This window comes from Humulus lupulus, chromosome 8, assembly GCF_963169125.1.
Source record: "Humulus lupulus chromosome 8, drHumLupu1.1, whole genome shotgun sequence".
NCBI classification, from domain to species: domain Eukaryota; kingdom Viridiplantae; phylum Streptophyta; class Magnoliopsida; order Rosales; family Cannabaceae; genus Humulus; species Humulus lupulus.
This window is the reverse complement of record NC_084800.1, coordinates 155,769,888-155,841,976: the sequence shown is the minus strand read 5'-3', so window position 1 is coordinate 155,841,976 and position 72,089 is coordinate 155,769,888. Positions and strand designations below refer to the sequence as shown.

Genomic DNA, 72,089 nt, shown 5'->3' with positions numbered 1-72,089 from the left:
TACTGTGGAACAGTATGCAGAGCTGTATGTGAGGGAGATAGTTCATCTCCATGGGGTTCCAAAGTCTATTCTATCTGATCGAGACCCTATCTTTACCTCTAAGTTCTGGGGAGCTCTGCAGAGAGCCATGGGGACTCAGTTGAAGTTTAGCACAGCTTTTCATCCTCAGACTGATGGACAGTCTGAGAGGACGATTCAGGTACTAGAGGACATGCTTAGGGCATGTGTGATTGACTTTGAGGGTTCGTGGAGTAAGTATCTTCCATTGATTGAGTTTTCATATAACAACAGTTATCAGTCCACGATTGGAGTGGCTCCTTATGAGATGTTATATGGAAGGAAGTGTAGATCACCTATTCACTGGGATGAGATGGGTGAGAGAAGGTATTTGGGACCAGATATGGTTCAGAAGACTAATGAGGCCATTGAAAAGATTCGAGCTGGAATGCTTGCCTCACAGAGTAGACAGAAAAGCTATGCTGACCCTAAGCGTAGGAACGTAGAGTTTCAGGTCGGGGACCACGTGTTTCTGCGAGCTTCACCATTGAGGGGTGTGAGGAGGTTTGGAGTGAAGGGCAAGCTGAGCCCTCGGTTCATCGGACCCTTTAAGATTCTGGAGAGGGTTGGGCAGGTGGCTTATAGGCTGGCCTTGCCACCGTCCTTATCAGGAGTTCATAACGTGTTCCATGTCTCTATGTTGCGAAAGTATGTTTCTGATACAACACATGTGTTGAGGCATGAGGACTTGGAGCTGCAGGCAGACTTGTCCTATGAGGACAGACCAGTTCAGATTTTGGATCGAAAGGAGAAGGTTCTGCGGAATAAGACGATTCCATTAGTGAAAGTATTATGGAGCAATAGCAAGGTCGAGGAAGCGACCTGGGAGTTAGAGACGGCGATGCGGGATCAGCATCCCGAGCTTTTCATGTAAATTTTGAGGACGAAATTCTCATTAGGAGGGGATAGTTGTAGCGACCCAAATTCGCTAATAAGGCTTAAGGGCCTTGATTAGTGTGCCAGGAGGGCATTAATGGAATAATCGAGATTTAATGAGTAATTATATGTTTAATAGTGTTTATATGATAATTGATTATATTATGTGGTAATATGATATGTGAGAACCACATTATTATGTGGACAGGTTCGCTGAGCACGACTCAAGACGATTCTAGGGTCAGATAGTAGGAAAAGTCACAACGGGGCTTAAGATATGACTTTGGATAAGTCGGGGATACTTTTTGATAGCAGGTAGTGATTTGGATTATCAAGTCATGAAAATAAATATATGGAGATATATTTGAGGTTAGGATGTCTAGGCGGGAATAATGGGGGAATTTACCATTTTGGCCTCGGGGACGGTTCCGGCACCCCGAGCCTTGGGATTAACTTAATATGTGAGATAGACCTTAGGAAGACTTTAGAAAAATACAAACCGACTAAACACTTAGTCTCAGCTCTCTCTCTCACGCTTAAGGGAAAACAAAGGAAAGGAAAAAGAACACAGAAAACAGGGGAAACAAGTTGGGATTTCTAAGTTTGATGGTGAGAATTTGGAGGTTTAGCTCAGGGGAAATCAAGGAACTAAAGCAGGGATTAAGGTAAGCATCTAACTCTATTTTCTGTGGTTGAATTCTGAGTTCTAGCTGGGTTTTAGTTAAGTGCTGAAACAAGTAAAGTTTTGATGTTCTAAGGCAGAATTAAGAGGGAAAACTTGGGCGCTTAGCTTGGCCACAGCTTGGTGAAGTGATTCTACAGCAAAGGTGACAAAAGCTTAGGCTCGGGAACGGATCGTGCTTGAGGGGCGTTGCTCGTAATTCGATAACTGTACAGACTAAAGGTAAGAAAACTGCACCTGGTTGAATATATGTGACGGGACTAAGGGCTCCCTATTGTAGAAGCTTGAAAAGATGGTATTATGCCATGCAAGCCATTTAGTGAACCAACGGCCTAAGGGTGCCAAGGGTCTCACTAGCGCACAGGGCGCGGCTCGGCCACTGGTAGCCGAGGACAGCTTATTATGCACTGAGCTTGGTTTAAGCGGGCCAGAGTCAGTGGGTTAAACAGAGGGTGCGGCCTAAGTCATCGGCCCTGAATATTATGTGATATGAATATTATATGTGATAGAATGTATCTTGTATTGGATTGTATATGCTGATTATCTGTTGTGGATTATCTGATGGGTTTACATGCTTACTGAACTATTTGTCTGTGATCATTGTTTGAGTTATCTATGATGTTTTCTTGCTGGGCCTTGACTCACGGGTGCTACGTGGTGCAGGTAAAGGCAAGGGCAAGTTAGAACAGCTCTGACTGGAGAGCTCAGCGAGCGGAATGTACATAGCTAGGTGCTTGGCCGCCGCGGTTGAGGTCTAGGCAAGGACATGGAACCTGAAGACTATCTGTTTTGCCTTAGTATGGCTAGTGGTTACTCATGTACTTTTGGGAGTCTGTAAACTTTCTTTAACTTCGGTTTTGTATGGGATCCCATGTTACTACAGTTTAAATATGTAAAATGAGTCTTTTGAGACCAAAACCTTTTTAACCTTAGATCCTACATGTTTAGTGACACGTTTTCAAATTAATGACTTGATTAGCAAGTCCTGCACCTTTATAAGTACACGGTGTAACGGTCTTGGCTATCCAGGGCGTTACAGTCAAACCCAATTTTAGGCGTTCTGAACCTGCTCCGATCTCGAAGTCAAATAGTTATCAAGCACGAGCTCAGGTGAGATATTCTACTCGTGCGGACCCAGATATAACACATACTGAAGGATCTCAGGAGATTCAGGAATTCTTTGTGCGCTCATTAATGAGCAAGCTATATCATATATCTATTATTTATTATCCGAGATAGCAGGAGCATATTTATTTTGTTATCAAATCATATCCCAATGTAAATGGGAATAATCTGTATTAATTACGCGGTTTGTTTACATAGTGACCCAAACCTGTTCAAGAAATTCCCCCATAAATACTTGGAATGTTGGACAGGGAAGGGGACGATTCTTTGTATTGCCGAAACTCTGCAGGAATAGAGAGAGAAACAATAATAATATTGACTTGTGGACTAGGTGAATTTTAACCACTGAACCACGTAAAAATTTTGTGCTTTTGAGTGAATACTTGTTATTTCATTGCGGTATATAATCTACCACTAATCTACCCATTTTATTTCTTAATACACTGTTGGCGAAAAATTGCATCAACAGTTACAATAAAGTACTCATTAAATTTATGTATATAATTGCAAGAGTGCATTCTCATATTTTTAGTGGAATAATCATGAGATTAATATATTATGATTATTTGATTAAAGATATTTGATCAATAATCTAAATTTATTGGAGCTTGTAATTATAGGTCTATAGTTCCCCAATGTGCCTCTATCAACACTATTCAAGGGAAGAGTTGATACATGGATGAAAGTGAAAAAGGCTATTTGAGAGAAAATTTGTTCTTTGGGACAAATATACAATTTTATGATAATTGAAGTTGAATAATTAATTAATAATTAATTAGTGTAATTTTGAATAATTAAGTGAAATTGATTAAATTAATTTATTAATTTATACACTAAATTTCAAAATATATAGATAAAAAGCTGAATTGGTTTTTGAAATCAATTATTTTATTTAGTGGGAGTAACTAAATATGGTAAGAAAAAATAATTTGGAATTATTATATTTATTTAATAAATAATAATGTGATAATAATGAATTCAAATTTGAATTTTGGTTGTCGTCTTCTTTTCCTTAAAAAGACAATATCTTTGTTATTTGAATTTAATTTATTTAATTAAATAAAAGTTGAAAAAATCAAATCCCAAAAATTAGGGGAGTGCTACACGCGTGAAGGAGTCACAGGATTGTACCATGCGTATACCACTACTTACTTAGTTAGTTTTTTGGATTTTTTATATTATTTTTCAATAAAATAATAAATCAATTATATAATGAAAAGTTTGAGTTTGTCTTAATTGGTTTTCACCATTATTATTATTATTATTATTTGAAAATAATATACAACCATTCTATATAAGAATAGTAGTTTATTCCTTATAGATGGTTAATGAAATTAACAATTCATTTTTCCTCTCACACTCTCAAATTAAAAGAAAGAAAAATAAGATTTTCTCTCTAGCCTAAAATCCAAGATCTCATGAGTTGAAAACATCTTGTAATTCAGAAAATCAATCATTGTTCTTTATGTGCCTACACACATCTTGAGGTGTAGAGAACGTCTTAGAAGATCGTGGTTTGAGTATTCAAAGCAAGGATAGGAAGCTCGTTTATTTTTCGAAAAGATTCAATGACACTTGATAGGCTACAAGAGGTAGGTCATTTAATATTGGTTTTATACATATATTTATATATATATATATACTAGGTAGAAGCAACGTGCAATGCACGTTTGCTTAGTTTTAAAGTTCTAAACATTGTTTACAATTTTAATAAAAATTGGTTCACTGTCTTTTTAAAAATATATATAATATAATGAATTATATCAATAATCTCTACATATATGACATATAAACACAATATTGACATAAATATATATATTTACATGTCTACATGATATATATGTAAAATATTATAACATTTAAAAAGAAATTAATAAGAGAAATAAAATAATAATAGAAAAAGTCATAGTGTAAACAGTAGTATACATGCATCAACTATTTTTAGTTTCTAATGTATCTCGCAATATCCTTTGGCGAATTTGATGAAGAAAAAAAACTTTAATCACTTGATAAAAAACAAACTGTCATATAAATTTATAAGATAAAAAAAAAATGATATGTATGCATTTATTATTTTTAAATAAATATAATTTAATTATTTAAATTATCATAAAATATCTTTAAAATATCATATTTTAATCAATTCATTATTTTTTTTTTAAGTTTATGTTTGTTCTAGTTTATAAATTTGACAGTGACAACAAAAGATTATATATTATATGATTAATATAATATTAAGTTTAAGTTTAATTCAATTTTATTTAAGTTATAACATGTATGGTTTTATTATTTCTAAATAATTATCATTGTAAAATATATCAAAAATATCATATTTTAATTTGTTTAATTATTTATTTATTTAAGTGTAAGTCATGTTTACAATCTACGGTTAAATATAAGAATATTATGTTAAATATAAAAATATTTCGTTAAAGTTAATAGAAAAAAATTAAAAATCTACACACTTTTTATATAGAAGAGATATATATTGTTTGTTGATTAACATATTGAATATTGATGGATCCGCATATAAAAGAGTTTATATGAATTTTTTTGTTATATACCTCTGTCACCATTCCACAATTTCTGCTGCGCAATAGGAATCGCTCCTTACACAATTAAGGGGCTGACATGTGTGTTCACGATCATTTTTTAATGGACTTACCAGACTGGGTACCAACAGAACCTGACAAAAGTAGACACTGTGTATTTTTCCACACAGAAAAAATTGTGTACTAATTCACAAATGTTTCAAAATATTAGGTACTTTTGCCAGTAAATCCCCTATATATAGGGAAATTCTATATTAGGGGTGTCAGTTAAGCTCCTACTGGTAGAGGTGTTTCTACTTCCGTCTTGTAAAGAAACTATAAACCAAACTTTTTTTAGTGGTATACTGTTCAACATGTGGAGTTTTGGAGGTAACCAAAATGAATCTGAAATAATATGACGTAGAAATAAAAATCTCTATAAAAAAAAGTAACCAATCAGTATTTTATCGGTATTCTAAGTATCTAAAAGGTAACTTTTGGCACCTTAGAAAATAGAAAATTTCTTTTTTTTCAAATTTCGATATACCACTGCCGACATGACAAAGTATATGAGTAAATAAGTTATATTAAAGTATTTTTGGAATGATTTTACATGTGTGTATATATATGTAATTTTTCCATTTTTTTATATATAAATATAGGGATATTGGCGGCAAAAGTACCCATTCTTTTTAAAAACTTCTGATTTAGTATCCAATCTTTTTTTTTTTTTGGGAAAAATACTCAATGTCAAGTTTTGTTGGTCACCGTCGGTACCCACCCTAACAACTCGGTTAAAATCTAACCGAGTGTACACATGGCATCTCCTAATTGGTCCTATTAAAAAAAAATTTAAAATTTAAATTAAATTTAAGTTTAATAAAAATTATAGATTTATACATAAAAAAAATTAACCATTTGAAAATACTAATTGTTTACCGAGTTTTTCAGAAACTAGAATTATAAAAGATAAGAGAGCTTAAAGAGAAATGATTAGAGATAATCACACAAGGGATTTTACTTGGCTGGGGCGTTAAAGAGCCTTAGTTGACGAGTCAATTGTATTAGAGCTTAAGGAACTTTAGTAATGGAGTTTTCTCTGAATTTGAGCAGAATGTATGCTTACCAAAGAAAAATTGGATATTTTCCACAGTGCACAACTGTTCATATTTATAAGCAGTTGAGTGGTCTGGGTTTGGGCCAGACTAATCCGAGCCCAATAAGGGTATAAACACTATTTGCTCACTGATGGAGGCCTAATACAAATGATTTTAAAAAATAAGATGCACAAATCAGGGCCCATTGGGCCAGCCTGAGTGTAACCACGCTATAAGACTGACAACAGTACGCAACTTCAGTCTGATTCGCATGGGCTTCTAAGAAGATCTGGGGGATAGGATCTATCAAAGTGGTGGCAATACGGTTTTGAAATAACGACGTACATTTCGTATGTAACCTCTTCTGCAGGTTAGTTATGGGGACAAAACTCCATGTTTCTTGGGGCGATGTCAGCATCGGGGAGAACTTATCATGCCCAACCTGACTGCCTAGTCCGGGTTCATTTACTAACATCCCTCTTCATTTACCAAGACCCTAGTTCATTTACCAGGATCCAGGTTCATCTACTTTCATCCCGGTCCATCTTTAGACTTGGTGGAAACAATATCCTTATCGCACCTCGGACAACACCATACGAGGGTCTGGGAAGATGAAACATGCCAACTTCATGGTCCCGGCTTTCATTCTGAGATGACGTTTGGGCTTTACTAATATTTGGGTCGTCGGGATTCACTCCTTCCTCGTCTATTGGGCCCGATTTGGGCCTTAAGTCCCTTCAGGGCAGCCCATATGCTCAATGTGCGGAGCAGTAAATGATGGGAGGAAATGGGGATAACAGTTTCCCCCCAAGCCTTAATCTGTGCTTGCGCAATGAAGGCTTGCTTCCTTTCCCGGATCCATTCTTGATATCCCGGTTCGTTCCCCAGGAGACAGATCTGTTTTTAAGGGGGATTAATTGCTGGAAGCTTGTATAAAAAGCCTTTATGTCAGCATTCCCGATCAAATCCTAGAGGCCTGATCCATTTACTAACATCCCGGTCCATTTACCAGGACCTTGGTTCATTTACCAGAGCCCAGGTTCATTTACTTCAAGGCCGTTTGGGTGACCTTCGACCTTTCAACTTCATCATGTCATATGCATGTGGTTCCCCATAATTGGTGCGTCAATGGTACTCGCATCTGACAGGTTTGGAGACATTCTCTTGGTTATCGTGTCGGCAACCAAACGTCAGCGTAATTTCGAAGCGTCCCATCTGTATGGATGGATCATTTAATATTCCTGCATTACTGGGGACCATTGGATGGGATAAATTTTGAAAAATCTTTCCTCTGGACCGTTAGATCAGGATGGCGTGGATCGCAACTTGGGGAACCCGCGATCTGATACTCGAGTGGGCTAATTAAAGCCTCTGCATGATCTGGGATCGTCAGATGTGGGAAATCGTCATGAACCGTTGGATCAAAAACATGTTATTGATTCTTATAAATACCTCCCAGATTTTCATTTGCAAGTTTTATGCACTCTGAACAACCGAAACAATAAAGAGACATTTTTATGTCCGAGCTTGCCGAAGAAATTCTCTGTCAACTACTTTGTTTCCGTCGCCGCCTCTTTCCAACACGTCTTATTTCCGTGTCCTCACCTGAAAGTGTGACCTCGGCTCGACCAATAGAAGAACTTTTGTGTCGTCTTCGCTTATTCAAGACCGTGATTTTGATGTCCCTATCTTTGGAAACACTACACCCTCCACGATCAGCACTTTACAATAATTTTTGCAAACCTTTTATTTATGTTTTTCCATGCTTATCATTTTGTGGTATCACATTGGTGGCTATAGTGCTGTTAGAGCCAGGGCCACCGTTTAGTGTGACTCTAGGCGTATTAGGTTAGTAGAACAAACTGTTTGGGTCGTCCCAGATCCTCTTAGGTTCGGGTTGTCCCTGAACAAGAGGTAATATTCCGACTTGGAAAAACTTAGAAAAATTCCTCTTTTTTGTTCCCGATCAGGATTCTGGGGATCTTTGGTGATCCCGGATCTAATTCGGAGGGGACTCTTCCAAGCAGTTTGTAGGAGAGCCCCCGTACTTTAACCAACCTTTTTAGGTTTTAGTGCCAACTTCTTGGTTATTTTCTTCTTTTTGTTTTGCTCCCAGATCACCGGTCATGAGTCTCGGCGTTACTCTGTACCCGAAAGAATACGTCCAGTTGGCCCCCTTCGTCCTAGAAGGACACAAACCCCCCAGTGGAAACACATGGGAGATGAAAGAGGAGAAGAATTTATTCTAGAACTACTGAATGTTGGACATTTTGAAGAGTTATTTGGGAGTGGAATCGACTCTCAGACTCTTTTATAACTGCCTAGCTAGGAAGGAGGAAAAGTCCCACACCAACGTGGGCGAATTAGGGGCCTGGAGCATGGGCCACATCAATGCGGGAGCCATTCTCCCGCTCCACAACTATTTCACGCAGTTCCTGAAGTTTGTGGGGATCACGCCCTTTCAGATCTTGCCCCAAGCTTACAGACTTCTTACGGGATGGCGTATCTTTTGCGTGGCGAAGGAGATTCTGGAGCCGACCCCAGCGAAGGTGTTGTATTTCTACAGACTGAAGCCTTGCAGTAATTATCCTACTCCTACCAGTTCCTAGAAGCACCCCTAGATGTCAAACATTATTGATTTATGACATCCGGGTTCCTTTTGGATAAGAACCTCATGTTGGCGCTGGACTTCCAGCGAGTGGGTAAGTAGTCTTTTCTCTCAACCCTGATCGTTCTTTTCGTTCTTTTTGTTGTCCACTTTTGACTTACAGTCCTGGATGACAGGACCATATGCCCAGACCCCCCTCACCCAGTCAATCCTTGACCAAAAGATGTACTACGACATTTTAAGACCAGGAACCTGTGAACGATCGGGATGTTGGCGGCCAACCAGACAATTGTGGCCCTTAGCCTCCGGTGGCTGCAATGCGGGAAGGACCCGGCCTTGAGGGAGGATCTAACTCTCTTTCATATCGAGGTCGTGGAGGCCGCGGCCCGGGCGGACGCGAAGGGAGCAGGCTCAACAAATGGAGAGGGCCATCTCTGAGGAGCTAGATGCCATCTTTAAAGAGGTCCAGTTGAACATGGGGGCTCTCGAGGCCAGTACGTCGAGGCAAGGTAATTCGCCTTTATTTTTAACTTATGATCCCCATTTCGGGGACTCAGTTAATGATAGGCAAGTTTACCGAGGCCACTTTTTCGGGGCCGTCAGAGAAATGGGACCTTCTCCTCCCATTGTTTTAGACCTGGAGACCCTCATGTACTCGTCTGGGTTCCTCCAATATGGTAACTTCTTGGACCTAGACGACATGCCCTCTTTGTTTCCTTTTAAGACGATTCTACCATGTCCAATCCCGTGGCCAAGATGAAGCATGCCATAGAGGCCCGAGCGGCCAAGGCTAGGGCGTCGGCGAAGAAAGCCACCAAAGGTGTGCCCAAGAACATGGTGTTGGACTTGATTCTTGGGGGCTCGATGCCGGAGGTGGATGCTATTGGGGGGACTCTGGCCGCGATCCCTCCCCCGACGGTACTTATTGAAGTCACCTCGTCTCAGCCTGTTCATTTTCTGGTCATTGACCTAGAGCAAGAGCCTCTGGCGAGTCGGGGGTTATAGAAAAGAGCTGCGGACCCGGCTGTTGGTGAGTCCACAAACTGGGCCAAGAGGGCTAAGACCAAGGACTCTTCCTTGGTCAAGAACTCTTCCAGGGAAAGCCAGCTCGCTGTCTGGGAACACTCGGAAGCTCCCATTCTCCCGGTTAATTCGGCTTTCCTCGAGGAAGGGGACCTAGTCCTCCGGGAGGAGAGGTCGAAGATGGTATCCCGGGCTTGGGAAGATGGCCGGGACAGGTGGGAGGAAGTCTACAGAGCCTTGATGACCTGACGAAAGGTGGAATTTTTTGAGCGACCGGCTGCTTTCAGTGCCACTCAGCCGATCATGAACCGGCTCATTGTTGAGACCGGTTCTTACCCCAAACTGGGCCAGGACACGACCCAGCTTACTGCGGATCTGTTGGACCAGGTTGGGACTACCATTTCCAACCTCCAACTGAAACGGTACGCCACCGTGGCCAACCGGGACACCCTGTTCATCTCCCAGGCCATCCGTCACCAGATCACCGATGTAAGTTGCGTGTCCATATTTTCCTTTGCTTCTTATATTTTTAACCTGTACGTTTTCTAACTTTGATTTGTTCTAGGATGCCTTACTGGCCCATCAGAATGCCAACTTGGTGGCAGAGATGGCGATGAGGCTGGAGACGGGCCATCTGGAATTGGAGGGGGCTATGAACTAGCAGGAAGCTGCTAGGGAAGCCTTGACCAAGGAGGTTTCTCGAGCAAAGGCCCTGGCCAAGGAGATTTCTCAAGCCAAATCAGCCCACGAGGAGGCTGCCCGGGATCAGTTTCAACTTGAAGAGACTCTGTCCTAGAAGGAAGCCAATCACAAAAAGTTGTTGGATAGCCTGGAGGCAGAACTTCTTCATGTTCAGGGATCTGAGGCATCATCTAAGATCCTCCTGGAGGCAGCCGAAGCCCAGTCTCGCCAAGATCGGGAGAAGATCACCACTCTTGAATCTCGGGTCCAGGTCCTGGACAATCTGCTTCAACAAGAGGTGAAAATGCACGAGGAGGCCCGCCAAGGGAAAGAGTAGGCGGATGCCATGTTGGAGGCCACCTTCGATGAGGCTATCTACATGGCCTGGCTTCAAGACAAGAACATGAACCTCCAGCTTTACCCCAATCCTACCGCGAAGAGAGCTGACTTCGAGGCTAAGGAGAAAGCTGACGCGGAGCTCTTGGCCGAGGAGGAGACAGATGGAGCCAACCCGGAGGCACCAAGGCACGGTGAAGCCTAGGCCCAGGTCTTTTACTTGTTTTTCTTTCTTTTTTGTAACACTTTTATGGATGCGGGTGCGTCCAAGACAATTTTTATGTGTATCTATTTTATCTCTTGCACAAGTTTTTCCCGTTCCATCCGTTAGAACTTCACTAAGTGTTTTACCACCTTGTATGAATGAGTCAAATGTTCAGTCCTAGTTCCAACGGCCAGGACCATTGGGGAAAAGTTGTAAAAAGCGTTTATCTTGTTTGGGGACCCATGCTCGGGTCTTTATGGCTTGGAGTGAGTCATCCCGACTTTATAATATGGGCTCCAACGGCCTAAACCATCAGAGATCTCTTTAGATTTTAACTTATTAACTCGCTTTAACCCTGACGTTCAGGTTCCAATGCCCTAGCCCACTAGGGAGTTAATAATTGTCACCAAATTTATTTGTCCTGATTCTGGTGTTCAGGTTCCAACAGCCTGGGTCATCGAAGATTAGTTGATTAGCTTATTTTGGACCTATGGGTCAGGTTCCCATGGCTTGGGCCATTTATAAGACTAATTTTAGATAACTTATACCAAGGACTCACGTTCTAATGGTTCTGGTCCATTATAGAGAAGTCGTGGACAGGTATTTAGTTATTTGGGACCACGCTTGGTCAACTAGATTCTAGTTATTTCATATCCCTGGGCCATGCATGTCCAAGTTAGGATTAGAGGTGGCCCACATGTCCTACTGGATATTGTACCTCTGGACCATGTATGTCCGAGCTAGGACTAGGCCTGAGCCTTAAGTCTTATTGGGTTCTGTACCCCCTCGGACCTTGGATGTCCGGGTTGGTATTGGGCCTGAGCCTGAGCCTTGAGTCCTATTGAGTTTGTATCCCCCGGACCATGTATGTCCAGGTTGGGACTAGGCCTTAGCCTTGCGTCCTATCGGGTTTGTACCCCCCGGACCATGTATGTCCGAGTTCTAGGCCTGAGCCTTTCATCCTATCAGGTTTGTACCCCCTGGACCTTGTATGTCCGGGTTGGACTAGGCCTGAGCCTTGCATCCTATCGGGTTTGTAGCCCTCAAACCATGTATGTTCGGGTTAGGGACTAGGCCTGAGCCTTTCGTCCTATCGGGTTTGTACCCCCCAGACCTTGTATGTCTGGGTTAGGACTAGGCCTGAGCCTTGCGTCCTTTTGTTAGGGGGTTGGGATTCTGCTACCCCCAGTCTGTACGGTCCGGAATAGGACTAAACTTTGCATTTTGTATCCTTTTTTTTTATTCCTGGAATTGTTTGTATGGATGGTTATACCCCCCCCCCCCCCAAGTGAGCGAAGACTGCAGTCTTGGGTCACTTGTTTGTGAAGACAGACACGAACTTTCATTTCTTTACAATATTTCTTTATGATGTTTTGTACACATCATTTCCATTAAATAAGACATCGCCCTAGGGAGTACATTGTTTAAAAGAAAAATTAAAAATAGGAACATGTCCTCCTGACTATTGATAGTACTTACGGAGGTGTTCTGCGTTCCAGGCCCTTGGGACCTCTGTTCCGTCAAGTCGCCTTAAGCGATACGTTCTCAGACATACTTCATGTTGGATTTTGTACGGTCCTTCCCAGTTTGGGCCCAGAACCCCCACTCCCGGATCTTGGGTTGCAGGGAAGACTCTTTTCAGGACCAGATCGTCGGTTTCAAACCTTCGGCTCTTAACTTTAGAGTTAAAGTGTCGAACAATCTTTCTTTGATACTTCTTCAACTGAACCTGAGACTCTTCCCGGATCTCTTCAATGAGGTCCAAAGATTCTTGAAGTAAGGCATGGTTCTGGATGGGATCATACATGTCCCGTTGGTGGGATGGGATAGCTGTTTTCACTAGGATGATTGCTTCGCATTCGTACACCATGGAGTAGGGAGTATCCTGGTAGACGTTCTCTCAGTGGTCCGGTACACCCATAGTACGCGGGGCAACTCTTCCGGCCACTTGCTTTTGCAGGCTTGAAGCTTTTTCTTCAATGCTCCCTTCAAAATCTTGTTCACAGCCTCTATTTTCTCGTTTGCTTGAGGCTTTGCAACTGCGAAGAAGCTTTTGATGATGCCATGTGTTTCACAGAAGTCAGTGAAGTGGATGCTGTCAAATTGCTTCCTGTTGTCGGACATGATCTTGTGAGGGAGGCCATATCGGCACACAATGTTGTTGATAACAAAGTATAGGGCCTTTTTTGAGGTGATGATGTTCATGGGTTCCGCCTCGACCCACTTGGTGTAGTAATCTACGGTCACGATGGCGTACTTCACACCACCCTTCCCGGTCAGGAGCGACCCTACTAGGTCGATACCCCACACTACGAAAGGCTAGGGACTGGTCATTAGGGTTATTTCCGTTGGAGGGGCTTGTGAGATCTTCGCATACCTTTTCCATTGTTCGCACTTGTGGACATAATCGATACAATCCTTCTTCATTGTTGGCCAGAAATATCCTTGCCTTAGGATTTTCTTGGACAAGCTAAGTCCGGCTATGTGATCTCTACAGAAACCTCCATGCACCTCATGCATGATTGCATTCATTTTGGTCCTGGATACGCATCGGAGGTATGGCATGGACAATCCTCTGCGAAATAGTTCACCTTCCATCATGACGTATCTGGGGGCCTGGTACTGAAGCTTTCTGGTTGTTGTCCTGTCCGCGGGCAACCCCCCGGTTGTTAGGTAGTGGATGATAGGTCCCATCCAAGACATGGAATAGTCTATGGCGTTGATCGTGGGGGCTTGAATACTTTGTGCGGGAAGATGGTTGATCGGGACGAGCCCAAAGAGCTCGGTCTCGGCATATGTGGCCAGTTTTGCCAATGTGTCTGCAAACACATTTTGTTCCCTAAGGATCTAGCAGATGAAATACTTCTTAAAAGACTGAAGCAGCTCTCGAGCTTATGTCACATAACAGCCATCTTTTCCCCCTTCGTTTGGTATTCCCTCGAGATTTTTCTAACAACCAACTGGGAGTCGCTATAGACCTCCAGACTTGTTGCCCCTACTTCTCGGGCTAGACGCAATCCGGCTAGCATGGCCTCGTGCTCGGCCTCGTTGTTCGATGCATCAAACTGGAAACACAGGGCACTTTGCAACTGGTGTCCTTGTGGTGACACTAAGATTATCCCAGCCCCGACTCTGTTTTCGTTTGAGGCCCCGTCTGCGAAGACCTTCCATAAGGGTGTTGTGGGGTCGATGGGATCATCATCTTCAGTAATCCCGGTACACTCTAGGATAAAGTCGGCCAGAGCCTGCCCCTTGATTGATATCCTAGGGACATATGCAATGTCGAATTGACTCAATTCCATGGCCCACTTTAGGAGTCTCCTTGATGATTCGAGTTTTTGTAACACTTGCTGTAAGGGATGGTTAGTCAGTACTCTTATGGTGTGGGCCTAAAAGTAAGGCCTAAGCTTCCGGGATGCAATTAGTAAGCAAAATGTCAATTTTTTTATTAGCGGGTATCTGGACTCCACACCCAATAACCTTTTGTTTACGTAATAAACCAGGAGCTGGGCCTTCTCTTCTTCCTAGATGAGCGCAAAACTGATGGCGTGTTCGGTCACGGCCAAATAGAGGTACAACGGCTCCCCATCCACCAGCTTTTCTAAGATTGCTACTCAGGCCAAATGCTCTTTCAGTCTCTGGAAAGCTTCTTCGCATTCGACCAACCATTTGAACCTTTGGCTTCCCTGAAGGATGTTGAAGAACGGGATGAATTTGTCCGTGGCTTTCAAGACAAAACGGCTCAAGGCAGTTATTCATCCTATCAAGCTCTGAACGTCTTTGTGCTTCCGTGGCGAGGGCATATCGACCAATGCTTTGATCTTTTTCGGGTTGGCCTCTATCCCCTAGAAGCTTACTATGAAGCCCAGGAACTTCCCGGATGCCACACTGAAGGTGCACTTCTTGGGGTTCAGCTTCATCCCATATTTCCGAATGATGGAAAATGCTTCGGCCAGATCATCGGTGTGTCCTCCGGAGGTCTTGGACTTGACCAGGTTGTCATCTATATAGACCTCCATATTCCTTCCTAGCTGAGCTTGGAACATTCTGTTGACGAGCCTTTAATACGTGGCTCCAGCGTTCTTGAGCCCAAAGGGCATGACGATGTAGCAGTACACCCCCTTGTTTGTTTGGAAGATGGTATGTTCCTTGTCTGCTACAGCATTTAGATCTGGTTATAGCCTGAATAAGCATCCATGAAGCTCAAGATCTCGTATCTAGACGTTGCATCTACCATTTGGTTGATCCAGGGTAGAGGGAAACAATCTTTGGGGCCGGCCTTGTTGAGGTCCGTGAAGTCGATGCAAGTTCTCCACGTCTCGTTTGGCTTAGGCACCAGCACTGGATTGGCTAGCCATATACGATACAAGGCTTCCCGAATGAAGTTAATCGAGGATAACTTCTCAACTTCTAACTTGAGGACCTCTGCCCTCTTCGCCCCCAAAGGTCTTTATTTCTGCCGAACCGGAGTCGCGCCCTCGTCGATGTTCAGGGCGTGGCATATGATGTTGCGATCTATCCCGGTCATATTCGAATGAGACCAGGCCAGGACATCCTGGTTCTCTTTCACTCAACCGATGATGGCGGCCTGGACCTCTGCGTTCAGGCTCTTCCTGACTTGGATTACCTTGGTCGAGTCAGTGTTGCTGATGCACACCTCTTTAATTCTTCCATGGGCTCCAGTGCGCGGTCTGCCCCTATCCACGGATCCAGTCCGTCTTCCTCCTAGACCGTCCTTCATGTCGAGGGAGGAGGCGAGACTAGATCAACATGTTCCTCCTCAAGAGGTTCTTCGCAGACCATATAAATTGGTCGGGCAGACACATGGTAACACTTCTGGGCGCTCTTCTGGTCTCCCCGGACCGTTCCTACCCCTCCGTTGTCACATGGGAACTTCATACAGAGGTGGCGGATGGAAGTGATGGCACCAAAATCAACCAATGTAGGCCAACCAAAGATGACGCTGTATGCAGTGGGGCAGTCCACCACTACGAACGTACAAAATTTGAACGAGCCTTGGATCTCGTTCCCCAGCGTCACAAGCAACTGGATCTTCCCCATTGGGAGTATTGAATCTCCATTGAACCCGTAGATGTGAGTTGTATAAGAGGCCAGATCTGCCTCAGTCAAGCCAATCGTGACAAAGGCTGGCTTGAACAAAATATTGACGGAGCTTCCATCATCCACCAACACTCGGGACACCATTTTGTTGGCGATTTGGGCATCGATGACCAGAGGGTCATGATGCGGGAAGTGGACGTTTCGGGCGTCTTCTTCCGTGAAGGTGATGAGGGGATTCATCAACTTCGAGCGTTGAGCCGGGGTCTGGACCAAGGCACATACTTCTTGGTCATGGTCAAGCTCATTGAGATACTGCTTTTGATCATTCCGGGATGGTCCCCCCACGTACAGCCCGCCCGAGATGGTGGCTACGTGACCATCTATTCGTGGGGGAGTAATTCCGGAGGGGAAAGGCATCTCGGGTATGGGTGTCTACACAATTGGGGCCCCTTGAGGGGCCTGTGCTCACGGGCATGTCACGTATCCTCCCTGGGGAGGTTGGTACGATCCAGATGCACCTGGGATCGCGGGTTGTCTGGGAGCCGCTGGCAATCCCAGAACACCCATGGGCATCCTGACCCACTGGTGGAGATGTCCTAGCTTGATCAAATTCTCAACCTCGTCTTTCAACTGACAACACTCCTTGGTTAAGTGACCCACGTCTTTGTGATACACACACCTCTTGCTGGTGTCCCTCGAGTTCTTTCCCCCTTTGAACATGGGGGTTGGTTTCTTGTAATGAACTGTCCTCTTCGTGGTCAGGTATATGTTTTCCTTGGTATCCACCAAGTTGGTGTACTCTGAATATTGGGGCTCGTAGCCCCTCTTGCCCTTTTTAGAGGGCTCGGAGTGGTTCTGTCCTTTCCTTGATCTCTTCCGCTGAGAGGGGTTTACGCTTGCCTCTGGGATGGTTGGGCCCCGCCGGGAGCAGCACTATATCCGACTGGTGCCATCCCATATCCAGAAAATGGGGTGGACTAGGCCGGTGCATATCCTGAGGAAGCAGGACCATAGACCATTGGGGCTGCGAAGGTCATTTTGGGAGTACCCGTCGACCTGGGCGCCACCGTGGGTGTTGGATAGTGAGGGGCTGGATACAGCATCCCGTACTCAGGAAAAGTTTGGGCACTCGGCTGGGGAGCCAGCTACCATCCAAATGCCTGGATATGGGCCTCCTCCCAGTTGATAAAGCCTTGTGCCCTCCTTATGAATTCTTTGAGGGTGGCCGCCTTACTATGCAGCATGTCGTCCTAGAGAGGGGACCCGGCTCGGATCCCAGACTATAGGGCCACCAGGCACTGCCCATCGTCCACCTTGGTTTTTGAGGCCTCTTCCGTGAAGCGCTGGATGTAGGCCCTCAGAATCTTCATGTGGATCTGTTTAATGTTAGCAAAGGCGCTGATCTGCATGTCCATCCTCATGGCGGCCACAAACTGCTTGTGGAACTCCGACTGTATTCCGGACTAGGATTGGATAGATCTTGGCTTGAGCCTTCTCCACCACTCTTCTGCGGGTCCATCTAGAGTGATAAAAAAAACAGAGGCATTTGTCGTTGGCACAGACATGGGCTACGATCATTAACCGATTGTAGTGGGACAAATGGTCCCTGGAGTCTGTGTTCCCGGTATAAGCGGGCATATTCGGCATTTTGAACCCCTTAGGGAGCACCACATCCAGGATGTGTTTGGCGCATGGTTCCTTTTCCTCTTCTTCAGAATTGGAACCTCCTCCCTCTTTTTTACAGACCAGACGATCCGTGACTTTCTTTAATACGACTAGTTGTTCCATGAACTGCCTGGCCATTCCGTCGTCCAGGGGGACCCTTTCGTTCCTCCTATCGTTGATGTTATTCCTCAGATATCCCCCTTGGGGGAAAATCTTCTCCTTGCGGGCCCACTCCTTTCGGGCATTTAGACCATCGCACAAGTCTATCTAGGACGTGTCATCCCCTGAACTAATGGCTTCTGGCTCGTCAACATGCTGACACCCTCGATCATCTTTATTCATGGAGGCACTGTGGTGGAAACGCTGCTCCCATCCAGTCTGTCTAGGGACAGCTCGGGGCTTATTACCCTGAGGGTGCATCCCTTGTGAATTGAGTGGATGATCCCATCCTGGGATGGGACGCGTCTTCTCTTTTTTAGGGAGCGATCTTGGGTTGGCCCCGATTTTAGGGACAGGATGAGTTTTCCTCTGGGGGTTTGCTTTTCCCACAGGGTCAGCCGCTTGGGCTTTCCCTTTTTCTTGAGCCGGGTTAGACAGGCATACTCCGGGATCTTGTCCCGGAGGGGGGATAGGCCTCGTATTCTTGGGCGTGCCGGTCCTAACTGGTGGAGCCAACAGCCGTGTTCCTGGAGGAGAAACAGCTGGAGGGTTGGCCGCCAATCCTTGGGCAACAATGTAAGCCTACAAGGCCAGGAGGGATTCTTGCATCTGGCGAGTGGCTTCTTTCTGTTAAGCTATCCTAGCCTCTTGGTCTAGGACTTGTTGTCTTAGTTTAACCACCTCTGGGTCCTCCTGGTCGGGGTCTACTTCTTCTTTAGGGATCGCAGGATCCTCAGCTTCGTGATCATGGTACCCCCCCCCCCCCCCCCCCCCTTCATTTTCCTCATCTTCCTCATAGTAACCTTCCTCGTAATCTGCCCCGTCTTCATAGTTCTGGGACTTGTCAGGCTAGGTCATTTGATAAGGTGTATCCTTAGGTTGATTTTGAGGGAGAGGTTGATTAGGTAGTGGCTCTCCATTGCCTTGTTCTTGGTGAGCAGGATCAAATGTAGTATGTCTCGTGTTCTCCATCGTTGCAGATATCCGATATCTTTCTTCTTCTTTTTTTTAAAAAAAGAAAGCTTTCTTCAGCTCTCAATGAAAGCACCAATATGTTTACTGGGTTTTTCAGAAACTAGAATTATAAAAGATAAAAGAGCTTAAGAAGAAAGGATTAGAGATAATCACACAAGGGATTTTACATGGTTGGGGTATTAAAGAGCCTTAGTCCATGAGTCAATTGTATTAGAGCTTAATGAGCTTTAGTAATGGAGTTTTCTCTGAATTTGAGCTAAGTGTGTGCTTACCAGAGAAAAATCGGATCTTTTCCACAGTGCACAACTGTTCATATTTATAGGCAGTTAAGTGCTCTGGGTTTTGGGCCAGACTAATCCGAGCCCAATAAGGGTATATACACTATTTGGATTTTAATAAATAAAATGCACTAATCAGGACCTATTGGGTCGCCCTGAGTGTAACCACGCTATAAGAATGACAACAGTACACAGCTTCAGTCTGATTCGTGTGGGCTTCTAAGGAGATCCGGGGGACCGGATCTGTCAGAGTGGTGGCAATACGGTTCTGAAATAACGGCGTACATTCTGTATGTAACCTCTTTTGTAGGTTAGTTATGTGGACAAACTCTGTGTTTCTCGGGGCGATGTTAGCATCAGGGACAACTTATCACGCCCAACTTGGCTGCCTGGTCCGGGTTCGTTTACTAAGATCCCTCTTCATTTACCAAGACCCTAGTTCATTTCCCAGGATCCAAGTTCATCTACTATCATCCCGGTCCATCTTTAGACTTAGAGGAAACAATATCCTTATCGCACCTCGGACAACACCATACGAGGGTCCGAGAAGATGAAACATGCCAACTTCATGGTCCCGACTTTCATTCTGGGATAACGTTTGGGCTTTACTGATATTTGGGTCATCGAGATTCACTCCTTCCTGGTTTATTGGGCCCGATTTGGGCCTTAAGTCCCTTCAGGGTGGCCCATGGGCTCAATGTGTGAAGCCGCGAATGATGGGAGGAAACGGGGATAACACTAATTATATAACTATTGTCTGTGATTTCATCATTGAACACGTGACAGTCATTAGAGAAGTGATTTGACTCCTTGGGAGCTAATGAAGTCTTGTAGAGTTTGCCTAGAGCTCCTCGGAGTGTAGATTCCTCCCAATGCATTATTATTTGTTTCCAAGTGTGGATGTCTTCAAGTTAGGCCACGTCCCGAGGACATCCGTATGGTCCTCCTGTCTTCTTGATTAGTTAGTCTTCCATGCCTAGAATTTTGTCCTCGAGACCTAGAGGGAACGCCAGATGTCAGTCGCAGCAGCTTTGTACCGCAAGCGGCCATCTGCCATCTTTTGGTGACTCGAGTAGTGGTGTCGAGCCAGTATAATTGACAATTTGCATGTCCTAATGTGTTTCTTGACATGGAAAACATGCAACTGCATTCTATCAGTGTCAGGGGGCTTGTCTCCTGTAAAGAAGTGGGCTGCAACCGACGAATTGGGCCCCATGTGATATGCTTGGGCCCACCACCTTTGTTAGGGCACCCGAAGGTGTTAATTAGCATTAAACTCCCAAATTATTGGGAATATTTGAAATAAATCCCCATTAAGGGAATTAATTGCCCCTGTCCATTATATAAATAGGGCTAGGACATCCATTGTAAGAAACTTTTGGCTTTTAGACATTTGATCCCACTTTTGTACTTAAGAGCAACATATATGCTGCCTGAGAAAACCTCCATTGAAGCTTGCCATCTCAAGCTTCAAGAACAATACTAATAAAGCCTTGTGGACTAGGGTTGTTTTATAACCTAAACCATGTAAAATCTATGTGTTTTTACCTACATTTCTTTAAGTTCTTGTTTAATTAGTTGATAGAGAAAAATGTAGTCAACAATAACTAAACAACATTTTGTTAAAAAAAAAACACAAAAAATTATTTTCTAGTAAATCCTAAAATCTAAACTAAAAAATATCATTGGTTCAAAAAAATATCACAAACACAGTCTGATACCCCAATTCATAAACTAAAATCTATTATATATGAGACTTTCTCAATCTTAGCGCACAACAAATCAAATTATAACACACAAAAGAGTTAAAATACTTAATCACAACAATAACAGTAGGTAATTCCCCATTGTTTCATTATTGTACAATGATAGTCGACCACGATTCCTAGAAACAAGCCCATAATTTTTTTAACAGATTTGAAAAGAAAAACAAACAAACTCAGCCATGACCCAACTCAAATCTTTGATCTTGATCCCAATGTCATTGTTGCTATGTTTCTCCTCGCACGATGACCACGGTGAGAGCACCCCATCATCGCCTAGGCCAAGATCCAACAGTTCTACAGTCGTCCACCCAAATCCGTCGTGGCCGAAGTCGCCGGCTGCCCATATCCAACTCCAAAGTTGTCCGACGATGCAAGGATGGATGGAAGAAGAGTCAGGAAGATGAGGGAAGAAGAGAGAGAAAGAAATGTTTAATTAAACTTTATGTTTTTTATTTTTATATAATTTATTTTTAGTTTTTAGTTTTTTTTTAATTTGAAACAAATTTTAAAATATACTTTTCTATTTTTAATTTAATTTAATTAAATTTTGTAAAAAATTATGAGTTGGACAAATAACAGTGTGACATGTGTTTAGTGAGTCACCACTTAACAGACTTAATGGACTGGGTACCAATAGAGACCAACAAAACTTGACATTGGGTATTTTTCCCACAAAAAAAAAAAAGATTGGATACTTTTGCCACCAATATCCTATAACTATATAGCAAAGAATTCAAAATGCATCACCAAGATCAGCAAGAAAATCTCAACAAGAAATCACTCTCTTCCTAACCCTAGCGCCACCTAGGGTTTTCCTCACATTTGGTTTCACTTTCTTCCCTAGATAGGATGGGCGTTGCCTGACATGGTGGGTAGCCTATGGTTCTCTAGTCGGAGGAGACGATTTGGTTGAGTTTTAATTTGCAGAGGGTGGTGGTTCTCGGCATTGGGGGGTTGGTGTGTGTAGATTCTAACTATTTCCTTATGTTCCCTCAAGGGCTTTCCGTTGAAGTGATCAGGGGTTGGGTTCGAATCCAGTTCGATGAAGGATGGAAGTGGTGAGGCTGGATAGTGGTGGATATGATGTGTTGTGGGCTTCTACTAGTTGGGGTGTGTGGGATCTGACGAAATGGGGCTTGCTTGAAGGGCATGGTCTGTTTCCTTGGTGGTGTGGCTGGTTTTAGGGTAGTCTGATCGGCGAGTTCCTTTTTCTTGGCAGGTTGCCTTCTGTTATGGGATCAGGGTGGTGGATTCTCGTCCGCTTTGGTGCTGATTCTTCAGTGTAGGATGCTGCTTTTGTGCTTTCTTTTAGTTTTTTCGGTTGGTGATTTCTTTAGTTTTATTTTAGTTTCCTTCAAAATATCCCTGCGAGGAGGTTGTAGTCCACGTCTATGGTGATATTGTAGTCCACCCTTGTGGTGGGGTTTCATTCACTTTGTCATGTTTAGTCCTTGTCACTGTTCCCTGCGAATGGATTCTAGTGGCCTAACAATGTGACAAACTTAAAAGTCAAAATGCTTTAGGCTTTGTGATAAGTTACATTTTATTTGCATATTGATACTACTAGTTGTATATATTTAGGGGTCGTTTGGTATGCAGGAATCTGAAGACGAGAATGAGAATCTGAATACTTTTTCATGTTTGGTAGTGTGTTTGATTTTTTCTAACTTGGGAAACTATACTTCAGGATTTTTAACTTATCGTGATTCTAGGTTCAAGTGAAACTTATCTGATAGGTGGTTTTCAGATACCCAGGAGTGTGAAACACTTCAAAATTATTATTATTTTCTTAAAAAAAAATCTTAAATCAATAATTTTTTAGTTAATAACTTATTTTTTTAAACTTATAAAATAAAAATAAATATACATATATTAAACTATAAAATGATAAATAATATTTGTTTATTTAAAGAAATTGATATGTAAAGTCTTTATAAAATAAGAAATGAAATATTATTAAAAATAAAAATAAGAGTATTTTTTTAAAAAAAAACACTATACTTGATTCTAGTATATAATAACCGTATTTTTTAATTTTGTTAAAAAATATTCCATAAGTAAAAAAATTTATAAATTATAATCTAATGAAAAATTTGGTAATTTTTTAAATGTCATTTGTTTTTTATAATTATATTATTTATTATTTTGATGAAATATATCATTATATTAATTTTATGAAAAATATGAAAACTTAACTGATTTTTATACACAACCGAACACAAAAAGTGATATTAACAAGAATCATAGATAAGATTCCAATGCACAATCAAATACATATATGTAAGTTTTCAGATAATTAGATTACCTTCTTCAACTTTCTCGGTAATGTTATCCCCATTTCCTGCATGGGCTCGGGGCCTTCGTCTTGGCCCACTGTCAGGGGGCCAGCTCAGCACGTGGACCCGGCCCAAGGCCCCTTGATATGGAGAATGCCCAAGGAGAAGGGTATGAACCGAGAACTCAAGACTGGGCCCATTGGAGATGTCCGGGATGTCCCTCCGGGTCCATCCTCAGTGAGGATCGTTCGGGCGGCGTGCGGAGCATTCCAATCGATGCGTCCTATGGATCCCTACTTCGGACCACTGACGCGGTCGGGGCCGATGGTAAACGAAGCGGGACAAAAGTAAATGGACCCGGATCGTCTCACCCCTGGTTGAAGGGGCCAGGCGTCTAGGACCCTGACGCCGCCTCGCCCACGTGGGCGTTGTCCCCCACTTTTCACCTGCAGAAAAGGTCTTCTCGGGATTGCACGCCAATGTGTCAGGACTGTGCAGCCAAGTACTCTGACTGGTCTTGTCTCCTGAATCTGCCTCGTGACTCGAAGTGGCCAGGCCAAAAGCGTCGTTTTGTCGGGCGAGATATAGCTCTAAGGTCAACCTGTTAGGCCTTAACTGGTTTTGGATTTACGTACTTTGTACCTTTTTGTATTGGGCCTCCACTAGAAAGGCCCCTTATATCCATTTCTCTGATGGACCCGGATCGGATCCGGTCCAGACCCGATATTCCTCTCAGCTTATAAATATAAGCTGCAGAGCACTGTAAAAGAGGTCCTCTCCCAGAAAAAAAGGAAGGAACTCTGTCAAAATATAGAAAAAACTCCATTGTAAAAGCTTCTTCAAGCTCTAATAACATAGACTCGTGGACTAAGGCTAGTTAACGCCCCAACCACGTAAAAGTCCTGTGTTGCTTTTCTGCTTTCATTATTATTATCAGTAAATATCACTTATTAAGAGAGTTGCCGAAAATCTCGGTTAACAGGTAATATATAAATTGTGAATTCTTTGTGTGAAACGACATAGAGAGTTAATTGAGGTTTGCTCGAATCCTTTTGTTTTAAATAGGGATATTTGTGGCATAAGTACCCAATGTTTGGGTTTTGTACGCGACATAGACCCAATGTTTATTTTTAGTGGCAAAAGTACCCAAAGTCAGTAAAACTGTAATTCCGTCAGTCTCCTCCGTTAGTATCCGTTTCGTGATGACTGGACCAACACGTGTCACTTCGTGATTGGTCCAACTCAATAATATTTTAAAAATAATTATGATTTGGACCAATAAAAACGTGACACGTGTCTGCCTAACAGAGGAGACTGACGGAATTACAGTTTTACTGACTTTGGGTACTTTTGCCACTAAAAGTAAACATTGGGTCTATGCCGCGTACAAAACCCAAACATTGGGTACTTATGCCGCAATTATCCCTTTTAAATATAATATATATTTATATATATGTATACATATATATATATGGGAGTTCTTCTATAAGGGCTTCACTTTAAGCTCTATCGGTGGGGCTCTCAGTATTTTCGATCCGTGAATAGTGTTCGGCACAATTTTTTTATGACTGTGTATATTGTAGCTATTTAGGGCTCCCTGCAAATTTTCAGAAAATTTCGAATAGTTTATAGTACCGAAAACTAGGTTCAAACATGTTGTTGCACGCGTGACTAATTTTTTTTATGCGAGAGGAAAACAACATGTTTGAACCTAGTTTTCGGTACTGTAAACTATTCGGAAATTTCTAAAAATTTGCAGGATGCTCTAAATAGCTACAATATACATGATCATAAAAAAAAAAAAAAAACAGCGTCAAAAACTGTTCAGGGGTCAAGAAATAGTGAGAGTCCTACTAGTAGGGCTTAAAGTGAAGCCCCTATAGGAGAATTCCTATATATATATATATAATTTTCTAAAAATTTGCAGATGCTCTAAATAGCTACAATATACATGATCATAAAAAAAAAACTGCGCCGAAAACTATTTAGGGGTCGAGAAATAATGAGAGCCCTACCAGTGCCCTTATAGGAGAATTCCTATATATTTAGGAATTCTCTTATAGGGGCTTCACTTTAAGCCCTACTGGTAGGGTTCTCAGTATTTACAACCCGTGAACAGTTTTCGGCGCGATTTTTTTTTATGACCGTGTATATTGTAGCTATTTAGAGCATCTGGAAATTTTCAGAAAATTCCAAATAGTTTACAGTACCGAAAACTAGGTTCAAACATGTTGTTGCACGCGTGACTAATTTTTTTTATGCGAGTGGAAAACAAAATGTTTGAACCTAGTTTTCGGTAGTGTAAATTATTCGAAATTTTTTGAAAATTTGCAGGATGCTCTAAATAGCTACAATATACACGGTTATAAAAAAAGATCGCGCCGAAAACTATTCACGAGTCGAGAAACACTGAAAGCCATACTGATAAGGCTTAAAGTGAAGCCCCTTTACAAAAATTGTCTTTTATATATATATATATATTTATAGAGCGAAGAAAAGAGTCTTCTACAGCTCAAATTAGCTATGATAAACGGGAAGCCCGTGTGTCGACTACAATCATGTTATCCAGTTACATATAAAGTTTTTTCCAACGGAATTATAACCTCCATTGCCTATAAATTATAATTACAGTTAAAATTTTCATTCCTGGTCAAAAATATGGGCCCACGCAGGGCCCATTCAGTAAAGACCACTGCTCACTTTGACCCACGATGTATTAGTCAGCATGTATCAAAATTTCGCAGGTCTAAATTGGCCCCACCTATAATCCGAAAATCTATTTTAATAAAGGGGCAAATTCGTCCAAAGGTTTCTCAATCCCCGGAGGAGAGAGCTCCGCAGTGCGTCCCCAGTTCTTTCACCGACGATGGTTGGCCAATAAGTGGGTCCCACGCGTTAACGACTAGCGCGCGAACAAAGATAATATATAATATTTAATTTTAAGTTTTTCTCTTTTTGGTAAATTGGACCGTTGATTGCGGGCCAAACATAGCGCGGGCAATTTCTGACCGCTGATTTAAGAAGAACCGAAAAATAACCCGTTCTCAACCGTCGGTGACGTTTTAACCCAAAAAAATTATCTAACAAAAAATGGTTTAATGGCATAGACCATATCAATCACACTAAAAATTATTAAAAATATGTGTGCGAATATTATTATTTTTAACCCATCAAGTGTATTTAATATATTAAAAAATTAATGAGAAAAAAAGAATGAAATGAAATCTGTTTATGGTGTTTTGTAAAAAAAAAAAAAAATCTGTTTATGGTGTTTTTATACTGGGGAAAAGGGCTTATATATAAGACAAACATACTCTGAAACCTCTGTGATATTTGCCTGGTCGTTTTTCTTTCTTTCTTTCTTTCCTTCTTGTACTAATTTGGCTTTGTTTGGGATTTTGGCGCCGCCTCGTCGTTGGCTTGAGAAGCTTTTTCATTTTCCTCTTTGCTGGGATTTTGGGGGACTTTGCTCTCTTGAAAACCAGACCAACAACTGCAACAACATATAGCAGAGGGACTATTCGGCAAATTAGGCTTTTGGATTACTTTTCTCAACTGGCTTTTGCTTGGCAAAGGAAGAAAATCATTTTTGTGAGAGTATTAAGCGTTTCTCTCGTCGCTTCTTCTGTGTGAGGCAGGGGATATATGTTTGGTTGAGCAATGATTGCTATTAAATTTTGGATTGAAGATTCTGGAAAGTTTTTTAATTCAATCCTTATCTGAGTTCAGTTTCAGAGTTCGAACCACAGATTTTTTTTTTGGGTACGAATTTATTTACAGGGGCGTGAAATACAAGGCAAACTCTCCTTTTACTTGATTGAACTTCCGAGTATGAGTGTATTATAAAGAGAAATACAACAGAAGAAGCCTAGTTGTGCTCCTCGAAGATTAGAAGTGTACTGACGGAAGGATTGATTTGCAAGAATTCTCTCAAGGTTGAAACCCATAAAGTTATAGGGAAGAAGAAGAAGAAACTTTTGCAGAGAAATATTTTACTCTCTCGAAAATATTTTGATTAAATTTTGGGAAAAATGGCTACAAACCTATCAGAAATGCATGAACCTAGTATTGACACTGATAAGCTCAGCTACGAGATCTTTTCGATTTTGGAGAGCAAGTTCCTCTTCGGCTATGATGATCAGAAGTTATGGGTTCCCAAGCAGATCGCTCCCGCAGCCACCGCCATGGACCACACGAAACTTGAAGCTGTGCCGCAGAGTGTTGGCCCTGATAATGGCATCTCGGCCATCAAGAACCAGAGAGGCAAAATCTGCATACTCAGCATCGATGGCGGAGGCATGAGAGGGATTCTCTCCGGGAAAGCATTGGCCTACTTAGAGCACGCGCTCAAGGTCAAATCGGGGAATCCAGACGCCAGAATCGCCGATTACTTCGACGTGGCAGCCGGGGCCGGTGTCGGAGGGATTTTCACGGCGATGCTCTTCGCTACCAGAGACCAGAGCCGCCCGATTTCCAAAGCCGATGATACTTGGAGGTTTTTGGCCGAGCAGGGTAAGAGATTCTACACTTCTTCTTCGTCGAGCTCCGCCACTGGTGGAAAACTTCTCCGGCGAATCATCAGAGGCAGCGGCTGCGGCTCGACTGGCTCGGCCACCGCAGGGTTAGAGAAATCGATGAAAGATATTTTCGTCGAGAAAAATCGGAGGAGCCTAACTCTGAAAGACACGTTGAAGCCGGTGTTGATACCTTGCTACGATCTGTCAAGTACGGCGCCGTTTCTGTTCTCACGCGCTGACGCGCTTGAGACTGACAGCTTCGACTTCCAGCTCTGGGAGGTATGCCGAGCGACTTCGGCCGAGCCAGGTCGGTTCGACCCTGTTCAAATGCGCTCTGTAGATGGCCAAACTCGGTGCCTGGCGGTTGACGGCGGCTTGGCGATGAGCAACCCGACGGCGGCGGCCATAACGCACGTGCTACACAACAAGCAGGAGTTCCCATTCGTGCGAGGGGTGGAGGACATCTTGGTACTTTCAATTGGAACGGGCCAGCTCATGGAAGTAAGTTTCGAGAACGAACAGGTCAAGAAGTGGAAGGCCAAGGATTGGGCCCGTCCCACGGCCCGTATTGCCAGCGACGGCTCCGCTGACTTAGTTGACCAGGCCGTCTCCATGGCCTTCGGTCAATCCCGGAGTAGTAACTACGTCCGCATTCAGGTAATTCAAATCATTTGAGATAATTCTTATTAGGAATTTTTTTTGTTTGTAAAATCAATTAGTTTGTTGGATTTTTTTTTAAATTATCCTTTAGAAATTTAAAAGACCGAATGAAAAATAGTGACGAAGTCTGAGGAGTTAATGGCAATTACATTTAAGTTTAATTAGTTTTGTAGAATGTTGTTGCCGTTTATGGTGCATGAAACACAGATGGCCAGCTGGGAATGGTCAAAGAATTTTGTCTTTTTCTAGATTTTCATGCATGACATTGGTGTTGTAATAGATATTGGAAGATTAGATAGAATTGAAGCACTCATGTTGATATTGAGCTGGGATGGCTAACATGCGCCGGAGTTTTGGTTTATGCAATTAAATGTCGGGTGTAGTTGGGTGAGATGGAGAAACAAGGACTGTTATGGTAGTAACAGAAGAATTTTTATATATTTTAAAAATAAAAATATATGACGTGCTTTTGTGACCAATGGAAACCAAATGGGGACCTGTGTCTGTCTGTGTGGTGTTTTGGATCCTGTTTAGATTCCACGTGGTGATGATTTGTTTGGGTTTGGGAAAAAAAAATTGGGACCGAGAAAGAATTTTTGTTTGGTTTCCCCAAATGTTTATTTAGCTATTTGGGGATTACTGCTTTCTGTACCATTTAGGCCTATATGGCTTGAAAAAATGTTCTTCAAAGTTCGCTTCTTCCTCTGTTTTGCAAAATTTTAGTTTATAGTGAACTTTTCATATTTCCCACCAACCTCGCACTTTGTCTTGCCCTTTTTCTTCTCCTTCCTCACCCTTTCGATTGATTAATTAGAAATGATGACTTGCCCAGATTTAATTTTCACCCTGCAGAAAAATAAAGCAGAACAATTAGCATCGAAATTTCCCTATTCAGTTTTGTCAAAATGCTGTCATTTTCTCTTTATCTTTATTGTAACAATATTAACCAGATGAGCCAAAAGTGTTAATTGTTGTTGGATGGTATCTGGTCCTGCAATTTTGCAGTAAGTAGATATGTATAGCTGGAGTCCTGGCGTGTATATTTACTAGAGGTGGTCACTCTTCCTAAATGTTTATATTTGATAGTGATCACTCTGGAAAATGCTTTCAACTGTTTGGTTAGCGACTTATCCCTTATCATTGCAACTTGTTATAGCTTACTTTTATGTGTTGAAAATGAATCAGGCTGAAATCTATCTTTTTTAACCCCAAGCATCACCTGTATAATTAGGCTGTTTCCATTTTATATATGGAAGGGTTTCTAAGTCTTAGTTTTATCTTTTATCTTCACCTAATTGCATATAGAATGATCACAAAATGATCTCATTGACCGAGATTAATGTGGCCAATTAAGTTTTATTTTTTGATTTTTCTAGAGTTGGTCAGTGAAAAATGCTCTTTAGGATACCAATTAAAAAATGAGAAGTCAATTGCACATCAACTAATAACTAAATTAATTAAGCGTTTGAATAACTCATTTTCTGCCAGTACATAGGGATCAAATTACCATAACGTAAACATTTTTTTATATTGCATTCCTTTCACTTCCACCTTGTGTCACAGAGGAGGTTTACTCGTTAATAGCTAATTGGCTTCCCCCCTCCCACCACACACACAGAGTTGAACAATGACTTTCTCATTGGAGACCTTCTAAGTCGTGCATGCACGTTTCATAGTTTTACTTTTTACTTCTTTTTTATTAAATAAATATATATTATGTGTAATATTTAATTCTGTATGCGATATCTTAATAGATATCAATCTGGCATCAGAAGACTGTTGAGGGAGAGTGTTCCTATTCTTGGCCCTTAGTCTTTACTTTGGTGACATATTCATTTTCTATGTTCGATGTTAATACTACTTTTATGGTTCAGGCAGGGGACCTAGTTTGCAGGGTCCATTAATTGAAAGTTGACTAGGAATTTTTGATGTTTATGAAACACATTTTTTATTTGTTGCTTTTCACTTTTTGGTGTTCCTTTCAAGTTCTTTATTGGTAATTTACACCAGGACAATGAATTAACAAGCTATTGGGGTTTTCCCGTGTCAATGGACTTTGGTTTTGTCAGGCTAACGGGTCAAGTTTGGGGCGGTGCGGGGCAAATGTTGATAAAGACTCAAGTCCTAGCAATGTAAATATGCTCCTTGGATTAGCAGAAGAGATGCTTAAACAGAAGAATGTTGAATCAGTCCTTTTTGGCGGTAAGAGGATCGATGAACAGAGCAATTTTGAGAAGTTGGACTGGTTTGCTGGGGAACTAGTGTTGGAGCATCAGAGGAGGAGTTGCAGAATAGCTCCCACTGTCGCTTTCAAGCAAGCTACACCTAAAGCAACATAGAAGACAAACAAACAAAACGATCAAGTTTAAAGCAAGAAGAAGTTAAAGGTTAGTATTTTCCTTTATGTTATATGATCAAATTAAGTGTCTTATTTACATATAACACTCGAGGATAGCTTGATTGGCTGTTGGAGTAACTGTGTACATGAGTTGTTGGAGTTCAAATCTCCTACAAGTTTATTAAAAAAATCTTAGTTACATACAAAGAGGGAAAGAAAATGAAAATAAAAATAAAAATAAAATCCCTCTTGGCCTATCTCCAACAAGAAACGGTTAGTTTCTTGTATTTCTTGTAGGTGAGGTGTCCCCAGTATAAAAATTATTATTCAAACTGGAATCATATGTTCAACAAAGAAAAGAAAAGACTCGACTTTTGCCATATGGTCCACTACTTTTTGACATTACCGTACAACTATTGTACCTTTGGTTGGCGTAATACTAAAATGCATGCTTAGTGATCTTGAATATATGCAATTTCGTAGCATTTAAATTCAATTATATCAAGTTTATATTTATTTTTTTGTCTGAATTTTCATGGGAAGTAAGATTTTGTTAAATCTTTTTGAGACTAGGTGCTTTATTTTTATGAATAGAATCTTGTGAAGGTAGTGGAATTTTCAGTTCCTGTTAGTCCGTGGGCTGGTCTTGTCATTTTCCTATTGATTTGAAGGTAATACTTATCGCCTTGGTAACAACCAGTTTGTTCTTGTTTAACAGAAAGGAAAAGAAAAATGAAGGATCATGGCCCAGCGGTTGTCGGCCTACCGACACAATTTTGTTTTAGTCTAGGGGCACAATGGTCATTTACTTATAAAGAAAATAAAAAAAAAAGGGTGGTTTGGTCATTGTATTGAAAACCAAATCATTGTGGTACCTAAAGGCATTTCCGTAGTCCGGAAAGTGTTACACTAGAGATTATGATTCCTTTGAAAATGTTGTGTCCAAACTTAGCGTGAGGTTATTCTCTCGACCTACAAAATCACGTATGTTGGTTGTCCCAAGGCCAAATTAGGAAACTGGGTTGAGATCATTTATATTTTCTAAATTACTTAGATGCCCTTCTGCTCACATATATGTGTGTATAAAGTATATGCACATTAATTTGTGAAGTGAGCTTTATTCTTGCGTACACTTGATTTATTGCCCTCCACATAAATGCTCTTCATTGGTTTACCCCCCTCAGATCTCTTATGTAACAAGCACTAAGTACTGAGTCAAACATGTTTCATAGTGGCGTGGGGCTTTAAAGATCAGTGGATTAACTGTAATTTACTTGATGTAAATCTTTACCTGAACTAGTTAAATATACAAACTTGGGGCCCGGGGGTGGATGTGGTCATTTTTGGCTGGTCAGTAAATGGTGAAGAATCCAGTAAAAATGCTTCAACTAGTCATAAAATATGCAGCAGCAAATGCGCTTATTGCTCTTCCCAACCGAACTCGTATTATTTATTTATATTTTTTGCTGCAAAAACTTTTAACAGACAAAAAATGGGGTAAAGCAACAGGGAAAGAGAAGTGAACACAACAGTTTGGAAATAAAGCAATTCAAACTGATATGTTATTTGGAAGTAAGAGAAAGTGCAAACCTAGGCTCATTCTTCAAAATATTGTTAGCATTGTTGCTTTCCTTAATTCCTCTATTATTACATTTTTTTTTGTTGGGTTTTGAACTAATATTAGTCTCTTGTTTAATTGGGTGCACTTTGTTTTTATTTTTGTTTTATTTTAAAGCAATTTTCATTGTTTTGTCAATCTTATTATATATTAACAAAATTCTTTCTGAAATGCAGGGCAAAAGAAAAAAAGACATCGAATTATAAAATAGAATGAAAAAAAAAGGAGAGAGAGAGAGAGAGAGAGAAAAAGGAAGGGAGGGAGGGTCGGGGGGAAAAGATTATATATAGCAACTTTTACTTTTGTTAGTGGAAGTAGGAAGTGAAGAAGAGGGAATTGGGGGAGAAGAGGACAAGTGTAAAAAGATATAAGATCTTTAATGGGATACTTTGTCTGCCAGAGGACAAGCATTGTGGCCTCTTGTACCTACCTTTCTACAATGTCATGGAGGCTTGAGCCAAGGAAAAGAAAAGTGAGTGTTAAAAAAAAGCTTTCAAGGTCAAACAAGGATCAGATGTGAATTTTTGATTTCAAATTAGTTATTCTTTATGGAAAAACTGTGTATCTCCCCCAATAGTCTCAACATTTCTACTTTTTTGGTTTTGGAGAATACCAAATGGTTCAATTTTTTTTGGTTTATTTTCATCCTGGTCATATTTACATGAGTATGGGAGTGTTGATGGTGGCCTACCCCTCTTTTCCCTGTTTTTTTTTAAGTATAGGTTTCCCTTTACTCAAATGCAGATTGTAGTGGTGGAGACTGGAGAGAGTTTTAACTCTTTTCTCTTTGAAGTAACCGACCACATCTGAGATTAAGATTGATTGGTGGACCCATTATAGGGCTAGTTGTTGGAGGACCCCCCTTTCTAAAGGGGAAAAGAAAGAGTTGGCATAATTCTTTGTATTCTGGCACTAAGAAATGTATTATATGAAATTGGTTTTGTCATTTGTTTTTCTTTTCTTTTTTGGTCCGTGATTATTTAGTGGATGGAGCGAGAGAATTTCAATCTTTTTCTCTTCTTTCTAATTGTATATTTATTTGATAACCAGTGGGGGTAGGTGTTGATTGATGCTTGGTTTTATCCGCTGAGAATTGAGTTAGCTTTTTCTTGGGCCCCTGATTAATATTATCAAATGATTAGAGGGTAGTGTTAGATGTGCCGTGAATGGTTTGTGTATTTTGGCATTTTAGAAAGAAAGATAATAATAGTATATGAACAATGGCGCATGGGATTTGCCTTTTTGCCCACCTTTTGAAAGAGAGAGAGCTTATACACTGTATAGTTGCCCGTATTTTCATGCATAAAAGGGTCAGAGCAGCTATTTGATACTCTGCTTTCAAGCATGCTATGCTTTCATCATAGGATTTTGTATTTATTTGAATAGTCTAAGCATGAGCTTTCTCTTTCTAACAATCTTTCCCTTTTGGACCAAAAGGAGTAAATCTCAATATTTGACTCGAAACTAAAGAAAATAAACAAATTAAAGTATTAATAAAAGAGAAGAGTTTGGTGTTAGGATTAGTTGAGAAGTCCTATTTGACCCACTTAAGTTTTTTCCACGGGCTAAATGTAAATTTTATGTAAAAATTAAGGAGAAATTATAGTACATGTCTTAAAACAATGACATCAATTCGCTAATGTCCTTATTTTTACGATTGTTGAGAAATAATAATTTTGTATTGTTGATTACCTAAATTATTATTTTCTATAATTTATTTATTTAGAAGCACACGACTTTAATATAGTTATATATATATAGGACAATTCTTTTATAGGAACTTCACTTTAAACTCTACCGGTAGGACTCTCAATGTTCTTGACCCGTAAACATTTTTCAGTGCGATATTTTTTTATGACCGTGTATATTGTAGTTGTTTAGAGCATCCTGCAAATTTTCAGAAAATTCCGAATAGTTTACAGTATCAAAAACTAGGTTCAAACATATTGTTTTCCACACGCATAAAAAAAATTAGTTACGCGTGCAACAACATGTTTGAACTTAGTTTTCGGTACTGTAAACTATTCGGAATTTTGTGAAAATTTGCAGGATGTTCTAAACAACTACAATATACACGGTCATAAAAAAATCGTGTCAAAAACTGTTCACGGGTCGAGAACACTGAGAGCCCCACCGGTAGGGCTTAAAGTGAAGCCCCTATAGGAGAATTCATCTATATATATATATATTAGTTTTCTTTAATTATTTTTTATTTTAAAGTTAGATTGATTTTTTTAAAGTTTTTTATGGGTTGATACTATATTATTTTTCAATTAATGTATATAATTATTTTTATTATATTTAGTTTCTATCTTATTATACATAATGGTAGTATATAATTTTGTATCATAGTAAATATATTTTAATAGTCATATAGTATATACATTTTTTAGTAATAATTTTATAAGTTTTGTTGGTATATTATTTTTTAACTCATTATATGTATTTTGTGATATGATATATTATTCAACAACCCATAAAAAAATCAAAATAACTTTAAAATAAGAACTAATTAAACAAAACTCATATACATATACCATAATATAAAAATATTTAGAATAAAATAGTAATTTGCTAAAGGACATATTTGGTAATATGTAATATTAAAAATGTTGTTAGACTATTTTACTACAAAATTAAAAACATGGACATTTACTTACTTTCACACACCATTAAAGACCATTTTGCACCAAAAGAAAAAAGCCTCAAAATTAAGTAGTGTACCTATTTTAAGTCACACTCTCTCATTTGTAGTCATATTTTGAAACTTTTTCTTTTTATACCCAGAATTTTAGTTCGATTCCTATTATACAATTTTTTCTGCTTAAACACTCACAACACAGTGTACTTTTCAAGTGATATTATGGAAAATGTGATTATATAAATGGGTAATATTAAACCAAATGTATTTAGTGGCTGTTTTTAGTTAGTTAATCTTAGAAGTAGGTATTTGTCAAGTTATCCCAAATTTTATTGATGAATTGTGTTGTTAGTTGACAATTCATTCAATACAATAACTTATTAAAATTTATAATAAGCAAATGAAAAAACTCCAGCTTAGCCTCTGAAAACATTTTTTTAAGCAAGGCTGAGGAGCACTTCGATCCTAAAATATGTTGCTAAAAACCTTAAACATCAAACTCTAAAGCACGTTCCAAATATCTTATTAAGTGTTTTTTTTTTAACAATTTTACCTTTTTTTTAACCTTGTATTGTTCATTCTCTGAAAAAATAAAACTACATTTGCTCTTCTCCTCTACAAATTGTCTCACACCTTACCTTATCTTCAACATTATTTTTACTAAAAAAATAAAAAAACTCGCAGCCTAAAAGTACAGATTGGCAACCACCAAGGGTTTTGATTTGCTGAATCGAAGCAAAAACATCAATAGCACGTTTACTAAACTGTAATCGTAATCGAAACAAATCAACGAGAGAAATAAATGAGCATAAAATATTGAAGAGTCAAAATTATTATTTTATTATGTTTTTTTGCTAAACTGGTTGGAAATGGAATGGAAATCATTTTTGTAACGCCCTGATAACCAAGACCATTACACTGTGTATTTAAAATAGTGCTAGACTCTCTAAACGAGTCTCTTGGTCATAAACGTGTACTAAACGGGGTTACCGGTTTAGGGTTAAAAATTTTGGTAAAAAGAAATAGTCATTTCGCTAAAACGTTACTTCCATACAAGGGATCCCAAACTAACATTTAAAAAGGTTAATTACGATTGAAAGGTTACAACCAGCCGACCTAAGCGGCAAAACATGGTGTGACCCTAGTTTCTTCGAGAAACCCCAACCGTGGCGGTCGAGCAGCCGCATATGTACACACCATCACAAAAGCACTCCAACTCATGGATGGTCCAGCTTCCCTTTCCCCTTACCTGCACCACATAGAAATCGTGAGCCAAGGCTCACCAAGAAAAGTTAAACATGCTCATAAGTAGTTAATAACATGTTACCAAATCATAATAAGCATGCCTAACAGTAATAACCCTACTCATGCATGCATGCATACCATTCATATAAACGACTACATCGTCATACGGGAGGCTCAACTGCCCTAATTAAGGATTAATGAATCATATTGGGGCTCAGCGCCCTAGGATATGGGACTAATGAGTCACCTAGGGCCCTTTGCCCTATCCTCTGTATAACAATTTTTGGAGTTGGCCCAGCGTACCTAGCGCTTAATTTTCCATGACTGTTGGGTCAAGTAACTGTATGATGCGCTCCTGATTAGGCCTATCATCCCGGGGCCAAGCCATAGGATATTAGTGTTGGGGTTTTATGCCCTAATTAAAACTCAAATTCTTTGTAATCTCATTTTATTATCAATAAAATAATAGAAATTATTTTTTGACTTGGTCAATCACTTTGCTCACATGTTTTATTTTCATGATTATTTGTTTAATATAAACTTCTATTAAATCTCGAGCATATAGCTAATCTTATTTATAGTGACGTAATCACAGTGGAATATAAATATGATTATATGTTCAAAATAAGTTAGTCCTAAGATTAGTCAGTGCACCGGATTTACACTGACTTGTCAATCTACGATATGATCCACTTACACATTACAGTGTTATGTTCTTTCCAGAACATTAGCAAAGTAGATAAGATTGGATGTATTTGTTACATCGGACAGGACCGATATTGACAGTTGATCAGATAAGTAAACATACCGTTATTATCTATTCTAGTCATATCATATAGTTGACCATAGGTCAATTCAATCTCAATTCTGAGTGGTTAGTATTCTAACTGATTGTATTATTTGAGCTCTTTGACTTGTTCGTTACCAGCTTACCCTACGGACTAGCCCATACTTACATCTTGGGAACTCGGTAGTATAATTGAGTGGGAGTGTTAATCATAGATATGAACATCTATAGCTTCTGATGAAGAAGTGAAATGATGGTTTCCTTTTAGTTTGGTTCAAGGTGTTAAATGATAGAGATCTCATTTCAGTAATTAAATTAGTTTACTGAAATATCATTTACAAGGAACTAAGTGTTTTAAGGATAAAATACAATGAGGAGTAAAACGGTATTTTAGTCCCATCTCATTGTAGACCGTCTATAGAGGATTGAGTGACAATTATGGTTGTAACAATGGATATTTAATAGCGTATCTATATTTGTTATAGAGCATTCTATGAATTCAAGAGTGCAATTCCGAGTCTATAGTGGAGTCACGAGGAATTAATAAGTTAGTAAATTTATTTGTTAGATTTATGATAATTTATTGGAGCTTGATTTCATAGGCCCATGGTCCCCATTGTACCTTGGATAAAATCATCTAGATAGTCTCAATTAATTGATTTAATCATCAATTATAATTATCAAAGTTGACCAGGTCAATTTTGGATAGTTTCACAGAGTTGTGTAATTTTGAGAAGAAAAGAGAAATTATGGCAGATTCATTAATTAAGATAAATTGGTATCTAAATTAATAAATAAATTTAAATCAAGGTTCAAATTATAAATAATTAATTTAATAAAGGATTTAAATAATTATTTAATTAATTAAATCAATAGAAAATAATACAGGCCTTGATTTTAAGTCCAATGGGCTTATAATCAAATGGGAAATTTCACGGGCCTATAGCCCATGATAATTTCGACCTAGGGCTTCAAAATAACTATTATTTTATTGATTTTTTAATTAAATTAAATGGCCTAATTGAGTCTATAAAAGGAGTGCTTAGAGAGAAGTCAAAAAAGAAATTTGATAAGTCACAAGTCAGATTTTCTCATAGTTTTAGATTCTCTCTAAACACAAGTCCTTTTCTAAGCCACTTTGTTATTTTCTCTTCTTCTCTCTATATCTATCTCACGTGTTGAGAATTTCCCACACTAGTCTAGGTGGTTCTAAGGATACATTGGAAGATTGTGAAGAAAATAGAAGATCGGTTCAGTTTCTTGATAATACTCTGCGACAGAAAGGATACAAGAGTTGGAGAAACTGAAGGAAGGATCTTAATTCCGTTGCGTATACTGTAAGTATTCTATTCTTTGTTTCTCTTTGAATTCAATTTTAGAAACATGTTTTAGGCTATCTCGTATTAATTTGTTTAATATTAGATATACATGAAAATAAATAAAGATCCTGTGTAAGCTTTTTCCAACAATTAGACTAATAAGTCACCCTGGGCCCATTGCCCTATCCTCTGTATAACCAGCCTTGGAGCTGGCCCAGTGTACCTGGCGCTGAATTTTGCATGACCATTGGGTCAGATAAGCATATGATGCGCTCCTGATTAGGCCTAACCATTTCGACCAGCGTTCAGCGTGCTATTGTTGCCCTTGACATATGAGTCAATGCTTTTCAATCAGATAATGCAAACAAGCATATATCATTTAATTAATTATCCAGATACATTGCATCCAAGCATGCTTAATCAACAATCACAGACATAATGATAATCATGCTCATTTTCAAGGGCCCGAGCCCTATTCATATCCTTGTTTAACAATCTGGGCCAAGCCTTAATCACATATATCACATACTAGGTGTAGTTTTCTTACCTTTGGTCCAAGCATAGGTTAAGAATGAATGACCCTCGAGCATGATCCTGCTTCTAAGCCCCTAGGGATAACCTAGTCATTTCCATAAAAGAGAATCCCATCAATAATGAGCGAGTAAAGGCTTCCGGATTGAGTCTTAGCCCTTGGGATGTCGAATTCTACTAAACCGGGTAGTAGAATCGATCTCGAGCCCTCAGGTTTGAGTTCCCACACTGAAAACTTTCTCAGGGCTCAAATACCCTTCAAGCGTCGCGGCTCAAAATAAAAGAGTCGCAGCCTGCCCCAAGTTAAAGAGCCTAGGCTCTCCTCTGTTTCCACACGCGCGCATCTCAAATGGGTTTTCAGTAGCTACTTATCCATGCGTTCATGAGAGCTACGATGCCCCAAAAACAGGGTCGCGGCTTGACGTGAAAACCCATAATTTTCCCCGTTTTCTTCAAGCCAAATCCCTCCAAAAACCTATCCAAACAATACCAAACCAATAATTCAATCCCAGAACATCATTAGCACATCTCAGGCAAGAATACCCAACTTACAAATGGATAAAAAACTCACCAAAACCATAAAATCCAATCCAAGCTTAAGAAAATTAAGGAAACAAAAACTCAGAAACTTACAGCTTAAATTACCTCTGATTAAGTCTATTTCCCGCTAAATCCCCAAGTTATCAAGCTTCTAATCTTCAAAAATGCTAACGAGCGGAAATGAGAGAACGAGAGAGTTTTCTATGTTTTTCGGTTATGAGAGGTTACTTAGGGTTCAAGTAACCTTAAGCAAATCCCAAGGCTCGAGGTACCCAAAAAAGTCCCCGAGGGTAAAATGGTAAAAATCCCTAGAACTCCCTCCTAATCTTGCTAACTCTAAATATATCCTCAAATATTTACTCCCATTACTTGATATCCCGGTAATGTAGTAAATACCCAAAATACCCATTGACTCACCCCGAGTCGAGTATTGGTACCGTTGTAACTTTCCCGCTAGCTTGCTCCTTAGGATAGCCTTGTGCCGAGTAACCCAAATATATCGACATAATAACTTGGTTTCACACATATATGCACATATACTCCTAATATACCTGTAATAGACCAAATAACGAAAGTTTCCATTTTAATAAGAAACGGGCCCACATACATATTTAATACACCTAACACATGCATATCTAGTCATATTATAATATAACTCGCGTAATCATATAATGATGCACATATATATCACATAAAAACATAATTTGCCATCTTGGCCCCCTGATCAAGGCCCTAAGCCTTATTAGGTAATATGACATGTTACAACTATCCCCTCCTTAAAGGAATTTCGTCCTCAAAATTTTAACTGAACAGCTCGGGATATAATAACGCATATCTGACTCTAGCTCCCAGGTCGCTTCCTCGTCCTTGCTGTTCCTCCATAATATATTAACCAAAGGTATAGTCTTGTTCCTCAGGACCTTGTCCCTCCTGTCTAAAATATGAACTAGTTCCTCCTCATAGGACAAATATGTCTCCAATTCCAGATCCTCATAACTCAACACATGAGTCTCATCTAATACATACTTCCTCAACATGGGAATATGAAATACGTTGTGCACACCGGGGTAAGGCAAACCTATAGGCCACCTGAACGATCCTCTACAGGATCTCAAATGGTCCAACAAACCTAGGGCTCAACTTGCCCATCTTCCCAAATCTCTTCACCCTTCTCAGAGGTGAAACCCTAAGGAAGACATAGTCTCCCACTTGGAACTCCATATTCCTCCACTTTGGGTTTGAATAACTCTTCTGTTTACTCTAAGACGCAAGTGTCAGAGCTCTAATCTTTTCAATAGCCTTAGTGGTCTTCTGAACTGCCTCATGACCTAAATATTTCCTCTCATCCATCTCATTCCAGTGAATGGGTGATCTACACTTCCTGCCATACAACTGTTCGATTAGGTTATACAGGATCTTTATTTATTTTCATGTATATCTAATATTAAACAAATTAATACGAGATAGCCTAAAACATGTTTCTAAAAATGAATTCAAAGAGAAACAAAGAATAGAATACTTACAGTATACGCAGCAGAATTAAAGAGTCCTTCCTTCAGTTTCTCTAACTCTTGTATCCTCTCTGTCACAGAGTATTATCAAGAAACTGAACCGATCTTCTATTTTCTTCACAATCTTCCAATGTATCCTTAGAACCACCTAGACTAGTGTGGGAAATTCTCAACACATGAGATAGATATAGAGAGAAGAATAGAAAATAACAAAGAGGCTTAGAAAAGGACTTGTGTTTAGAGAGAATCTAAAACTATCAGAAAATCTGACTTGTGACTTATGTTTTGACTTCTCTCTAAGCACTCCTTTTTTAGACTCAATTATGCCATTTAATTTAATTAAAAAATCAATAAAATAATAGCTATTTTGAAGCCCTAGGTTGAAATTATCATGAACTATAGGCCCGTGAAATTTCCCATTTGATTAGAAGCCCATTGGACTTAAAATCAACGTCTGTATTATTTTCTATTGATTTAATTAATTAAATAATTATTTAAATCCTTTATCAAATTAATTATTTATAATTTGAACCTTGATTTAAATTTATTTATTAATTTAGATACCAATTTATCTTAATTAATAAATCTACCATAATTTCTCTTTTCTTTTCAAAATTACACAACTCTGTGAAACTATCCAAAATTGACCTGGTCAACTTTGATAATTCTAATTGATGATTAAATCAATTAATTGAGACTATCTAGATGATTTTATCCAAGGTAAAATGGGGACCATGGGCCTATGAAATCAAGCTCCAGTAAGTTATCATAAATCTAACAAATAGATTTACTAACTTATTAATTCCTCGTGACTCCACTATAGACTCGGAATTGCACTCTTGAATTCATAGAACACTCTATAACAAATATAGATACGCTATTAATAATCCATTGTTACAACCATAATTGTCACTCAGTCCTCTATAGACGGTCTACAATGAGATAGGACTAAAATACTGTTTTACCCCTCATTGTATTTTATCCTTAAAACACTTAGTTCCTTGTAAATGATATTTCAGTAAACTAATTTAATTACTGAAATGAGATCTCTATCATTTAACACCTTGAACCAAACTAAAAGGAAATCATCGTTTCACTTCTTCATCAGAAGCTATAGATGTTTATATCTATGATTAACACTCCCACTCAATTATACTACCGAGTTCCCAAGATGTAAGTATGGGCTAGTCCGTAGGGTAAGCTGGTAACGAACAAGTCAAAGAACTCAAATAATACAATCAGTTAGAATACTAACTACTCAGAATTGAGATTGAATTGACCTATGGTCAACTATATGATATGACTAGAATAGATAATAGCGGTATGTTTACTTATCTTATCAACTGTCAATATCGGTCCTATCCGATGTAACAAATACATCCGATCTTATCTACTTTGCTAATGTTCTGGAAAGAACATAACACTGTAATGTGTAAGTAGATCATATCGTAGATTGGCAAGTCAGTATAAATCCTGTGCACTGACTAATCTTAGGACTAACTTATTTTGAACATATAATCATATTTATATTCCACAGTGATTACGTCCCTATAAATAAGATTAGCTATATGCTTGGGATTTAATAAAAGTTTATATTAAACAAATAATCATGAAAATAAAACATGTGAGCAAAGTGATTGACCAAGTAAAAAAATGATTTCTATTCTTTTATTGATAATAAAATGAGATTACAAAGAATTTGGGTTTTAATTAAGGCATAAAATCCCAACAACAACATCTCATAAGGTGCCACTCCAATAGTCGACTGGTAGCTATTATTATAGGAAAAATTCTATTAGAGGAAAATATTTACTCTAGGACCCTTCAAAGTCCAATACACATGCTCTCAACATGTCCTCCAATATCTGGATAGTCCTCTTTGATTGACCATCAATCTGAGGATGGTATGCTGTACTGAACTTCAGCTATGTACCCACCGCCTTCTGTAAATTTCCCCAAAACGTGGAGGTAAAAATAAGGTCCCCATCCAACATGATAGACCTTTGAGTCCCACGAAGGCGTACTATCTCTCTCACATAGAGATTTTCATATTGGCCAACTGCGTACTTCGTCCTCACAAGTAAAAAGTGAGCTGACTTTGTATACTGGTCCATAATGCCCAGACTGAATCGTGCTGGCCCATTGTCCTGGGCAACCCCACCACGAAATCCATCGTGATGTTCTCCCACTTCCACTTTGGGATACCCAAAGGCTGTAGTAGCCCCACTAGTCTCTAATACTCCTCCTTGACCTGCTGACAGGTCGGGCACTTTGCCACGTACTCAGTCACATCCCTCTTCATCCCAGGCCACCAATATAAAGCCTTAAAATCCTGGTACATCTTCGTGGTGCATGGATGTAGAGAATAAATGTTAGTATGAGATTCATCCAGAATCTCTCGTCTGATCCCAGTGTCCATCAGAACACAAATCCGATCCTTATGCTTCTGTAAACCCATGCCTGACACTGTATAGTCCTTAGCTACTCCATCTAGGACATCCTCTCTAATCTTTCCCAACTGTGGGTCACTCAACTATTTTCGTTGATCCTTTCTAAAAGAGTAGACTGTAGGGTGCTCTTGGCTCATTGGCTCTCCACTAGCTCAATACCTGCTCTATTCGTATCCTTAGCTAAGTCTCTGGGAGTTGTCCTCACATCTGTCTAACCATATAAACCTCTGATTCTTGCGTGTCAACTCTGTCAGTGGTGACACAATCTTGGAAAACCCTCCACAAAGTGTCTGTAATAACCTGTCAATCCCAAGAAACTTCTGATCTTTGGAGCATTCTTCGACCTAAGCTAATCTCTGGCCGCCTCAATCTTTGCTGGATCCAACATAATTCCATCCATACTGACTGTGTGACCTAAGAAAATCACCTGTGGCAACCAAAACTTGCACTTCTTGAATTTCACATACAATTTGTGCTCTCTCAGCCTCTCTAATCCTAATCTGAAATGTTGTTCATGCTCTATCTCTGACTAAGAGTATAGCAGTATATCGTTGATAAAAATGATCATGAACCGATCCAAGTAACCTTTGAAAACTCTGTTCATCAAATCCATAAGTGCTGCTGGGGCATTAGTCATCCAAATGACATCACCAAGTACTCATATTGCCCAAACCTGGTGCAAAAATTTGTCTTCGGTATATCTTCTTCCTTGATCCTCAGCTAGTGATAACCAAATAGAAGATCAATCTTTGAAAATACTGTCTTATCCTGCAACTGATCAAACATGTCATCTATCCTTGGCAGATGATACTTGTTCTTGATTGTTAACTTGTTCAGTTCCCTGTAGTCAATGCACATCCTTAGAAAACCATCCTTCTTCTTTACAAACAGGACTAGTGCACCCCATGGTGAGAAACTGAGTCTAATAAAACCCAAGTCTAACAGTTACTGCAACTGTACCTTTAGTTCTTTTAACTCTGCTGGGGCTATTATGTATGGTGCCCAAGACACTGACTCTGTCCCTAGTGCCAGTTCAATGACAAACTCTATCACTCTGTGTGGTAGAAACCCTGACAAATCCTCTGGAAACACATCCAGAAAACTCACAGACTAATCTAGTCTCCTCTAGTCCCACTGGCACGACCTTAGTGGTATCTACCACACTGGCTAGGAATCCTATGCAACCACCTTGCAATAGATCTCTAGCCCTCAATATTGATATTATCGGTACACAGGGTCTATGCACAATGCCAACAAATACAAAGGGATTCTCACCCTCAGGCTCAAAGGTTACCATTTTCCTTTTGCAGTCTATGGTTGCCCTATACTTCACTAACCAGTCCATACCCAGAATCATATCGAAGTCGGTCATAACCAACTCTATCAAGTCAACTGATGAATATTTTCCCACAACAGTCTAAAACGTTACCAGTTCCTTAGTAGGCGACAGGGTTCCAAATTATCATCACAACATAACCACGTAATCTACATACTAAGTCTATGTCTTTACTAGATGCAACAAAACAAAGAAAAACATGGCACCATAACCAATCAGTATAATAAAAGAATAAGAACTAGGAGGCTGACCCATCACTACTGAGGGACCAGCCTCAGCTCTGACTGTGTCAGCGTGAACACTCAAGTTGGAGTCAAATTGTCCGCCACCTTTGGTTCTTTCTTCCTCAGCCCTGCGTAATTCCTCCTAAGGTGCCCAAACATCCCACATAAGAAACATGCCCTTGCTCGACATTCTCCCAGATGGCGCTTCCTACACCGAGCGCATTTCGGGTAGAGTTTCCAATCCTTGCCCTCGCCCTAGTGGCCTATCTGAGCATTTCAGAACCTCTATTCTAGTCCAAGGGTATTGATATGTTGATAAATTTTATTTTTTGATCATTGGGGCCTCCGCCCTTGCCTGATCCAATAAATAGAGGTATCACTACCTGAGCTCCACGCTCTCCCTCCATATCTCATTTTCTGTGCCCTCAACAATAAGAGCCATCCCTACCACCTGCGCATATGTAGAGTTCTCATGTACTGGAACGATTCTAACGCCCTGAGCTATCTCGGAATTCAATCCTTGGATCAATCGCTCTTTCTGATCCACGTCCGTGGGCACCATATCGAAATAAAATTTGGCCAACCCATCGAATTTGTTAACATACTCTGTCACTGTCATGTTTTCGTGAACTAGGTTCAGAAGTTCATTTGTCTTTGTAGTCTTAACTGTCTCACAATAATATCTCTCATTAAATAACTGCCTAAATTCCTCCCAGTTCATCGTAGCTATATTTCGCGTCTGGTATACCACTTCCCACCAAGTCCGGGCATCCTCCCGTAACACATACATAGCACAGATCACCCTATCGTGACCTACCACCCCCATAAAGTCGAGGATGGAACTGATCATGCCCATCCATTGTTCAGCTCTTAATGGATCTAGGCCACCCTCAAAAGCTGGAGGGTAATGTTTCTAAAATCTCTCATATAGTAATTCCCACCTGTTCTCAACCCTAGGCTAAGCCAAAACTGGTGCCACTCCTGACATAACAAAGAAAAAGGTGTTCTCTGACAGAGCGTGCTATTTTAAATGCATGATCTCTTCCTCTTGCCTCTGCAATTTTACTTGCATATCTGTAAACACCTGTTGCCAATTCCGAGGGGCAGGCGGAGGGCTCTGGCCCTAGCTATAATTTCCAGCCTCAACATAAACACTGTCAGGTCCCATTAACTACCTTGGGTACATAACCTCGAAGTTCGTCTGCAGTCAATGACTTGACCCATTAGGCATGACGATCACTTCCAGAAGCCTTCTCACAGAAAAACCAAACAACACCACATTCACATATAACTATAGTACTAAAATACATTCCCATAAAGTTCATGCATCAATCAATAAGCCCTGCTCTTCCCAACATAAATATCATGCTCTCTACTCTAGCATGTAGGTAAAGCATTCATATATCAATTGAGCAGGCAAGCATATAATCATATCAATAGTCAAGGGTGAGGCCTTAATAGAATATCTCATGCTTCCTAATAAGGCATGCAGGTAAGACATTTATATCCTATTTAAGCAGTTAAACATGTAACCACATAAATAGTTACCAAACCTTGAGTCGAGCTTGTCTTTATATATTTCACAAAATAAAATATGTAAACACAAATGTCACGTGAAAATTTCTCAAACAAATAATCACTAATTTTCACTTTTAGTTGTCTAAATAATCTCAAAATCACTTAAACAACTTTTATGTATTTCTTAAGAGTCTATTTGAGATTCTTTTGAAAACACCAATTTTACATCTATGGGTTTTCTCATCAAAATCAATTTGAAGAATTCAATTTTTAAACACTTTAAATCAAAGAAAATAAACCCTCATTGATTTATTTAAATAATTTAATTTCTTATGTTTTAGTTTAAATTATCTCATTTTTGAGATTAATTTAAATATACCACCATCTTTAACCAAAATGAATAAAGTTCACTTTAATCTATTCACTATTGGTGTAAAGAATCAAAATTGCTTCTCCAATTTTGAAATGTCTCCTCATTGAGATATTGAATATTTAAGAATTATTATCACTAAATATTTCTTTAAATGTATTTCATTTGACCACAATCTAGACTCCAAGTCTTTTGGACAATATGCTATCTCAAATTTTGGATCCACCTTGATCCATTTTTCTTGTAATAGCACGACACAACAATTAAGAGATGTAACCCCCTTAGGTTCATCTTTTCTTATCTCATAAAATGAGATGCTCATCTTTTAAATGAGAAAATTTTAAATTCTCAAATAATTATTTTATTTACAAATCACATACTAACAATAATATAGGATAAAACCTATTAACATCTCACAAATGTTTGCATGATTATATTTCAATATAATTTTACATAATTGTCAATACATATGACTTATATCATACTAACATGACTCTTTATTAATATGTAAACATAAATTATAAACATCATACACATATGATTTCACATTTTTATTAATTCACAAAATCAATATATTTATACATGTCATATAAAACTCATAAAATTATCACTATAATAATTTCCCATTATCACAAAATAAGAATATTATATAACATGCTAGCATATTACCCAATAATCTACTAGATTATTGTTGACCCTCGTTTTGGTCAACGACATGGAGTCAAATAAACGACAGGAGATTGGTACGATGCTTTAGAAAACAATCTAATGGAAAGTAAAGAACACAAAGAATTATAGTGGTTCAGCCCCAGTGTTTGGTAATGACCTACGTCCACTTGATACTATTATTAATATTGAGCTTCAAAGGTGTGATCAAAGAACTAGGGTTCCTGAGTTTCACGGACCTTAGAAGGAGAAAACAATACAAACGATGGATAATAGTGATGCAATTCGGAAAAGGATCAAAAGATCCCCCCTTGAGCTATTTCTTGTATATTTATAGGCTCAAGGAGGGTTACAGGAGTCAATTAATTATATCTTTCCTTAATAAACGGATATTCAGGTTATAATGAAGAGATATTCTCGGATATCATTACAACTGTATAGGTTTATTCATAAATATACGAAGTATACAATCAGGCTGGTCGTATATAAAACTTGAACTTCGCATATGGAAATATCTCTGGTCGATAAGCGAGCAGCATCTCTGACACATGTTGGCCACGTGCCGAAGATTCTTGCCACGTCATCAACATTTATTTTTTGGATAAACATTTGCCCCCCCAAGTTTATTTATTGCGACCAGCAATAAGTAAACTTAGGAAACTAACTTTTCGTATGCCCCACGAAATCGGTCAGAGTCCCTCGTGCGTTCTCAAAAACTGTGACCTAATCACGTCCAATCACACCTTTTCGGTTTCCAAGTAATCCCTCTGACGATTATTACACTCCCCCATGCCTTGAAAAAGGTAACTCATGATTACCCATTTTCAACATATCTCAGCCATTATAAATAATCCCCAAATTTACCTTTTAACTTTTTACTAGCCATTTTCTTGCCAAGAACCTTCAAGAACTCCATCTCAGAGCTCAAAAATTTCGAAGATCTTCTGTCGCTGTTCTAAGGATCCTCCGTTTGCACGCCCAAAGTCGCTTCGTTTCAGAACCTCCAACCTTCATCTAGGTAAATTTCTTCAACTTTCAAGCTCTTTGACATGCCATGCATACTACTATACGCCTGTTTTGAGTTCTGAAATTTTTCATGTTCTTGGGTAGAAATGCATGAGGATTGTGGGAATACTGATTAATGCTTGATAGGGTAGTGTAGTTTTGATTTGTATGAGTTAGGAGCTAGTTTGATAGTCAAGATCGTGAGTTAGGCTAGTTTGGAGTCGAAAAAGATTTTTTCCAAAAACTTTTTATTTCCGCTTTTTGATCTGTTTTTCAAACTGCTCGCATAGAACTTAGTGTTTTCGTTAGAATGCTACTGGTCGTAGACGTGAGCAACGTTATTCCAACTTTCAACATAAGCTGCCAGGCTGTGCGTCTTATCTCCTCCTTTCTCTGTTCGTAGTTTACATGCAAGATCCGTGGGGAGGAGAAAGACCTATAGACGATGACCTATTGGCTCAACTGCTCGAGGACGAAGAGAAACCATCATCACTGATACCTGATATTCCATTTTCCCATGTCACTCCGAAAACTTCACCCGTCCTTACTCAAAGATGGCTCATGCCAAAACCAAAGCCCAGAAAAATAAAACCCCCACTCCTTCACATCAGCCTGCTCCTCAGGCTGAAATTCCCTCGACCAGTGGTCGAGATGAAAATGCTCCTGACCCCAACATCCAAAGACACGCTTGACCCCGACATGCCATTCAGCCAGATGTGGAATGGCATTTAGTTCCTGAGAGCAGAGTGACGATCAGGATGATCGCCAATTATATCAGGAAGTACGGTCTCACGGGGGTGACCTTAATCCGACCTAACCAAGACCAAAGGGCGAATCTGCCTGGAGGCACCTTCAACGCCTGGTCGAGGTTTCACATCGAGGCAGGGGCTACCTTACCTCTTCACTCATTTTTCCAAGGGGTGGCCCCTTTTCAAATAACCCCAAACAGATATAGGATGCTCGCTGCACTCTATATCCTGTACAACCACAAGAAATGGTCCGTGCCAATGCCTCATGAGGTCAACTACTTGTTCGACCTCAAGTCTAACCCCAGCCAAGAAGGCATGGGGTTTTTTCATTTCTGTCATCAGGAAACCGGGCGCACCTTCCTGACTGACACCACCCATAAATCAAATGTGGGGAGGTACTACCAGGAGTACTTCCTCACAACTGACATGATCACAGACAACCTGGCCTTCGCTCAAGGAGGTAAAAACTTTCGTACCACTAACTGTTATCCTTTATTTAGTGTTCTCCTCCACCATCTCTTAAACTTTTAATGCTTTCCAGGCCCATGGCTGCGACCAGACCCCACACCATATATGGAGTTGAGGTCTGCCCTCTTGGCCAGCATGATTGACGTAGAAAAAAGCGTCAAACATCTGGTCACAGAGGCAAATCTTAGGCTGGTTGGCCTCTTGGCCCCTCATCAGGACATGAGGGAGTCAACTGTAGGGAGTGCCACAGCCGAGGAGGAACCCGAGTAGCAACCACGAACGTCACCTCCACGAAGGAGCCCGACCGGGGTCACGATCAGGGAACCTGCTGGCACACCTCTAGCAGAGAGGCCCTCTGTCCCCTTGGGGAAGGGAAAGAAGAAGGCCACATAGCTTGTCGAACACTCGGACGAGTCTTCAGACGAGAATGGTACAGTTATTTCACTTTTAGATAGCTTGCCAATTCCCTGTCACCTATTCGACGGGGACGACAATTTTAAATATGCTCCAAATTTACGTCCAAACTTCTTTATGTCAAAGAGTGAGTATAAGACTAGTAGAGTCTATAGTATAGCCACCAGTATTAATAGCTCGGGTATTTGACTTTTCAATCTTTCTCTATTTCTTTTTCTGATGTTATATACTCAATCATTTATGCTATCTCACTGTTCGACATTTTTCTTCTTTTTCAGACATGGACTTCGTGAATGTTTTCGACATTTACAGCACTCCCGAGGCTGTCGTGGCTCCCCCGAGCAAAAAGAAGGCAAGCAAGAGGCACCACCGGGAGAGCAGCAAAATGCCTCAGGAGAAGAAGGCTCGTAATGTAGGCCCCCCGGAGGACGGGTCCTCAGCCAATGCAACTCCACCCCCTCCTCGCGAGCAGCAGACTCCCCCTGCTCCAGCCGGAGCAACTCCACCTCCAGCGGCCCCAACCGACCAGACTCAACAGGCTGATCCTACTTCGACTGGGGGCGATATAATTGGTCGCGTCTTCAAAGTGGTCAAGGACAGGGTCGCGAAGATTGTAAAGCATGACCACTGTCGAGAGGCGATGGTCGCGACCGAAGCGATGGAGGTTGACCTAATCTTAAACCGTGCCCTGAACGAGTTTACCAGTGTAAGTCATCTTTTCCTGCGGAGACAACTCTTGTATGCTTTACAGTTAGCCTAACTTCTGCTCTGACCGCAGGCAATGCTGACCCTTACCGCTGGCCGCCTCAGCTTGGGTGCTATTTTCGAGGAGGCAAAATCTTTGGAGCAAAGGCACGCTGATGAACTTAAAGCTGCCGAAGCAAAATATGCCGACCAACTTGCAGTGGTGCTCGAGGAGAAGAATAAGCTGGCGGAGGAGTTGAAGGAGAAGCAAAAGTCTCTGGACAAGGCCATTGGTCAGAGGGACAATTACAAGAAGTCTAGCCACTTCAATTGCTGTGTGGCCCAACAGCTCGAAGGGGAACTGGTTGTGAGTAAACAGGAGAATACTACCCTAGAGGGCCAGATTGAGGAGCTTGAGAAAGCCAATGCCAGCAACTTGGAAAGGTATAAGAATGCCACTCTTTGATGCTTCTATGATTTCTGGAAGCACAACCAGGGTTCCGACTTCAATTACCTTCCTGAGAATGCCAGAATCGCCGAGCTTGCTCGCTGTGCCGCTCGACTGGCAGAGGAAGAAAGAGCAAGGATTCCTGCTTCCCCTGAGATCTCGCTGGCTGCTGGGATGGATGGGGCAGATAATGAGGCTGCATACATCGTCGATCAAGGCCCTCCTCAAAATCCTCCAGCTCCTCAAGATCCTCTAGCTCCTTGAGCTTTTTCTATTTATATTTTATCTTTTTAACTACACGATGCACGAGTCGTGAAGTAAAGACAATATATTTTTAATTGCTGCATGGGCAGCTTTTACTTTTATTTGAACAATTACATCCGAGTAGCGACTGCTCGCGGTGTAAAAGGATACATTTTGACATTATAATATATTTGCATATTATTATAACATCTGTTTGCATGACCGAACTTAGCATAGCACTTTGGTTTGATTTAACAAAATAACACAATTTTGAAAAATACTCTAAGTGCCCTAGCATGCTTTCACTTATTTTGCTCATGTGTTTACATACATGTTAAGGATATGCTTTGCTTAATTGTACCTTATATGCCCCCCAAGTGATCGAGGAGCTTTAGGTCCTTGGTCACTTGCCTTGACCAGAACCTGCTTGAACATTACTGCTCAGAGCAATATGATTAGCATTATAATATAGCAAAACAACACATGTAATGAGCAAATACTTGTAATAAATACAATAGTTGGCAAGAAATGACTGGCTGCGCACAATCCCTTTTATTTCTCGTAATAAATAGACTAAACATGTCTGTACGAGTGATCAATAAGATCTTACACTTTTTCAAAACTTGTAAAAAGTAAAATTAATACAAGCCAATTCTTTAAGAAGAATTGTTTATTGGTAGTACTTGCACAGGTGTTCTCCATTCCAATAGCGAGGAATGAGATCTCTGTTTAAGCGTGCAAGTTTATAAGTGCCTGGGTGAAGGACCTCATCAATCTGGTATGGCCCTTCCCAATTAGGCCCAAGTACTCCAGCAACTTGGTTGCGGGTGTTTAGAAAAACTCTTCAGAGTACAAGGTCTCCAACACTGAATTTTCTTTCTCGCACTTTAGAGTTGAAATACCGGGCGACCTTTTGCTGGTACGTAGTGTTGACGGTGAAATCTCGTCAACGAAATTAGGTCGGAAAACTCAAAGGTAAATGCGGCGATCTCTAGATAAGAACTTAGAATTAACTTATGAAAGGATAAACACAGATGAACAATGGAGTGAAAAAATGTACATTTCTTAATGGCCTCTGCATACAATGAATTTTCCAACCCCCTTTCAGGTGGTCTTAGAGTTCATTTTATAGTAGGCTCTAATGACCTTAGGTACATAGTGGTCCAGGGGACCAAGTGGTACATACGTACTATGTCAGGGGAGTGGCTCTAGAGGTTATGGTCGTACACCCCGTACAGGAGCAGGTGTCAGGAGGATGTCTCCACTACTTGTCTGTATCCATGTCTAATGCGTGGTGGCAGGCGTAGTGGCGCAGGAGGTAGTGGTGTCGGCTCTGACCTATGGCCGTAGACGTACGGACCATAACTCCTATCCTTGCATAACCACTCCTGGCGTTCCCACTACTTGTCTGGTAGGGGTACTATATCCGTACTCTGACTTCTTTAGGTTTGTAGGTACATTCCATATTCATGCGTGTACCTTGCCCCTTGCGAGTATTCTCAACTCCAAGGCCATGGGCACGGGACCATGGGGCCTAGGTCATGGGCGAGGCCATGGGCGAGGTCATGGAGGAGGCCATGGGCGAGGCCATGGAGGAGGCCATGGGGGCGAGGCCATGGAGGAGGCCATGGGGGCGAGGCCATGGAGGAGGCCATGGGGCGAGGCCATGGAGGAGGCCATGGGGGCGAGGCCATGGGGGCGAGGCCATGGAGGAGGCCATGGGGCGAGGCCATGGAGGAGGCCATGGGGGCGAGGCCATGGAGGAGGCCATGGGGCGAGGCCATGGAGGAGGCCATGGGCGAGGCCATAGGAGGAGGCCATGGGCGAGGCCATAGGAGGAGGCCATGGGCGAGGCCATGGAGGAGGCCATGGGCGAGGCCATAGGAGGAGGCCATGGGCGAGGCCATAGGAGGAGGCCATGGAGGAGGCCATGGAGGAGGCCATGGGCGAGGCCATAGGAGGAGGCCATGGAGGAGGCCATGGAGGAGGCCATGGGCGAGGCCATAGGAGGAGGCCATGGGCGAGGCCATAGGAGGAGGCCATGGAGGAGGACATGGGCAAGGCCATAGGAGGAGGCCATGGGCGAGGCCATGAGCGAGGCCATAGGAGGAGGCCATGGGCGAGGCCATAGGAGGAGGCCATGGAGGAGGCCATGGGCGAGGCCATAGGAGGAGGCCATGGAGGAGGCCATGGGCGAGGCCATAGGAGGAGGCCATGGAGGAGGCCATGGGCGAGGCCATAGGAGGAGGCCATGGAGGAGGCCATGGGCGAGGCCATAGGAGGAGGCCATGGAGGAGGCCATAGGAGGAGGCCATGGAGGAGGCCATAGGAGGAGGCCATGGGCGAGGCCATAGGAGGAGGCCATGGAGGAGGCCATGGGCGAGGCCATAGGAGGAGGCCATGGAGGAGGCCATGGGCGAGGCCATAGGAGGAGGCCATGGGCGAGGCCATAGGAGGAGGCCATGGGGGCGAGGCCATAGGAGGAGGCCATGGGCGAGGCCATAGGAGGAGGCCATGGGCGAGGCCATAGGAGGAGGCCATGGGGCCGAGGCCATTGGAGGAGGCCATGGGCGAGGCCATAGGAGGATGCCATGGGCGAGGCCATAGGAGGAGGCCATGGAGTGAGGCCATGGGCGAGAGGGGCCTCACGAGGCTACTGAGCCTTGGCAACTATGCCTTGCCAATGTGGGCCACTTGGCATCGACTCCACGAGAAATGAACCCAGACTCGTGTTGTGATGGCGCGATGGCTTTCCGAGACGACGGTGGCCTTAGGGCCTTGCCTTGGCCTCATACTTTCTCTTGATGGGATTATGAGCATCAACATTTCTCATGAGACGATCTCCTGTATTCAACAAGGCGTACAGGCTCGAGCCCAATAGCATGAATAAGCGACCCTTATCCCTATGTTCCAACCAGGGACTAAAGAGTTTCTTTTTGGTGGATTTTTGGCATCCACACTTGCCCCCCAGTCTATAGGGAGGCCTTTAGGCGTTCTTGTAGACTCTTCTCTTTCTTTTGATTTTCTATTCTGTGTATATATATATATTTTTTTTCTTTTTTTTTTATGCTCGAGGTCCTTTGGAACCCACGCGAAAGGGGGTTCGATAGGTCTCTCTTTGGTGCACCTTGGTTGCACCTATAAGGATATATTGACCCCTTGGGTTCTAGTTATCCTTTTATATATTTTCGCGCGCGCTTATTATATCTTGCGAGAAGCGTCCTTCTCTTCATTAAGCATAGTACTATTTTTGCAAGCGTCTTCTTTGAGACCCTTTTTGCAAGCGTCTTCTTTGAGACCCTTTTCGGAAGCGTCTACTTCGAGACCCTTTTCGATAACGTCTACTTTGGAGACCCTTTTTGCAGGCGTCTACTTTGGAGGCCCTTTTTGCAGGCGCCTACTTTGGAGGCCCTTTTTGCAACTTTTGAGTTGATCTCCCCTCGGGTCGGGGCTTTCATGGCTAGATGGTCTTCGTTCAATCTCGAGCTTGGTCAACGACCCCTTTAGCACGACGCCCCATTCTATATGGAATCTTCATACGTATTGGTCGTAGGGCAACTGAAGGAAGGTTCGATTTCTTCCACGTAGAAGTTCTTATGGCCCTCTTCCACACATATGTACTTCTGTGCTCTCTCTCGAAGTCGTCCAAATTTGAAATTTCTCTTTTGAGCATGCTCCCCCACAACTTGCTTCCTGGACGAACTCCGGCTGTAATAGCCATCTTGTGCTCCGCTTTGGTTAAACCTTTCACCTTTGTTGCTTCTATACTGAACCTATGGATGTAGTCCTTCAGACTTTCATTCTCGCCTTGTTTTATGTTAGCGAGGCTGGTGGTTGGCATGACGTAATCAAAGGCTGTATGGTGTTGTTGAAGAAATTCATCAGAGAATTGTTGCCATGACTCAATTGTCCCTGGCCTCAACCTCTTGAACCACTTGTACGCCACTCCTTTAAGTGTAACGACGAAGCAATGACACTTTGCCCTGTTGTTGACCCCTCTTAACCTCATCAAGTTATTGAAGGTGTCTAAATGATATTTTGGGTCAGTAGTACCCTCGTACGAAGTCATGCGAGGCTCTCTGAAGCCAGAGGGCATCCGCTCAGCCTGAATCTCCCTTGTGAAGGGTGAATCACGGTCAAATTCTTCGTCATCCATGTGCCCCCCAAGTGCAGTGGTGATCTTTCCTCGAGGGCTTCGTATTTTGGTGTCTCATCCCCTCCTCTTTTTGCACAAGGAGTTTTGCAGGTTCTCTGGCTAATCCCTTGCCTTGGTTGTGTCCCTCGGGGGAACTGCAGGGGGTACGTCTCTTACTTCTGACCTCTCTCCATGGGGCTCTTTTCTTAGGCCAGGGGGTGCTTCTTTTGAGGGGACTTTGGCCTCGTTCTTATGACCATCACCTTCCCTCCGCCTTTGCTTCTGGGGAAATTTCGTTGGCCTAGGTCCCCCCTGATACCTTGTCTGGGGGGTTTTACTGGCGGAAAGTTGGGTTCCCCCATCATCTACGGGGACAGTGCTTTCCCATTTTTCATGCTCCTTCCCTTTACGCGCAGGAGGGGGTGCGCTTGACTTTCCTCGCAATAGGTCATTTAAAACCTCTTGCATGTTCTCTATCTGGGTTTCCAGCTTTCGAGTCTTTTTATGTAACTCTTGAATCTCATCCCTATAGAGGCGAGTCCTTGAGCCTGAACTTACCGAGCATACCCCGGGACTCTTGCTTGGCCCGTGAGTTGATGGACCTGGGTCTTGGTGGCCTGAGCGTGGTGCTACCGGAGGCCGGTGAAGTGAATGCACTGGCGGCTCCAAATGACCTCCGTCGGGCCAGATGGTCGAAGATGAGGCTTCCTTCTCCTCCCTTGGGGGAAGAGACTCCTCCGGTCTGCCTCCATGTTTAGGCGGAGGGGGGTCTTTCTGGGTAGCCCTCCGCTCTACTTCATCCCGGAGAACCTCATCATCTTGTATTTGCCATAGGCGTTTTGAACGTCTTAGCATCTTTCTTTGCTGGGAATGATGGAAGAACACTGGCTTGATGCTTGTTCTTCCCACAGACGACGCCAAACTGTTGACGGTGAAATCTCGTCAACGAAATTAGGTCGGAAAACTCAAAGGTAAATGCGGCGATCTCTAGATAAGAACTTAGAATTAACTTATGAAGGGATAAACACAGATGAACAATGGAGTGAAAAAATGTATATTTCTTAATGGCCTCTGCATACAATGAATTTTCCAACCCCCTTTCAGGTGGTCTTAGAGTTCATTTTATAGTAGGCTCTAATGGCCTTAGGTACATAGTGGTCCAGGGGACCAAGTGGTACATACGTACTATGTCAGGGGAGTGGCTCCAGAGGTTGTGGTCGTACACCCCGTACAGGAACAAGTGTCAGGAGGATGTCTCCACTACTTGTCTGTATCCATGTCTGATGCGTGGTGGCAGGCGTAGTGGCGCAGGAGGTAGTGGTGTCGGCTCTGACCTATGGCCGTAGACGTACGAACCATAACTCCTATCCTTGCATACCCACTCCTGGCGTTCCCACTACTTGTCTGGTAGGGGTACTATATCCGTACTCTGACTTCTTTAGGTTTGTAGGTACATTCCATATTCATGCGTGTACCTTACCCCTTGCGAGTATTCTCACCTCCAAGGCCATGGGCACGGGACCATGGGGCCTAGGTCATGGGCGAGGTCATGGAGGAGGCCACGGGCGAGGCCATGGAGGAGGCCATGGGGGCGAGGCCATGGGGGCGAGGCCATGGAGGAGGCCATGGGGCGAGGCCATGGAGGAGGCCATGGGGAGGAGGCCATGGAGGAGGCCATGGGGCGAGGCCATGGAGGAGGCCATGGGGGCGAGGCCATGGAGGAGGCCATGGGGGCGAGGCCATGGAGGAGGCCATGGGCGAGGCCATGGAGGAGGCCATGGGGGCAAGGCCATGGAGGAGGCCATGGGCGAGGCCATAGGAGGAGGCCATGGAGGAGGCCATGGGCGAGGCCATAGGAGGAGGCCATGGGCGAGGCCATAGGAGGAGGCCATGGGCGAGGCCATAGGAGGAGGCCATGGAGGAGGCCATGGGCGAGGCCATAGGAGGAGGCCATGGAGGAGGCCATGGGGGAGGCCTAGGAGTAGGCCGTGGGCGAGGCCATAGGAGGAGGCCGTGGGCGAGGCCATAGGAGGAGGCCGTGGGCGAGGCCATAGGAGGAGGCCGTGGGCGAGGCCATAGGAGGAGGCCGTGGGCGAGGCCATAGGAGGAGGCCATGGGCGAGGCCATAGGAGGATGCCATGGAGTGAAGCCATGGGCGAGAGGGGCCTCGCGAGGCTACTGAGCCTTGGCACCTATGCCTTGCCAACGTGGGCCACTTGGCATCGACTCCACGAGAAACGAACCCAGACTCGTGTTGTGATGGCGCGATGGCTTCCCGAGACGACGGTGGCCTTAGGGCCTTGCCTCGGCCTCATACTTTCTCTTGATGGGATTATGAGCATCAACATTTCTCATGAGACGATCTCCTGTATTCAACAAGGCCTACAGGCTCGAGCCCAATAGCATGAATAAGCGACCCTTATCCCTATGTTCCAACCAGGGACTAAAGAGTTTCTTTTTGGTGGATTTTTGGCATCCACACGTAGCTACTCGAAGCTGAGCTTGTTCACGCTTCTCATCAATTAAGTCCAGGGATTCCATCAATAGCTGGCTATTAGAGTCTTGGTCGTATGTTAATATGCAGTGCGAGGGTGGATCTAACTCGACAGGCAACATAGCTTCATACCCATACGCCAAGGAAAATGGGGTATGACCTGTTGTTGTTCGGTGGGAAGTTTTGTATGACCAAAGAACTTCAGGAAATTGCTCCAGCCATGCTCCCTTAGCTTCTTCAAGTCTTTTCTTCAAGGTATCCTTCAGCGTTTTGTTAACTGCTTCGACTTGCCCATTCGCTTGGGATGAGCGACTGAAGAAAAACTTTTGATAATATCATGCTGTTTGCAGAAGTCTGTGAATAAATCACTGTCAAACTGGGTGTCGTTATCCGAGACTATCTTCCTTGGTAATCCATAGCGACAAATGATGTTCTTGAATACAAATTCAAGCACTTTCTTGGTCATTATGGTTGTGAGTGGCTCAGCCTCGACCCATTTGGTGAAGTAGTCGACGGCAACCACTGCATACTTTACACCACATTTTCCTGTAGGCAAAGATCCGATTAGATCTATCCCCCAAACTGCGAAGGGCCATGGACTCTGCATCTGCTTTAACTCGTTGGGAGTTGCTCGTGGGATTTTAGAAAATCTCTGACACTTGTCACATCTCCGCACGAACTCCATTGAGTCTTCATTTATGGTTAGCCAGAAATAGCCCTGCCTTAGGATCTTTTTTGACAGACTTTGCCCCCCAGCGTGGTCCCCACAAAAACCTTCGTGCACCTCTTTCATCAACTCTTTGGCTTTCTCCTTTGTAATACATCTAAGAAGTGGCAGTGAGTATCCCCTTTGGTACAGGATCCCATCGACCAGGATATACCTAGCAGCTTGCCGTTGAAGGGTCCTGGCTTTATGTCTGTTCGCTGGTAGCACGCTGCTGGACATATACTCTACATACTGTGCCATCCACGTATCCGCCATCTGGATTACTAGAGTGGTTTCTGCTGCTTGGATGCTTGGTATTGATAATTTTTCAACTGGAACTATGTTCAGAGTATTAGCATCCTTCACACTTGCCAACTTTGCCAAAGCATCTGCATTGGAATTCTGATCGCGAGGTACTTGCTGGAGAATGTATCTGTCGAACTGGGCTAACAGATCCTTTGCTTTGTTTAGATAGGCGACCATCTTTAAACCTCGTGCCTGGTACTCTCCCAAGACTTGATTCACCACCAGCTGAGAATCACTATAGATGTCAAGCACTTTTATGTTCATATCCTTGGTTAACCGCAATCCAGCGAGTAGTGCTTCATATTCGGCTTCATTGTTAGAAGCAGTGAAGTCAAATCTGATTGCATAGTGAAATCGATGCCCTTCTGGCATTATCAATATCACTCCTGCTCCTGCGTGGGATTTGTTGGATGAACCGTCTGTGAACAATTTCCACGAGGGTGCTTGGATTTGACATTCAGGCTCGCTGGGCTCTTCAGTCTGCTCGCCACCCACGAGCTCTGTGAATTCTGCGATGAAGTCAGCCAAGGCTTGTCCTTTTATTGCTGCTCGCGGAAAGTAAGATATGTCGAACTGCCCGAGTTTGACTGCCCACTTTAGCAATCTACCTGCAGCCTCTGGCTTTTGCAGGACTTGTCGAAGAGGCTGGTCGGTCAAGATCGTAATTGGATGAGCTTGGAAGTAAGGCCGCAGCTTCCTAAAGGCCAAAACTAAACAATAGGCTAACCTTTCGATGGGGGGATACCTCAACTCTGCTCCGATCAACCTTTTGCTTACATAATAGACAACCTTTTGCACACCCTCTTTTTCTCTGACTAGAATAGCACTAGCAGCGTAATCCGTGATTTCCAGATAGATGAACAAAGTCTCTTTATCGACCGCCTTTGACAGGATGGGTGGTTGACCCATATGCGTTTTTAGTGCTTGAAAGGCCTATTCGCACTCATCTGTCCATTCAAATTTCTTATTGCCTCATAGAAGATTGAAAAATGAGACGCACTTGTCTGTCGATTTCGAAATGAATCTACTGAAAGCAATAATCCTCTCGGTCAGGCTTTGGACATACTTAATCTTCACTGGCGACTTCATCTCGATTAGGGCTTTTATTTTCTCGGGATTAGCTTCAATTCCTCTTGAGTTAACTATAAATCCCAAGAACTTCCCTGATCCTACTCTGAAGGAGAATTTAAGGGGATTTAACTTCATCCGATATGTATTCAGGACGTTGAAGCATTCCTGCAAATCCCTTACATGCACTTCTACTTTCTTCGACTTAACCAACATGTTGTCATCGTAAACCTCCATGTTTGTGCCGATCAGTTCCTTGAACATGTGGTTGACGAGTCTCTGGTAAGTCGCACCAGCGTTTTTCAAACCGAAGGGCATCACCTTGTAACAGTAGAGCCCTGTATCAGTTCGAAAGCTAGTGTGATCCTCATCAGGTGGATGCATACTGATTTGATTATACCCAGAGTATGCATCAATGAATGAGAGGATCTCATGCCCTGCAGTGGCATCGACCAGCTTGTCGATCCTTGGGAGTGGGAAACAATCTTTGGCGCAGGCTTTATTTAGGTCTGTAAAATCCATGCATGTACGCCACTTTCCATTCGGCTTGGGCACTAGTACGAGATTAGAGACCCACGATGGATAAAACGCCACCCTGATGAACCCATTCTCCTTCAGCTTCTCGACTTCCACCTTCAAGGCCTTTGATCTATCTTTGTCGAGCAACCTTCTTTTCTGTTGCACTGGTGGAAAGCTTTTGTCGATGCTTAGGACATGGTTGATGACTGCAGGATCTATCTTGACCATGTTTTTGTGCGACCAGGCAAAGACATCCTAGTTCCTCCTTAAGAACTCCACTAGTGCTTGTTTTGTTGTTGTGTCTAAGTTTTTACCGACTTTCACAACTCTGGTCGGATTTTCCTCATCGAGTCGGACCTATTCAAGGTCCTCGATGGGCCCCACTTATTCTTCAAAATCCCCAAAGCGAGGATCTAAGTCCCTATCCTCACTTTGGGCAATGCCCTATTTGGTGAGATTATCACCCGAGCGGGCTTGAACATCAGTTGCCATTTGCAACTCCTTCCCGGTGGCATCTCTCGATACATCCTTCTTTGCCTTGGTGATCGAGGCGTTGTAGCACTCCCTTGCTTCCCTCTGGTTTCCCAACACACATCCTACCCCTGCGTCCGTTGGGAATTTCATAGCGAGGTACCATATAGAAGTGACGGCTCGCAGGTCGACCAGAATTGGTTTCCCTATCACATCACTGTACGCTGAAGGACAATCAACTACTATAAAAGTAGTAAGTAATGTCCTGTTAGCAGGTGCAGTGCCTGCTGTGACTGGGAGACTAATCGTCCCTACTGGGGCGAGCCCTTCTCCGGAAAAATAATAAATGGTTTGGTTGCATGGCTCCAGGTCTTTCACAGACAACTTCATCCTTTCCAGCGAGGACCGAACTTCCTGTATCGACCAACACCCTTTTCACCATCATGTTCGCGATTTGGACGTCCACGACCAACGGATTGGAGTGTGGGAATTGCACGTGCTGGACGTCGTCGTCAGAGAAGGTGATCAGTTCCTCCTCTGTTCGAGCCTTTTTTGGTACTCGATTCTCGACACTCATTATCTCGATATCCTGGTCATGGCGCAGGGTTCGAGCATATCGTTCCCTAGCTTTCCCACTATCTCCTTCAAGATATGGGCCTCCGCAAATGGTGAGTAGGGTACCTGCCACGGGAGCTGGCTGTAAAGGTGGCGAACGTTGGCGTGCAGGCGCCGACTGGTTGCCACCTTGAGCCTCTCACTGAGAACCTCCCGCGACTCTCACATATCTTCTTAAATGTCCCTGTTTTATAAGGAACTCAATTTCGTCCTTCAGCTGGTTACACTCATTAGTGTCGTGCCCGTAGTTGTTATGAAAATGATAGAACTTTGTTGAATCTCTCTTGGAGATATCTTTCCTTATTGGTGCGGGTTGTTTGTAGGGCACACTTGAGCTGGTCGCCTGGTAGACCTCGGCTCAGCTTTCAATAAGGGCAGTGTAATTGGTGAATCTCGGTTTGTAACGCCCTACTTCCTTAGAGCCGTTACTAAGTGAGTTTTTAAGACAAAATAGTGTGCAATGAACTCGCTAACCGAGGTTTTGAACAAAAGTGTGACTAATTAAAAGTTAAGGCTGTAATCTTTGAAAATGCGTCGTTTCATTAAAACTTCTATCATTAAACATTTGGGATCCCAAAATAAGGTTTGAAAACTAATTACATCTTGAAATAAAATTACAGTTAAGAAATCATAAAAATCATAGATTATTACAGCCATTTTCGAATAAACCCCCAACCAAAGATGTCGGGCAGGCCAAACATGTACGCGTCGCTTCACGCTCTCCGTACTCATGGTTGGTTGACTCAGTCATTGCCCTTACCTGCAACACAGAGCACCCGTGAGCCGAAGCCCAGCAAGAAAACTCATGCAGAACATAACATATGCAATGTATACAGTTTATCATAACAGATAATCCACAAATAAACAAGTCAACCATTAGACTAAGCAAACACGGCCATGCCGCCCCAGAGCCTTACCGAAGCCTGGGGTATCGGTTCTCACCGCGAGGATAACTCATGTATCCCTTGGGTCCCACCCTGAATATAAGCATCCCATGTGCTGTGTGTTACTTTCGGCCCCACGGCCGCCCCGGCCTACGCCGCACTCGGCCCTTGCCGTTCATTTCATCATAATCACACATATAGTACATTCAAAATAATCATTCACACACATCATGATTCATTTAAGGTTAAACATTTGCACACAACACAATCTGGGGCCATGCCCTGCAATCATCTCATCATGCAACATGCAATATAGGGCCATGCCCGGCAATCACACTATGGGCCCACGCCCTATCCTACGGGTGTTATAGCTTTCTTACCTGCATTCCGAGCCTCCTGATGCACTAAAGCCGCGAGCACGGTCCTCTAGCACGAGCCTCACCAACAACCTAGTCACAACACACAAGAAACATCCCTCAAAACTAATCAACCCAAAACCACTTCCCAGGACCAATCCCGCACTCTCGGGACTCCCAAAATCCCAAAATAAGTCATTGGAAACATCCCCCGAACCCCTGGAGCAAAAGCTCAAAAATGGAAATTTTGGTGTCCTGAAAATGGCCTAGCGCCGCGGCGCCCAGCGAGTCAGAGAACCACCTCGCCTGGACACAGCCTCGCGCCGCGGCGCCCAAGAACAGGGCCGCGGCGCCCCATCGCGAACCCAGAATTTCTGGGTTTTGCACCTTCAATTCCTTCATCCAAAATACCTCCAAACCAACCCAAACACATATCTCAACCCAAAAACTCAATTCCAAACCTCATATGAACAACTTAACAACCTATAGGCACTATATACAAGATCAAAACATCAACACACCCAAGAATCCACCCCTTGATTCCTATTTTCAGCCACCCAAACCAAAACTCAAACAACTAACTCAAAACTTCAACAAAAACAACTCAAGCTCTAGATTTTACCAATCAAAACAGAAATCAAAACTTAGATGTGTCTAAAAACCTTACCTCAAATGGAGAACCCACACAAAGTCCTTGATCTCCTCCTAGACTCCCACTTCTCCTTCTCTTCTTCTTCTTGCCCTAACCTTCTTTCTCCTTCTCTTTCTTCTCTTCAATTTCTATCAAGCCTCAAGTGGCATAAATGCCCCAAACCGTATACCCCCAAATCCCAGCTGCCATTTATCTATTTCCCAACCAAATGACCAATTTGCCCCTCCTTGCCTATCCTTTCCTACTTAAACCTCAAGGGCACTTAAGTCCTTTCATTTCTATTTCATTTCTACCATTTTCTTTCTAAAACTTGTTACTCTCAGCAGTAACTAATGGTTACCCAGGTTACTAAATCTCCAATAACCATTACCCGCTAAATCTCAACTTAACCATAAAATCCCGAGGTACCCCTAGGCTCCTCCCGAGCCGGGTATAGAAATCCCGTTGTGACTCTTGAGTTAACTAGCTCTCTAGGACCGTCTCGGCACGTGCATCACAATAATAACACCACACTCATGTGGTACAAATCACAGAATACAATTATCACATATATGCCCTCAGCGGGCTAAAATTACCAATTTACCCCTATCATGCAAACGGGGTTCACATGCATAATTATTTCACTTAACATGCATACTAACCACGTAGTCATGCACCTCAATGTTCAATTAGTCATATAACATGCTTTAAATCATAACCATGCATTAAACTCATAAAATCACACATAAATTCCATTATGCCCTCCTGGCACGCTAATCAAGGCCCTTAAGCCTTATTAGCGAAATTGGGTCGTTACACGGTTCATACCGATTACCTTTGGGGCGCTTACTATCGAGGTCGAGGGTTCGTTGCTCGCCCGCTTTCCACCATTCTTACCATTGCCATTCCCGTTTCCTTTGCCATTGCCATTGGGCTTCGACCCGTTGGCAGCTTTGGCGGGTTCTTCCTTGGGCCCCTTGTCTTTTGCTGGCAATTTCCCTTCATTGGCAATCGCGTCCTCGAGCTTGATGTACCGATCAGCTTGATCTAAAAACTCCTGGGTACTTTTAACCCCATGCTTTCTGAGGCTACTCTAGAGGGGAGAATGGCGCCTAACCTCAACAGTTAGGGCCATCATCTTGCCTTCATCGTCCACTATCTTGGCTCCAACTGCAGCTCGCATGAAGCGCTGAACGTATTCTTTCAAGGGCTCCCCCTCTTTCTGGCGTATCTCGACCAATTGGTTCGCCTCAGTGGGGTGCACACGACCCGCATGAAACTGTCTGTAGAACTCTTTTACGAACATCTCCCAGGAGACTATACTCGCAGGAAGGAACTTAAAGAACCACTCCTGGGTGGCATCAGAAAGTGTCGCTGGGAAGATCCTGTAGCGAGCATCTTTAGAGACTTTCTGAATGTCCATTTGTATCTCAAACTTGTTGCCATGAGATACTAGGTCTCCATACCCATTGAAATTTGGCAGTGTCGGCATCTTAAACTTACTGGGGTCTTCTGCCACAACAATCCTCTGTACAAAAGGGGTGCCTCTCCTCCGATCGTACTCAATGTGTGATGTTTGCCCCCCGACCAGCTGCTGCACAGCCTGGTTCAAGGCATCGATTTGAGCCTGAACAACTTCTGGGATTGCTGGGGCCTTTGGTGCCGGGGGAATGTACTCATCGTGCCTTTCTTGGTGGTCATTGAGTACATCTCTCAAATCATCGTCTCTTCGCCACTGCACGCTGGCTCCGAGCCGACTAAAGACGTTATTTTGCCTGGGCTGCCCCCCAGCGTTATGACCTGTTGGTCGGTCTTCTCTAGGTGGGGGGATCCTGCCTCCACCTCTCTCTTTGTTCTTTCGACCAGCATTTCCTCTGCCAGAGTTGGCTTCATTGTAGCCGTGGCCATCTCTGAACCGTGGCTGACTATGGTGCGACTGACTATTCCCTTTGTTGCCTCCTTGGGCAGGCATTTCCCGAGCGTTAAGGGGAGGCTTGCGCTGGTTGGTGGGTCCCCATGCATTGTCATGTCGTGGGGGCCCCTCACCGCAGAGCCTGTCTTTGAGTTCCTCCTGTTGGTAGAAGGACGCTGCCCCCTGCTCGGTGGATGCGGCTCTTCACCCCCTGGGTGTCTAGGGCTGTGAGGCTGTTGCCCGGCCCTATTCTTCCTCGGGCATGGGGGATTGCCTTGATCAGCCTGAGACGGAGGCTGCGTCTCAGGATCCCTAGGTGGGATATCATCCTAAGGCATAGGTGGCTTCTCCGGCCTCTGAGGGCTTATTGGATGGAGCGGAGGACTAGGATTGAGACCCCTTTGAGGTGGCCTGTTTGGTGGCTGATCTGGCTGGGAGGCTGGTGCAGCCTAATTCTTAGCCAACTGGATGGCTGCTTCAAGGACTGCCATGGCATTCCTTTGTTGATGGTCCATCTCTGCCTGCCGCTTGCTCAGCTCCTGGCGCTGGCGCTCTATCTCCCTTTGCTGCAACGCCATTATCTCGGCATCTTTCTCTTGATTGGCCCTCAGATTGGCCAAATTATCTTGCAACACCCCCAGTGTTGCCTTCAGGGACTCATAATCCAACTCCTCCTCATCAAACTCCAAATGAGGTTCGTCTTCAGCCACATTTGGGGGAGGAGGCTGGGATGGTGCAGCGGCAGCCTGTCCAGTCTTCTTGGTAGTTTTCGCCATTAGATTCTTTGTCAAGCTCTCAATGAAAGCACCAGAATGTTGACCCTCGTTTTGGTCAATGACACGGAGTCAAATAAATGACATGAGATTAGTACGATGCTTGAGAAAACAATCTAATGGAAAGTAAAGAACACAAAGAATTATAGTGGTTTGGCCCTAGTGTTTGGTAATGACCTACGTCCACTTGATACTATTATTAATATTGAGCTTCAAAGGTGTGATCAAAGAACTAGGGTTCCTGAGTTTCACTTCACGGACCTTAGAAGGAGAAAACAATACAAACGATGGATAATAGTGATGCAATTCGGAAAAAGATAAAAAGATCCCCCCTTGAGCTATTTCTTGTATATTTATAGGCTCAAGGAGGGTTACAGGAGTCAATTAATTATATCTTTCCTTAATAAATGGATATTCAGGTTATAATGAAGAGATATTCTGGGATATCATTACAACTGTACAGGTTTATTCATAAATTTAAGGAGTATACGACCAGGCTAGTCGTATATAAAACTTGAGCTTCGCATATTGAAATATCTCTAGTCGATAAGCAAGCAACATCTCTGCCACGTGTCGGCCACGTGCTGAAGATTCTTGCCACGTCATCAACAGCTGTTTTTTGGATAAACAATTATTTACACAATATGTTAATTAATCACATATAGAAAAACTCAAGATGTTGAATTATCTTCTAATCTAACCACTATATTTGCAAAAGCAAAGGAGATTAGAAAACAATGAATCTCATTTATAATTTTTTTTCTTTTTAATTTCTATCACTATATCAGAGTCATTAAATCTTCTAAGAAAACCAAAGAAGAACATTACCTTATCTTACCATCTTTTCAAAGTTGGATCCTCACAAGATCTCTATGGTTTCTCCTTCCATTGAAAAGGAAGATAAGCTTTTGATTGTTAGAGAATATATTATATTCAATGGAAATATGGAAAACTAAAATACAACTCTATGTAAAAAATACAATAGACAAGGTAATATTGATTAAAGAAATGCTACAACTCAATTTCACAAAATACAAGTAAATAGAAAGATGTAGAAAAGGAAGATCACAAACTCAAAACAATACTAATACAAGTAAATAAGAACAAGACGAATAAAAGAATGAAAAAACAATAATAAGAATACAAACTCTCACACAACCAAAGTGTAGAGTAGTGGGGATCATCAACTTGAACAAGGTTCAAAACCTTTGCCCAAAAGATTATTTCCCCTTATTCTCTAAGCACTAAGGGATCTCTCAAGGAAACAACTCTTTGGAACTATCAAGCCTCTATGATGTATTTTCTAGCCAAGTGCTTTGTAGATAGAAAATGGTGTGTCTTAGAAATGAGCAATAAGCTCCTATTTATAGAGTTTTGAGACACCCTTTGAATTTCAAATTCCTCCAATCCCTATGGCTGTTACCAATGATTAATTAGATGTTTATGGAATTAAAAAAGAGGTTTGAGAGCTATTTGAGTTATTAGAGCCGTTCAAGAAAATTGGAAAAATTGAAAATTGGCAGCCAGCTCTTCTGGCCGCAGCAAGGGCATTTCTGGCCGCAGCCGTTGCCCTCTGTTATCCAGGCCGCAGCCACCAATGCCCTTGCCGCAGCAACAGGCCTTTTCTAGCACACAACTTTTGTGCATTTTTTCCAAACGGTTTCAAACAACTCCCAATTGATTTTGTAACTCCAAGCACATTATTTGGGTTAAAACCAAGTCTCCAACAACCATTTCACTTATGGCTTTGAGAAATTCGAATCAAAATGGTGTAACAGCAAATCTACACAATAATGAGTATTATTTGGGAGTTACAAATTTGTAACTGATTTTGTAATTCCAAAATATGTCACATTTGGGCACACACATATGTCCAATTTTGTGACTCTCAATAATATGTTACAAGGTGTGACAAATCATATTTTGTCACATTATTTAATCTAACATTATATTATTTAAAATAAAATAGCACAGCATACGTGATAGTTATAATAGACATCCAACCAATTTTTAGGAAATTCTGATGAATTTACAGTGTCGAAATCAGTGATCAAATAGTCTCTTTTCCATGCCTATAAAAAAAATTAGGCACACATGCAATTGACTGTTAAAACTCTTTTTTCGGCATTTTAAATTATTTATAATTTTTCAAAAATTGCCGGGATGTCTGTTATTATTTATCCAAGTGTCAAAAATAGAAAACGCCTCTATGGTAGAGGCAAAAGTGATGCCCCTATCTAAATTTTTTCTAAAAGTATAATATATAAAAAAACAAGGGATATTTGTGGCATAAGTACTAAATGTTTGAGGTTTGTATCGGCATAGACCCAATCTTTTTTTTAGTGGGGAAAGTACCCAAAGTTAGTAAAACAATAATTCTGTTAGGGCTCTTCCGTTAAGTCTATTAATGAGCTGATTGGACCAACACGTGTCACCTTGTGATTGTTCCAACTCATAAATATTTTTAAAAATTCATTTTAATTGATTTATAAATATAAAATTAAATAAAAAACTTTTTAATTAAAAAGAAAATAAAATCAAAATTTATTTAAAACCATTAAGCCTAAAAATAAACAATTAAATTAAACCAAAATACATATTAAAATATCAAAACTAAAACAATAACATCTTTTTAATGAAACATATTAAAATCAATTCTTTATACAAAACAACAACAAAAAAAACCGTACCTTCTTCTTCTTCTTCTTCTTTATACGAGATCTGAGATCTCAAGTGAGAAAGGGAGAGCTACAGAGGGGAATTGCGGTGGCGAAGGCTAGTCTGGGCACGGGAATGGGACTTGAGCGACTGAGTCAACGAGGCTTGGGCTCCTGTGAGGGCGATGGGGTTCGGGGCTTTTGTGATGTCGACGGAGTGAGGACGATGACCTGGATCATCTTCTTCCGGAGCATGGGACTCAAGTGAGTGAGTCGACGGGGCTTGGGCTCCTGCGAGGGCGATGAGGTTAGGGGCTTCTGCGATGTCAACGGAGGGAGGGCGATGACTTGGATCATCTTCTTTCTGCAGGTCACCGGCTGGGTTCTTCTTCTTCCTCACCTCCGGAGGTGATGACGCTTGGAGCAGCGGCTGGGTCATGGGCAATGAGTAAGGAAGAAAGTTTTTGTGTATGGCCTGAGTTCCAAATCCGAAGTTGTATAAGTTTTTGATTTTTTTTTTAAATTCTTTATGATCTAAGGTTAGTACTAATAATCAATTTTGTATTAGTTGTAGACTACTAGCTAGTCAGTTTAGCAGCTTTGGCTTACAAACCTATGTTACCATTGATAAAATACATGTTCTGGTTGTTCATAATTTTGACCCTTACCTTACCTGTGTGCAAAGTTTTGTTGGCCATGTCGACTCAATAAACGAAATAAGAACCCAACCACTAAGACCATCACTAATTTGTTTGGTTTTTTTAATTATGTATTTAGGTTTATTTTAATTGTTTATATTTTAGGTTTAATGGTTTTAAATAAATTTTGATTTTATTTTATTTTTTAATTAAAAGGTTTTTTATTTAATTTTATATTTTAAAATCAATTAAAATTAATTTTTAAAATATTTATGAGCTGGACCAATCACAAAGTGACACGTGTTGGTCCAATCAGCACATTAACAGACCTAATGGAGGAGCACTAACAAAATTACTGTTTTACTAACTTTTGGTACTTTCCCCGCTAAAAAAAAATTATCGGGTCTATGCTGGTTACAAACTCCAAATATTAAGTACTTATACCGCAAATATCCCAAAAAATAATTATGGTGGCCCGCGATTGATGGAGAATTGAATTTTGAAGTGTAAGTTGTAAAATTGAAAAGCAAAAAAAAAAAAAAAAAAAAGAAGTTGATGTGACATTTAAAAAATAAAATGACTAGACCATAAAATTGAAATATATATAACGTAGTTATTATTTAAAACTTTCTATTACAAATATAACAAGGAATACTATTTAGTCATTAAATTTATCACTCTTTAATACCTAATGACCTAATTACTCAACAAATCATTTAAACGAGTCTACCTTATGATAACACAACACATTTATATATGTATCCCATGTATCAATATTTATAACAACATAACCTTATAAATAACATAACCTTATGAGCTCAGAAATTATTATAACAACTAAATGCACTTTTAATCAATTTCCAAACAACATCGTGCATTGACTATATCAATATTGGATCATAGTGGTATTCATCACATCATCGTAACTAAACTCATCAATGATCATGCATGCTAATGCAATATAATAATATAAATCAATCATAGGCCTGTAGTATGAAAATTTGATGCAACGTCTTCCAAACATGACTATTTCCAAATAGTTCTACTTTATACTATAATAAGATGAATTCATTAATTATTCTAATTGTAAATTTAAACCACAATTGAAAGAACACATTCATAGTACACAAACTTTAGTCAATCTACTTTATTGTACATAAATAAATCATTATATATGTATAAAAAAAATCAAAATACAAACTTTTACTAAACCATCACATCATCAAATTATACCACACCCATATGCCGTATATTCTTGAAATACCCTTAGGGGTAAATCCTTTGTGAGTGGATCAATGGAGTTTGTTCTTATTGTCATATAAATGCTAGATGACTATGAACTCTTCTTTTTAAATTAGAAACTTAAGTCACATATTTCACGTAAAGATCAAAATTAGAATTCCCAATGATCTTTGAACTATTGAACTTCCAATATTTGAACATGTAGTATTTTGCTCCTTGTAAAGACCTCATAATCTATTTAATTGGTTGCATATAATAGTTAAGTTGTTTACTGATACAAAATAATTTACAGTTTTCATATAAGTTGAAGTGAAAATATGAGATTTTGTAGTAGACATTTATAATTGATTTTTATGAGCCGAAAGCCTTAAGGCTTTGAGAAACCTAGTTAGCGAGGCGATGCGTCGCCTACTAGCAGGCGATGCGCCGCTTGATGTGTTCGTACAAATACGTGTTTTATCTCCAAAATGATGTGTCAAAAACTCTAATTCTATTAGTTCGACTTAATGATGGTGCCCACACTATAAATAAGGGTCATTAGAGTTGTAAAGCCTTGATCACACTTTACAACTCTCTCTAACATCTCTCTCTCTAGCTCTCTAAGATCATAAGTTTTCTCCAAGAAACTCATCAAGAATTGCTTGACTTTGTGAGTTTCAAATGCTTGTTTAATCACAAATCTCATTCTAAAGATCGTAAAGCTTCAAGCAATAATGAGAAGGCTTGGAATATTGATTTTGGACAGCGATACTCCTCATGTATAAGCCTTTAGATGTTCCTCAAGTTTGAATATTCAATTGTTCAAAACAAAGGTTGTATTTCTGTACACTCTAACTATCTGGGATAGACTATTTTGATTTCGTTTCAGGGTTTCCCTTTATATTTTGTGTTCAAACATTTGATAGTTTTATAATATTTCATGTGAGAATTCCATTTATCTAGAAGGTGTAATTTTACTCTCCATTTTACATATTTTTCTAGATTTTCTTTAGTATTTGA

General features: G+C 41.5%; 1 protein-coding gene across 2 annotated transcripts; it reads left to right on the top strand.

The window, feature by feature from the left end:
* The first annotated feature begins 26,644 nt into the window (after positions 1 to 26,644).
* LOC133798569 (patatin-like protein 6) lies at positions 26,645 to 33,498 on the top strand. 2 transcript variants are annotated; one of them, XM_062236940.1, is made up of 3 exons: positions 26,645 to 28,575; positions 30,648 to 30,965; positions 31,635 to 32,773. In XM_062236940.1, exons 1-2 carry the CDS (start codon positions 27,433 to 27,435, stop codon positions 30,915 to 30,917), a joined length of 1,413 nt encoding a protein of 470 aa, XP_062092924.1. In that variant the 5' UTR covers positions 26,645 to 27,432; the 3' UTR covers positions 30,918 to 30,965; positions 31,635 to 32,773. The 2 variants fall into 2 exon arrangements, with proteins under 2 accessions (XP_062092924.1, XP_062092923.1); XM_062236939.1 differs by having other exon boundaries at positions 26,646 to 28,575; positions 32,711 to 33,498.
* Positions 33,499 to 72,089: the final 38,591 nt, after the last annotated feature.

Bases quoted from the DNA above. Each gene is read 5' to 3' on its own strand.
- LOC133798569 (XM_062236939.1), top strand. From the start codon at position 27,433: ATGGCTACAAACCTATCAGAAATGCATGAACCTAGTATTGACACTGAT. The intron at 28,576-30,647 runs GTAATTCAAATC...TGGTTTTGTCAG, and splicing joins GTAACTACGTCCGCATTCAG to GCTAACGGGTCAAGTTTGGG.